A 58,564-nucleotide genomic window follows, 5' to 3' on the forward strand; every position below is an offset into this window, starting at 1 on the left:
TCAGTCAAGCATTGTCCTGATTTTAAAATTCATATCCTTGCTTTCAAATGCCTCCATTGCCTCAATTTTCCAAGATATATGCCGTCTAATTCAGACCTCTTGTGAATTCCCAGTCTTAGTAGGCCACCAAGTGTAGAGCACGACTTCAGTTGTCTGGGCTGCAAACTCAGAAATCTCCTCCTCATATCTTTCTGCCTCTCTTTACCATGCTCCTTAAAACCTGTCCCTGACCAAAAAAGTAGTAACAATAAAAGGATTCTGTTGAGATATACAAAACATCAGCTCAGGAAACTTGTTGAACCTTTGTTTTCACAACAGGTTTAAACAAGCATGGTAAAGAGAGCAATGAGCAATAATCAGTGTAGATATATAGATCACTATTCTCAGGAAGGGTTGCTGGACCCAAAACGTTAATACTGATTTCTCTCCACAAATGCTGCCAGACCTGAGCTTTTCCAGCAATTTCTGTTTTTGTTTCTGATTTCCAGCATCCGCAGTTCTTTAAGTTTTTACTTGAGTGGTAGCGCAGTTTCAGGAATAGCCAGAGCTAAACCTTTTATCTCAGTTGTTTGTTTATTGTCTGTCAATGCTTATCATTCTGGTTTCTCCACCCCTCCTCAACCACAGACAAGTAATTGTTGGCATATTCTTGAGTACAAAGACCAGAAATACCTTTCTTCCTTAATCACTCACTTCACACTAACTGGCATTATTAACATCCATGGGAAAATTAACAGAATTGCATATGATGTAATAAGCAAAAAAGGTTGGAATTAAAAAGCCATGTTTAAAACAAAAAACAACATGAATCCATTAATTGTTTTGTTCTGTCCCTTAAAAGGTTCCCCATGGAAATAGAAGAGCAGGTTATCGCCCTGGAGAGAATAGGATAAATGGCCCAAGCCACTTTGGAAGAAATGAATATAGGAATCGGTACCGGAATGGACCCAAAAATTACTCTGACGTTCGATACAACCCACAGTCTTCACCCCGTGGTTTTACCACTGATAAGAGCCAAATCTCCAACACTCGATACAAGCCACAACCTGCACCCTGTGATTCTACCACTGATAAGAGTCAAATGTGTTCTACAGCTTCTAAGGACACAGCTGCACCTTCTGATCCCAGGCAGTCATCTTTACCTCCTGTTCCTGCCAGTGCCCTGTCTCAACGTAGGCCAAGATCAAGTGAAAATGAAACCTCTGTGAACTGCTGAAAGCTTCTGACGTCCAGCAACATGCCAGCGTCACAGCTAGATATGATAAAACACAATGAGTTTACATTTACCTTATCTGTGCCACCAGTGATTTGCCTTGCAGTTTTTTCCTCCTCCTCCTTGTTTTCAATTCAGCTTTTTTCATATTTTCACAAGTTTTTGAATTGATAGTGTCTATCTGTTGTTAATCTCTTCTGGAAGAGGGACCAGCACATGGCTGTACTTTAGAATGTTATTTAACCATTGTTGCCTGGTTTGTCATGATTAAATCAGTTAATTTTACTTTGAACCACCGATCTTTTCAAGAAATCACTATGCATCTCAAACTGTTGGAAAGAAAGTGCCTTGTACCTATAGTGTTCATTACAACCACTTAAATATTCCAGACACACTTAAAACTCAAAAGGACCAAAGACCTTCAAACTTTGCTGTGATCGTTGTGCTAGAGATCACCATCTAATTGTAAAAGGGCACAACTGTGACCCTTTGTTTTGTTCTAATAGGTTATGTATTTGGATGAAACTGTTTTTAGCAGTGAACTGCCTGTAAACTTGCATTTTGTGGAGATGATATGCTGACAGGATGCCAGATAACATTTCCTCTTCATTCAGCCTGTATTCACAAAATGATAGACAGGTGTGAAATGGCTTTCTTTTACACTGACACTGTAATTATAGTTCAAATTCAGAGACAGGGCCTAGCTGATAGGAAACAGAGATTTGCTGGAGGAGTTTGTCTCTGCCTCCTTTTGACGTCAACCGGCAAATTTAATGTCAGTGGGAACCTGAAATCACTTTGCACTGATGTTAGAATTTGTAGTGTGAATACAGAAGAATTGATCCAAAGTTTTAGTGGTATCTTTGCTGCTGAACTAACTTGTACTAGCTTCAGTCTGTTACTCCAAAAGTTCTTTCTAGATTTGTCTCAGAATATAAATTCAGCTAGCTCTGAAGAGTGAATCCACTTTCAGTGCTGCATGTCTGAGATGATCCTATATTCCCTTCTAAAATAGGTTTTAGATGTCGAGGTGGAAGGAACATAGAGAGGTGCCACTAAATATAGATGCTGCACCCCTTAGAAAATCATTTGCAAGTCTCAGTACGCCCTTGATCTCAAACCACAAGACTTCATACAGGTTCCAACCAATATTACTACTAGTAAACTAACAAAAGCATAAAGTGGAAAATATCTACAGAAGACTTTGCAACTCTCCCTTTGGTGCACTGGTCCAATTTTGATCTGTAGATCTTATTTGCTGTCTTAATTTGATTACTTTAACTGCATTGTAATAGTGAATGATTAGAACCATGCCCATTGAAGGCCTGTAATGACTCTAATTGAGTGAGAAGTGAAGCACGCAGAACAGCAAAGTGTGTTTTTAAACAAAAATAACACTTATGTTAAAATACATTGTCTTTCAAAATGAAGTCAGAAGTGTTCTTTTGTTCCCTCATGCTGGTAAACAAAATTAGTAAGTTTTGAAACATTCATTCGTACCATATGCTGTTTTACTTCCACCCCTGCTATTTTGTGCTAGCATTCAGATTATTACAAAAATTGCAAAATAAAGGCTATGCAGTGTTTTGGATCCACATAAAATGGCCCACTCAAATCATTGGTGCTAAGCCCATATCCCTTTTATTCTCTGCTGAATCAAGAATCAAATGAAATAAATTAAGTTCCAACTGTTCACATTCTGCACAATAGATTGAAATCCACTAAAAGTGTGAAGTAGTTACAGTAAATGGTTATTGTTATTAACCCCTACACACTTGATGTTGAGATAAGGGATCATGTCACAGATTCACTGAGCATATTTCTGGTAGTTCAGCAGTGAAGTGCTGGATACCCAAATCAATTATTGAAAGTTAGGTTACCATGCAGACAGCAAGCAATTTTTCAATATAGTTGATTATTATTTACATGACTGAGTCTGAATCTTCCAATCTTTGGTATGTTGATACATTATGGCTGCATCTCAGGCAGTAGAATTGCTGTTCCCTCTTAGTGCAAAGTCTTTTCCTGACGTATGTCATGTGTTTAAAACTTAGTTGATGAATAAAGCAGTATTCTAAACTAATCCTTGTTGTACAGCTGTGACTTTTCCCTCTCTATACAGCAAAATGTTATCATAATGGAGAGAGCTATCACATCTAATGACAGTCTATAGTACTTCCCATGGTGCATGAAATTACAAACTACATAGGGTAATTAATTTCATTAGCAAAATAGTGACTTCAAAACTCAGTTCTGATTTAAACTTCTGAGAGAGAACCTACTTTAGTGAGCTGTTTTGGAAAAATTGAGCAAACTGGGCCTCTATGCTCGAGTTTCAAAGAATGAGAGGTGATCTCATTGAAACCTACAAAATACTTGAGGGTTAAACGTGTTAGGAGCAGGCAAAATGTTTCCCTGGTTGGGGAGTCTAGAACAGGGTGGGGGGTGTTAAAATTTAACAATAATGGGGATGCCGCTTAGGTCTGAGATGAGAGTTTTTTTTTAAATTTGGTGGGTAGAGAATGCCAAAGGTTCACCACGCAGAGGACTATGGAAGCTCAGTCTTTGAGTATGTTTAAAGGAAGAGATTGATAGATTTCTGATTACTAATGGTGTACAGGGTTAAGTTATCGCCTTTTGTATTGTTAATTCATCACCCACAATTATAGCAAAGGTGGTCTGGAAGATGAGCTTGTAGAATGAGGGTTTCTGAGAATAAAGCTATCATAGTGCAATAAGGCACAGCTAAACGATTTTCAGGCAAATTGTAGCAGTACTAAGTTAATATCATATAATTGTCCCTTTGCTCTTTAGAAGTATTCTCACACTGATCATACATCTATTAAAGTGCATCTTGATTTTTGAGGGCAGGGGCAAACTATATCCTGTGGGAGATTTTGATTATGGTGCACATCCAGGGAAAAGAGATTGAGAGGAAGGAAAGTACAACTTTAATGATGACAGGAAGTTTTTGAAGGGCAACTGGTGATCTATAGTCGGCAAGTGAGAGGAATGGAGCACAGAACAGCATAAATATTTACAATGCAAGTAACCTCCTGTCTCTTCATATTTGCTGACTTGGTGCAGTTTGTAGAGGACATCGGTCCAAGGGAGGGACATGTTATTGACTTTGGGGTGATTGAGAGCTGGACTAGATGTGATGGTCTAGTAGTAAGATACTTTAGCCTGCTTGCAGTAGGAATTGTTTAGTACCTATAAGGTGTGCAACTATGGTCACTGACCTTAAGCAGAAGCTTCTCTTTTTTTAAAAAAAGTATTGAGTCAAGTCTAGCTTACCTTCACAGCTACTTCCTGTTGTCCTTAAAGGTCACTTTATCCTTCGCCCCCTCTATTCCTGCTCAAAATATTTCCCGCACCCCCTGGAAAGCCTGGCATGGTCCCAGGGGCCAAATCCCATCCCTGGACTAATCTCTACTGTGTGAATCCACCCCACCCCAAAGTTCCTGAAATTCAAATTCAATGGCTGGAGGAGTGTGAAGCCATTTTGCTGCAAGCTCTAGTCAGCATCAATCAAATGTCAGGCAAAGGTTGCTACTTTTAACTTTGAGAGTGGACGGGTGGTGGGTGTTCCCACAGATTGGAAAACAGCCAATGTGACGCCACTGTTAAAAAAAAAAGGAAGGAGACAGAAAGCAGGTAACTATAGGCCAGTTAGCTTAACTTCAGTAGTGGCGAAAATGCTTGAATCTATCATTAAGTAAGAAATAGCAAGACATCTGGATATAAATTGTCCCATTGGGAACACCCAGCATGGGTTCGTGAGGAGTAGGTCATGTTTAACTAATTTAGTAGAATTCTTTGAGGACATTACTTGCATGGTGGACAATGGGAAACCTGTGGATGTAGTGTATCTGGATTTCCAGAAGGCATTTGACAAGGTGCCACACCAAAGGCTGCTACATAAGTTAAAGTTGCACGGTATTACAGGTAATGTATTGGCATGGATAGAGGATTGGTTGACTAGTAGAAAACAAAGAGTAGGGGTAAATGGGTGTTTTTCTGGTTGGTGGTCAGTGGCTAGTGGTGTGCCTCAGGGATCAGTGTTGGGACTGCAATTGTTTACATTTTACATAGATGATTTGGAGTTGGGGACTAAGTGTGGTGTGTCAAAATTTGCAGATGACACTAAGGTGAGTGGTAGAGCAAAGTGTGCAGAAGACACAAAGTCCACAGAGGGAAATAGATAGTCTAAGTGAGTGGGCAAAGGTCTGGCAGATGGAGTACAATGTTGATAAATGTGAAGTCATCCATTTTGGTAGGAATAACAGCAAAATGGACTATGTTTTAAATGGTAAAAAAATTGCAGCACGCTGCTGTGCAGAGGGACTTGGGTGTCCTTGTGCGTGAATCGCTAACAGTAGGATTGCAGGTGCAGCAGGTAATTAAAAAGGCAAATGGAATTTTGTCTGTCATTGCTCGAGGGATGGAGTTTAAAAACAGGGAGGCTATGCTGCAGCTGTATAGAGTCCTGGTGAGGCCACACCTGGAGTACTGTGTGCAGTTTTGGTCTCCTTACTTGAGAAGAGATATACTAGCACAGGAGGGGGTGCAGAGGAGATTCACTCAGTTGATTCCAGAGTTGAGAGGGTTTGATTATGAGGAGAGACTGAGTAGACTGGGATTATACTCATTGGAATTCAGAAGAATGAGGGGAGATCTTACAGAAACATACTATGAAGGGAATAGATAAGGTGGAGTTCCACTAGCAGGTGAAATAGCCTCAAAATAAAGGGAAGCAGATGTGGGACTGAGGTCAGGAGGAACTTCTTCACCCAAAGGGTTGTGAATCTGTGGAATTCCCTGCCCAGTGAAGCAGTTGAAGCTACCTCGCTGAATGTTTTTAAGGCAAGGCTAGATAAATTTTTGAACAGTAAAGGAATTAAGGGTTATGGTGAGTGGGCGGTGAAGTGGAGCTGAGTCTCAAAAAGATCAGCCATGATCTTATTGAATGGTGGGACAGGCTCGAGGGGCCGTATGGCCTACTCCTGCTCCTAGTTCTTATGTGGCGCTGAGTAGGGTGCATGTGCATAAATGCACAATGCAGCAGAAAACACAAAATGTCCTCTTTTTACGTACTTGTAAAGAATTCAAGAGATTTTTCCCCAACTTTAAAACAAAGGGTTAGAATATTTTTAAAATAACTGTACACAAAAAAAATGCAAGTTTTACCTCAGATTATACTGAGTTAATATTCCATGGTTTAATTCCATTAAATAAATCATTAGAAACTTAATTGTGACAACACATGAATAGATTTCTGTGGAAATGATAAAGAACATTCTAGTTTGGAGTCATCTCCCAGGTGTGTCATTCACAAATGTCAAAATGTCAGGCTCATGCTCTCTTCCTTCTGCCTTGCCCATCAAGCTTATTTAGTTGGCCCATGCAAGGGAAAAGCAACACATTCCATAGCGTGTCTATTGACAGATATACATCAGTATTAGCAGATGACTCTGGTCTTGTGTTTGTTAATCCTTCTAAAATTAGATAAAACAGTTTACAGTCCAAAGATCAGGACGCTTACAAATCCCAGGCCATTGAATGATGCCTTAATCATTATTTTCAGCCACCACTTCCTGTTTCTTTAGAGACTGGAATCTGCCTGTTACTGCTGGTTCATTTTTGCAGCCTCAGCTCTGATCAGGGCAATCAGGTCCTGGTTAATTAGAAACACAAAGCGAAGGCCAGCAATCTACAAAAAATGAAGAAAACAAAAAAAATCTCAAATTTCATGAGTTTCCCATGCTAGAAATTTGAACCTAAAAGTAACAAAATCTTGTCCATCTATATAATTGGTTAATCGCTTCCCCAAGAAAATAAGCAATCTCCCTTGTACCCATTACCAAGAGCTTTGTGGCAGCAGTAAAGTGATTACAATTCACAAATATTTTAAAGAACATGGGTACCACAGAAAAGGCACTGCAATTTATCTCACTCAGAGCATTATTGAAACTTTTCTGAAAATCCAAGTGAACTACATCTACTAGATTAGCCACACTTGTAAGTGAAAATCTTTAATTCACATTGAGCCTCAAACTGTACTTGCTGATTTTGTGGTGACTGGAATTACAGCACATTATAATCCTTCAAAAAATAATGTTCAGTGATCCACACAATACAGTGAATATTTGACGAATGCAAGATAATTCACCTCAACTTTAATACAACACTTACTTCAACAACAGAATTGTTGTTCAACTTCCATTTATTTCCACTGAGTACTGGCCTGCCATCGATGTAGATGGGACGTCGGCCTTCATTAGCAACGAAGAAGTCTCCATTGTTCTTCAGTTTTATTATACCTTAAAGACAAACAAAATGATTTTAATAAGAAAAATCGTTCCCAGCTGTTTGATACCACATTGCTACACAAAAAGCAATTAATCCAGCATTAATTAACAGCTCTGGAGCCATAAAGAATTAGCAACACCAAAGAATTTCCTCACTACTACCTTGTCTTCTGGAGATTTTCCATGCTGGTCCTTCGAGAGAGAGGTCAACATCAATCTGATTATCTTTTGTGGCTCTACCCAACGTTATCTGTTTTCAGAAGAGAAGAAATGCATTTGTTAAAATGAAGAGGGATTATTATATTCAAACCGGGGACCATTTTAGACTTAGTGGGATCAAAATATGAAGTTATCTTTTCAGGTTCCTTAGAGCTTCTGTATTTGTGATTTTTTTCATTGCAGAATTTTTAAAAACTCACAACCCAGCAGAGTGGCAATGAATTGGGAACGCAAGATTGTCAAATTTCAGCATAACACTGAACTGAACTTGAATTCCACTGCTCAGGTAATGAGCATAAAAGCTACACTTGTGCCTCGGTTATTAGAAGGTGCTGTATAAATGCAAATTGTATGTTGATTTCTCCACAAATTCCTCCATCTGCCACTTGAATAATGCATTTCATGATCTTTAATCCTCGACAATCATATGTTCAATCATATATCTCGAATTCTGGGTTCAGGAGCTTCAGCACACCTGCAAAGTTGAGCATTTCCTGGATAGTACGTTTAGAGATGTGTTCACCCTGTGGCTCAAGGGTGTTTAGACACAAAGGGAATGAGTAGCCACCAGGCAGTTAGTGTGGGAGAACCACGTGATTCGCACTCTCCAACCAATACTGTTTTCTGAAAAACCAGTGAGTGATGGTTCATCTGGGGAGTGTAGATGAACCAAATCTGTGGCAATACAGGTGAAAATGGAAGAATGGTGAAGCAATAGTGATAGGGGATCAGACAAGTGTTTCTGTGGTCACAGAGATGGTATGCTGCCACTGGGACCACATCAGGCTGCACCTGAATAGATCTCAGAGCAATATCTTTTTGGATGATTGGGAAGGGATTAAAAACTATTTGGCAGGGAATTAGGAGGTAATATTACCAAGGTGAAATAAAGTGTTCTCAGATAGCACTAAAGCATGAAATAGCAAGGCATTATGTGGAGTCGGTAAAAGAAAGAATGTAATGAGGTTCAAATGAGGTCTACTGCAAATGTATGGGAACAGTGTGGCGAATAAGGTTGGTGAGCTGTAGGTGCAGATAGCCACGTGGGAAGAAATCATTACACTGCAAGGATTATGTAGAGCAGGTATATTGTGGCAGGTTTGTACAATACAGTAATAGTGTAAAGGGAGGACAGAAAAAGTGTTCAGAAAAATTTTCAATATCAGTATCTTTCTGGTCCACTGAGGAGAGGAGATACTGCTTGTTCTTGCACATCTCTTTACTATCCTTGTAAATTTGATCCTCTGTATCTTACCTACAAACAGGTTGCCTGTAGAATACACCCAAGAGTGTCTTGATCTAGACTTTGATACATTGGGCACGATTTCAAAATTTTCAGATGACAAAACTTGTCAAAAAACTTGCTAGTATTGGGACCAATAATGACAATGATGAACTTCAACACAATTTAAACAAGATGGCGGAAGAGGTGGACAAATGGCAGATTAAACTCAATGCAGTGAAGTGTGAAGGGATATATTTTGGTACGAAGAACAAGTAGAAGAAATATAAAGGCTACAATTCTAAAGCAGATGCAGGAGCAGAGGGACCTGGGGGCATAGTTAAATGAATCATTGATTGTAGCAGCAGAGGTTAAGAAATGGTTCATAAAGCATACAAAATTCTGCTGTGTATAAACAGGTTCATTGAATACTGAAGAAATAAGTTATGATAAACCTGTAAAATAAATTATTCAGCTCAACAAAAGGGCTCTGTCCAGTTTTAGGCCTCACACTTCAGGAAGGATGAGATAGCATTAGAGAGGGTGCAGAACAGACACAGGAGAATGGGCCCAGGGTGAGGAACTTGTGTTAGTTGGATGGACAGGAAAAGCTGGGCCTGTTCTCAAAGCAGAGTTGCTCCTGCAAAGAGCTGGCAGACAAAAGGCCAAATGGTCTCCTTCAGTGCTGTAACCGCTCTGAAAATCTACAACAGAGGACCTCAAAATACAAATAGGTGGATACTGTATCTGTCTGACATGGACAGCTCCATTGAATACTCTGGTTGTAAAACTGAAACTCAACTCCTTAGGTTGCTGACTTACCTGCTGGAAATCTGCATTTCTCTTTCAAAAATAGTCCCTATATCCTGAGAATGGAAACAAAATCATAAGCATACCCTACAAACATTTATGTATCAAAGAAAACATTGCCTTACCTCACGAGATCTCATTAAATATCGAACCATTCTGCCTCGCAAAACAGCAAGGGTCTGGTTATCAAAGTCTGGAGAGCTAATACCTTAAGGAAACAAGATTGGATCATTTTATAATGAAGGTTTTACTGGTGGGAATATTAATTTATAAAAACAATGTACAATTGTTAAATATTCCTTACAAAACATAATGTAAAAACTCACTTTTGATAGTAGGTAACTTTTATATTTGTAGAAATATCAGCCAATCCCTGCTAACCTTGGAAAACAATGTGAAAGAGCTAAGGGATGTGGAGGGGTTGTGATGGATATTTGGGCATCAATGAAATAGCATTTCTAGACTCATCTCCCAAAGCAATATACAAAAGTATTACTTCCCTTGTACACATACAAGTGCATTTTATACACAGCCATGACTCTCAGGCACCCCTTCAGAGTAAAGTGGTCATGTGTTTGAGTCCCACTCCTACTTCTTGCACTACTGCCAAGTTATGTTATGGCTGTAGCCACCATCTTCTACAACTAACCAGCAAGTGTGCGAAGGAGCAACCAAAGGGAACTCCTGGGTATACACCAGCATTCTGCCATTCAATATCACAGCCTGTTTGAGCACCAAGACACTGTTATCATGTGCCAATCCTGATGGGGCATTCTTAAACACACAATGCTGTAAAGTAGTTCAAAGTCCCACTACACAAAACCTATTAAGTTATGTAAATAGCACATGATCACACCATAAAACGTCTACAGATGAAATACCTAGATCAATCAGGTTAACTTCAGCGATGGGGAAGCTTCCAGAAATAATAATTCAGGATAGAATTAATAGTCACAAAGAAAAATAGGGTTGATTAAGGAAAAGACAATATGGATATCCTAAGGAAAAAAATTGTGTTCAACTAACTTGTGAATTTATTGAAGAAGTAACAGAAGGTTGATGAGGGTGATGCATTGGATATCATGCATATGGACTTCCAAAAGCCTTCCAATTCGGTGCCACATTATAGATTGTGAGAAAAGTTACAGCTCATGGGGTAAAAAGGAAAAGTAGCAGTACAGATAAAATATTGGCTGAGCAGAGGGAGACAGAGTAATGGTTAATGGATAGTTTTCAAGTTGGAGAAAGATTTGTAGCAGAGCTCCCATCTTGCTTTTCCCGATGTATATGTACACACACAACTGACCTAGTCTTGGGAGCTACAGAGAACAATTTCAAAGTTTGCAAGCAAAACACAATTAGAAGCATTGTAAACTGTAAGGAGGACAGTACAGAACTCCAAAAGTGTAGAACTCAAAAAGTGGCAAATGAAGTTCAATGCTGAGATGTGTGAGGTGATACACTTTAGCAGGAAAAACATGGAGACGGTATGAAAGAAAAGGATGTGAACACATTGGAAACAGTGCAAAAGAGATTTATAAGAATGGTTCCAGGGATGAGAAACTTCAGTTGAGGATAGACTGGAGAACTTGGGACTGTTTAACCTGAAGAGGGGAAGGCTAAGAGGAGAATTGATACAGGTTTACAAAATCATGACGGGACTGGACAGAGTAAATGCAGAGAAGCTATTCCCACTCTTAGCAGGATCAAGAATCAGGGCATGTATTTGAAGTGATTTGGAAAAGCAACAAATATAATTTCCAAAACATCTTTTGCAGACAGCGAGCGGTTTGGGTCTGGAAATATCTGGAAGTGTGGAGGAGGCAGGTTCAATCGAGGCATTCAAGAGGGTGGCAGATGATTTTTTGTTTCCTTTATTCATTCATGGGATGTGAGTTTCACTGGCTAGGCCAGCTTTTTTGCCCATCCCTAACTGCTAGGTTGTTTCAGAGAGCAATTAAGAGTCAACCACATTGCTGTGGATCTGAAGGCAGATGTAGGCTAGTGAAGGTAAGGATGACAGATTTCTTTCCCTACAGGACAGTTATTTGAATCAAAACCATATGCAAGATTGGGAAGAATAGGCAGGAGACTGGCACCAAGTCACAATACCCATTTGGAGAACTGATGCAGATACAATAGGCCAAATGGCCTCCTTCTGCAGAATAACAATTCTATGACCTAAAATCATAAATGTCTCATTGTCAACGAGATCTTTTGAAGGAGTGACTGTTTTTAATTCAGGCTGCAGTACCCTCTAAGATTTAGTGCAAACTGTGATATGCCCTGACAGCAGATGGTTTAATAATGTCAATGGGATCTGCTTAGTCACTGTTTGCTCCTTCACCTGTGACACTGTCCACAAGAACCTGCCATTTTGGAAGCTCCTGTTCCAACTGCCGAATCTCTCGCTTCTGACGCCGGTCTGCGAGAGTGAGCTCTGGAACAAAAACACAAAAAAAAATGTAAAAAGCATCAGAGTACCATGCCACAACATAGATTTTCTGTCAAAATTTAAACTAATTCATGTGTTTGCTGCACAATGGACGGGTTGGACCAAAGGGTCTGTTTCCATGCTGTATGACTCTATGATTCTATAACACAAGTAAGCACTATCACCAGCATGGAGTAAATCCTTCCCATTCTACACTGCAAAAATCACCAAACAAACAAATCATTAGATAAATCAACTCATTCAGCTCCTCCATCCAATCTACACTTACAGCACGGACCCCATCACAGCTAACAATTTCATAGTTTCACAGCATTTGCTTCCCTGCCAAGAATCCTATCCCATATATTAAAAGCAGTATTAAAGAACTCCATGGGACCAGTTCAACATTTGCCTCTAATAATTTCAATAACAGAAGAAATCCATGAAACCAAATAAACAAACACACAATTGTCATGGCTCCCAAACATCATGCTGGACAAAGACATTAAAGCTTCCATTAGTATCTGATCTTTGCTGTTAGATACCAATTATACAAGTTCAACTGACGTCTAGTAGGTCTAAATGAGATGCTATGAATTACATGGCAGCACTATCGTTTAGAGCTGCACTTTAAACCACAAAGGGCAGCACAATCACAAACCCAGTCTCTTATGTGAACATTTCCCCAGGACAAATGAAAAATTGCACATGGCAACCTAAATACTCTCAGAACATTCATAGCTGAACTCAACATTGAAATGAGTCAACAAGAAAATCCTATGACAAGACCAATCCCAAAACAGGGTGCAATAAAGACGTTCAACATACACTGACATAACAGAAACCATGACCTTGTGACTCTTCCTCAAATTAATTTTATCAGCAAACATTTGATCACCACTAATGGCAATATAGCAACCTACCATGTTCCAGGACATCATCTCTTGTTTCTCTGCAAAAAAAATATTAAAAAAAAAAGTGTTACACAGTCTTCTATTGCAGCCAAGACTGGTCACAACCCGACCAACAATCTACTTTATGACCAGATTCATGTCCCTGTTCAGAAGGTCCCAACTCATTCTCACAGATCTCCATGGGCTCTTGTGAGCTGCCAGGACCTCCCTCAACTTGTTCTTTGCTTGTGTGTAGCACAACAAGGAGGAAGAGCCCATTCGGCTGTTCTCACAGGTGGTGGGAGTATTGAGAAATGATCTGATGCAATTGATGAAATGTCCCCATTCAGAAGCAGATTCATCCAGGTTTGTCCAGTCGGGATCAATTTAGATTTCAGATGACAAACAGTGGCTAATTCAAGTTAAATGCAGCCCAGGGATATCGTGCGTTCACTTACATAAAGCTGAATTTACAGTAAACCAGTTTAGTAGAATCAGAACTTTAGGCAGGTTGCTCCAATTGTTTTTCTCTATATTTATGTGATGTGGGTATCACTGGCTGGGCTAGCATTTGTTGCCCGTCCCTAATTGCCCCAGAGATGGTGATGAACTGCATTCTTGAACCACTGCAGTCCTTAGGGTGTAGACAGACCCACAGCGCTGTTAGAGAGGCTGTTTAACCCAGTGACATATTTCCAAGTCAGGAACGTGTCCGGCTTAGAGGGGACCTTGCAGGGGGTGGGGTTTCCATGCATCTGCTGCCCTCATCCTTCTATACAATAGAGATCGTAGGTTTAGAAGGTGCTGTCCCCATTGCCAACAACAAAGAAACATTGAAAATAGGAGTAGGCCCTTCAGCTCTTCGAGCCTGCTCCACCATTCAGTACGATCATGGCTGATCTTCTAACTTAGTCCCCTGTTCCTGCTTTCTCCCCCATACAGTTTGATTCCTTCAGTCACAAGAAATATATCTAATTCCTTCTTGAAAACATTCAACGTTTTGCTCTCAACAACTTTCTGTGGCAGAAAATGCTACAAGCTGACATTTCTCATCTCAGTCCTAAATGGCCTACCCTATATCCTTAGATTGTGACCCCTGGTTCTGGACTCCCTGGTAGTCAGGAACATCTCCCTGACTTTACCCTGTCTAGTCCTGTTAAAATTTTATAGTTTCTATGAAATCCCTTCTCATTCTTCTAAACCCAAGTCCTGGCCGAACCAGTTTCTCATCATATGCCAGTCCTTCCACGCCAGGAATCAGTCTGGTAAACCTTTGTTACACTCCCCACATAGCCAGATTATCTTTCCGAAAGTAAGATCAAAACTGCACACAATATGGTCTCACCAACCCCGTATACAATTGCAGAAAGACATCCCTGCTCCTGTACTCAAATCTTATTGTTATGAAGGCCAACTTATCGTTTGCCTCCTTCACTACCTCCCGCACCTACACGATCACTTTCAGCGACTGGTGTACAAGGTCTCATTGCACTTCCCCCTTTCCCAGTCCATCACATTCAGGTACAGTCTGCCTTCCCGTTTTGCTTAACTGGATAACCTCATATTTATACACATTATATTTTGTTCGCCACACATTTGCCCACTCACTCAACTTGTCCAAATCACATTGAAGCATCTCTGCATCCTCCTCACAATTTGTGTCATCTGCAAACTTGGAGACATTATGTTTAGATCCATCATCTAAACCATTAATATATATTGTGAAGAGCTGGGGTCCAAGCACTGATCCCTGCAGTACACCACTAATCACTGTCTGCCACTCAGAAAAAGACCCGTTTATCCTGTGTGTTGTATTCACTGCACGCAATGTGGCCTACTCTACATTGGAGAGACCAAATGCAGACTGGGTGACCGCTTCGCAAAACACCTCCAGCCTGTGCACAATCATGACCCCGACCTTCCCGTGGCTGGTCATTTTAACACAGCGTCCTGCTCGCATGCCCACTTGTTTGTCCTCGGCATGTTGCAATGCTCCAGTGAATCACAGCGCAAACTGGAAGAACAACAGCTCATCTTCAAACTCTGTACTTTACAGCCTTCTGGGCTTAATATTGAGTTCAACACCTTCAAATTGTGAACCATTCCTTCCCTCTTTTAGCTTGTTACATTCTGTCACCATGTCCTCTCTCCCCTCCCTGCACCCCAGAGAGACAGTCTGTCCTTCCCGCTCTGGCTGTTAGACACACCATTGTTCTGCCATTCTCACATTCCCATCACTTCATCTGAACAACAGCATCTTTCCTCCCCCAGCACCCTACACCCCCTCCCCAACCCCCCTCACCCCCCCCCCCCTCCCCAAACTATAGCATAAATGCTGTTCCCTTCACGCTTCACTTCAGCTCTGACGAAGAGTTATCTAGACTCGAAACGTTAGCTTGTTCTCTCTCCATGGATGCTGCCTGACTTGCTGTGATCTTCAGCATTTGTTGTTTTCAGTTCAGATTCCAGCATCTGCAGGGATTTGCTCCTCCTTCCCCATTTATTCCTACTCTTTGTTTCCTGTCTGCCAACCAGTTCTCTGTTAGTACACTACCTCCAATCCCATGTGCTTTAATTTTAAACGTTGATCTCTTACCTGGGACCTTATGAAAAGCCTTCTGGAAGACCAGGTAAACCACATCCATTGGCTTTCCCTTATCAACTCCACTCGTTATATCCTCAAAAAATTCCAGTAGATTTGTCATGCACAATTTACCTTTCCTAATCCATGCTGACTCTGTCCGATCCTGTCACCATATTAAATCTTTCATAATGGACCCTAACATTTTCATTACTCCCGATGTCAGGTTAAGCAGTCTATAATCCCCTGTTTTCACTCTCCTCCTATTTTAAATACTAAGGTTATAGTAGCTACCCTCCAATCCATAGGAAATGTTCCAGAAACTATAGAATCTTGAAAGATGACCACCAACACATCCACTATTTCTAGGGCCACTTCCTTAAGTACTCTGGGACACAGACTATGGGGCCCTGGGGATTTATCAGTCTTTAATCCCATCAATTTCCCCAGCACCATTTCCCTACGAATATTGATTTCCTTCAGTTTCTCTCTCTCTCTCACTAGACCCTGCGCTCCCCAACATTTTTGAAACATTATTTGTGTCCTCCTTTGCAATTAATATGCCATTAATTGGTCTGCCATTTCTTTATTCCCCACTATAAAACTGACCTTGTTTCTGACATTTGTCTTCACTAAACTTTTTCTCTTCACATATCAACTGAAGCTTTTGCAATCAGTTTGTATGTTCCCTGCAAGCTTACATTCGTGCAGTCAATCCCTTTGTTCTCCTTTGCTGAAATCTAAACTGCTTCAAATCCTCAGGTCTGCTGCTTTTCTCGACCAATTTGTATGCCCCTTCCTTGGATCCAATACCATCGCTAATTTCCCCTGTTAGCCATGCTTGGGCTACCTTTCCTGTTTCATTTTTGTGCCAGACAGGAATAAACAATTTTTGTAGTTCTTCAATGCACCTTTGAAATGTTTGCCATTGCCTGACTACTGTCATCCTTTTAAGTAACATTCCTCAATTTATCATACCATCGTAGTTCCCTTTATTTAGATTCAGGACCCTAGTCTCAGAATCAACTAAGTCATTCGCCATCTTAATGAAGAATATTATGGTCACATGCAGTGATGTTCCCTCTAACCAAGGAAAAAAAAAATGCAAGCTTGAAAAGAAAAAAGCATTCATGTAACTAAGATTTACCAGTTTAAACATGCTTTTTTGTGCAATGTAGTTCCTAATCATCTTATATTGAGCTGCTACACACCCAATAAACAAAAACAGTTTGCTTGAAGTCTATGCTAGATTCAAACCCAGGTTCCAGAAGTACAAGGTGAATATCACATCTCTGTTATTTTACTACTTGAGAAATAAAAGGTCATTGACACAAAGATAAACAAAGAGAATGTGGCAGGGATAGAGACAGAATTACATTAATTTCCCAATGTAAACAAATCCTTAAACTCTTACTTGAGTTTGCTATCATCAATCATGTCTTCCGCATCAGAAAAATTCAGAACTTGATCTCCCTTCGGTAATGGTTGGACTAGCAAGTAAGTGAAGAACCAGTAAGAAAAATGGAGTAAAATCACCACAACACATTAAATTGACAGCAAAAAAAGCATGCTTATATAAAGCCTTTAGCATAATATTATCCAAAAATGTTTCATAAAAGCAAAACCAGATTCTAAACAATACAGAGTATGCAGTGTGACTGAAGAAATGTTCAGAGAGATTTGAAGCATGGGAGAGGTTGAATATTGTTTCAGTAAGCATTCCTATCACCTTCTTTAACCCAATAGACACACCAAAATGTTCTAATTTGGATGCACCTTTGTAGTGCCATTTCTAAATGATAAAATTTAATTTTTCTCTCTCCTAAAGAGACAGACTCTCACTTAGCAGATGCTGGACACTTTCTGGTACTTCACGTAATACATTCTTCGGACATACCTCATGCCTGCCAACATTCCCCAAAGTGAGTTTAAACAGAAAGCATCAGCAGATTTTTTTTTCCTTTGAAACTAAGTAGGAGGACATCAGACTAGTCAAATATTAGTGAGCCACTGTCTGGCCAGGATGGAGAAATTCACACTTTCAGAAGGATATATTGGCTTTGGAGAGAGTACAATGTAGTTTACAAGATGATACCTGGATTTCAGGGGTTATAAAGAGAGATTATGCAAATTAGGCCTGTTTTCACCAGAGTTTAGAAGGGTAAAGGGTGATCTGATCAAAGTCTTCAAGATATTAACAGGAAAAGACAGGGTAGATAAAGATAGACTAATTCCATTGGTTGAAGATTCTAAAACTAGGGGACACTGTCTGAAAATTAGGACCACACTATGCAGGAGAGATGTTAGGAAGCACTTCTACACACCCAAAGGAGGTAGATGTTTGGAACTCTCTTCCACAAATGGCAGTGGATGCTGGATCAGTTGTTAGTTTTAAATCTGAGATAGATAAATTTTTGTTAAGCAAAAGGTATTAAGGGATATGAGCCAAAGGCAAGTATATGGGGTTAGGCCACAGATAAGCCATGATCTCATTGAATGGTGGAACAGGCTCGAAGGGCTGAAATGGCCTACTCCTGCTTCTACGTTCCTAATATTTAAGCATTTAGCAGAAGCCAAATGATATTAACCAATCCACACTGCATCTCCACATTGCGTGATGACAGGTGCCTGCGTTTTCCACAGCCACCTGTGCCACTACAAGCTCGAAGGTACATACACCAAAGACGTGTAAAGAAAACATGGCCCCAACCAGCACATTCAGATGTTGAAGAAACCTATGAGGGTATGGGGAAAGCATCGGATGAATGTCTACTCTCTGCTCATCAGCCACAAAGCCAGCATGCTTTTACCTGTTTGATCTTCTAAGAGATAGTACTGTTTCATCAGCTGCCAATGAACCTGCAGAGATTTAGCAGTGCGAGACTGATAGAAAACATTTGGATGTTTATTCAATAACTCCTGAAAGGTGTCCAGTGTGGGTTGACTGGTCTATGGAGAGAACAGACAAAAAAGGTAAACAATGATTGATAGTTCTGTCAGCCCTGCTCTGTTAGATGGTTGAGATCTCCAAGCAAAGACATGTGAAACATTCCTCTCCCAAATTGAAAAGAATGTGCTCAATTTATTTAGGGACTAGCTATGATGAAATTCCAAATCCAAGTGTACTTAAATCGAGTACAGTCAGATACCTTTAGATAGGTCAGTTTAGGAAAGCTAACATTACCACAACGTTCTGAGGAAGGGTCACTCAACCTGAAACGTTAACTGATTTCTCTCCACAGATGCTGCCAGATCTGCTGAGCTTTTCCAACAATTTCTGCTTTTGCTTCTGATTTACAGCATCCACAGTTCTTTCAGTTTTTAATATTATTACTTATTGCAAGGGCTATTGAATAAGTCATGTTTCAGTCTCACCAGTGCCCTGTATAACTATGTCTGGAATAATGTGCACAGTATTGGTCACCTTATTTAAGGAGGATGTAAATGTGTTGGAAACAGTTCAGAGATTGTTTACTAGACTAATACCTAGAAAAAGTGGGTTTTGTGTTACAAGAAAAAGTTGGACAGACTAGGCTTGTATTTGCTGGAGATTAGAAGAAAAAGAAGAGTGACTTGATTGAAACATACAAGATCCTGAGGGGTCTTGACAGGATTTACATGGAAAGGTTGTTTTCTCATGTCATTATCTAGATCTAAGGGTCACTGTTTACAAATTTGGGTGGGCCCATGTACGACAGAGTTAGGGAGAGTTTTTTTCTCAGAGGGTCTGGAATCTTTGGAACTCTTTTCCTCAAGCGAGTCACTGAATTTTTAAGGCAGAGGTAGACAGATTCTTGATAAGCAAGGGGGTGAAAGGATATATAGGAACATGGAAAACTCAGATCAGCCATAACCTCACTGATCGGCGGAGCAGGCTCAAGGACTGAGTGGCCTCCTTCTGCTCCTAATTCCCTTGTTTGTATGATTTTATTAAAATGTCTTACTACAAATGTTCACTGATATTAGGGGGTCACATTAAAATATTTCATTTATGCATATATTTTCTTCCCTCTTTTGAAGGCATTTAAGGTTTGCTGGAGAAAACCTCGACCAAGTACAAGCAGCTCTCCAGTGCTATACTCTGATGGCCATTCTCCATGTCTGTATGACCAGAGGCAACGCTACCAGGCTCTTTGAACATTAAGAGCATCATAACTTAAGCCCCATTAAATACTTTCCCATAAGAATGTTCCAAAAGCAATCACAAGATTGGGCGACACGGTGGCTGAGTGGTTAGCACTGCTGCCTCACAGCGCCAGGGACCCAGTGTTCAATTCCAGCCTCGGGTGACTGTCTGTGTGGGAGTTTGCACGTTCTCCCCCGTGTCTGTGTGGGTTTCGTCCCACAGTCCAAAGATATGCAGGTTAGGGTGGATTGGCCATGCTAAATTGTCCATAGTGACCAGGGATATTCAGGCTAGGTGGATTAGCCATGGGAAATGCAGGGTTACAGGGACAAGGTAGGTCTGGGTGGGCTGCTGTTTGGACAGTTGATGTAGACTTGTTGGGACAAATGGCCTGTTTCCACACTGTAGAGATTCTATAAAATCTATAAAGATAGTTTTCAGGAACAGGAACCTTGAAAGACTTTGCCCCTATTCCGGGGCACTGTCCCAACAGCTACCATGGTTGAACTAAGAGCAGGAGTTTCATCAGGATCTTTCAAGACATTGGGCACTCTGTTCATTATGTGCATTATTCTGTATAGAATATAATCAACTTCAAGTCTCGGGCTGGAATCAATTTGATCCTCAAAATAATGAATTGCTTTTAACAACCTGCTCTCTTCCCCACACCTTGCCACCATTCCAATGTCCAGGTCTAAAAGAAAAGATCATTAATACTGTATTTTAACCCTGTGGAAAATACTGCATTCATTACCGATCCAATCTTTGCCAACTGTTGCTCCTCTGCTTTGCTATAAAGAGCTTTGGCCTGAATTGCTGCAATTGCTTCAGGATGAAGCTGTCTCATCGCCTGACAAGCCAATCTGAAAAAGCAAACAGCTATTAACAGATCTAGGTTCACGTTTGCTTTCACGGCTCAGACCTACACAAGATGTAAACAGGGAGGAAAAAATTATGGAACAGTTGTGAAATCCAAAAGTTCTTGACACGAAGCAAAGCTTTGAGCAATTTGTTTACATCTAAACTGTACAATCATGTTTCAAATTACTGGACCATTCACTTAACAATGAATTGTATTCCACAGCTGCAATGATCTTAAATTCACAAACTGTTTTACATACACAAAGTACAAAACATTCTACTTCTTAGCACAAATGTACACTTTGATAAGCAGAACATTCAGATTCATTATAAAGAAAAACAGAGCAGATGTAATGGAATATTGTCACAGTCTTTAATGCACCTCAGTAGTTTTTCATTTTATAGTCATTTTACTTACTTAGATATAACAGGGTCATACAACAATGCGTACCACCGCTCCCGGATCTCCCGTAATGTGAAACGACAACTGAACTTCACTCCGAGATGCACTGCAGTCAAGTCATTTGTCTGTAATTCAAAAATGCAACATCAGCCCACAAAAAGAATGGAAACATTCACTGAAGTTTCATATGCAGATGCCCACCGGTGAGCAAGATGCTAGTATTATTGGTTATTAAATAAAACATGCTCTAAGCAGCAGCACAAAATGTTTCAGTGGGTTTTCATCTGCAGAACGTTATCATTCCAACTACACAAGTCACAACGCAGTTACTATCACACAGGTTCTTCTCTATATTCTTTCACTCTTACCAACCTCCCCACCCCTCTGACACAGTCATTATCACTTCTTTCCTAAAATGTGCTGGGACATAGCAACACTGAGGGGAACTAACACTCCAGAACCTCAACCTAAATAGTCGCTCATTGTGTACAGCCCAAGTCATGTTAGCACTACTCAAATGTATCCCAGCAGAAAGAGATTCTCTCTTCAACCCCGCTACCATCTCACACGCACACCTTCCAGCAGAGATCAGGCAATACTGAGCAAGAGTAGGCACCTGGATCTCCTCCTTATCTCAGGGAATGATTTCATTTTTTTTAAGAAAAGAGAAAAGTGATGAGGTGATTAAAGACTGAGTCGGTAAATTGTAAGTAGTGCAGAGAACATTTAATTCAGATTTATGTCATATGCACTACCCACAATTTTCATTAACTTCCCACACTTTAATAAATGGACATAACAAAATATACTTCCAGTTTAAACACATTTCAACCTACTCACTGCAGAAAATCCTGAACTCCTCAGAATGCCTACAATGCACAAATGAATCAGGCCCAGAGGTTAGGCACAGATTAGGAATATCAAACACATCTTCACAACATTGCAAACTTAAGGTCATGTGCAACGTGGCTTATGTTCATTCCCGTGTTCTGATCCATTTGAAATCTTGCAAAAGATCATTTTTGGTATGAAGGTTGAATTTTCCTCTTAATTCATTGCTTCTTCTATTATTAACTTCTGTACATTCCCTATCTGTCTCTCATCGCTTTGTTATAGCACTGTACCACCACCTAGTGCTAAGAATCCGGTACTACAAGAGTGTTGAATGTCACAGTCATAGAGTCATATGGCACTGAAACAGACGCTTCAGTCCAACCAGTCCATGCCGACTGTAATCCCAAACTGAATTAGTCCCACCTGCCTGCTCCTGGCCCATATCCCTCTAAACCTTTCCTATTCATGTACCTATCCAAATGTCATAATTGTACCCGCATCCACCACTTCCTCAGGAAGTTCATTCCACAAGCAAACTGCTCTCTGCGTAAAAAATTTGCCCCTCATGTCTTCTTTAAATCTCTCTCCTCTCACCTTAAAAATGTGTCCCATAGTCTTGAAATTCCCCATTCTAGGGAAAGTACAATTACCATTAACTCTACCTACACCTCTCATTATAAACTTCTATAAGGTCCCCTCTCAACCTCCTACGCTCCAGTGAAAGAAGTCCCAGTCTATCCAGCCTTTCTTAATAACTCAAATCTTCCATACCCGGCAACATCCTCATAAATCTCTTCTGAACCCTCTCCAGCTTGATAATAACCTTCCTATAACTGGGTGACTAGAACTGGACACAGTATTCCAGAAGAGGCCTCACCAATGTCCTGCACGGCCTCAACATGACTTCTCAACTCCTATACTCAAAGGACTGAGCAATGAAGGCAAGTGTGCCAAACACTTTTTTAACCATCCTGTCTATATGTGATGCAAACTTCAAAGAATTATGTACCTGCATCCCTACATCCCTCTGTTCTACAACACTACCCAAAGGCCTACTATTAATTGTGTAAGCCCTACCTTTGTTTGTTGTACCAAAATGCAATACCTCACATTTATCCAGATTGAACTCCATCTGCCATTTTTCAACCCATTGATCAAGATCTCTTTGTAATCTTAAAAAACCTTCTTCACTGTCTACAATGCCACCAATTTGGTGGCTGAAAGCCATTGGCTGAAATACTAAAGAATACTTTCTTCTTTTCTGGATCTAGTTTGCCTCCTATTATACACAAAGTTGTATCAATGAAATTATGTGGGTTTTAAGAAGTTTATTATGCACAAGAATTGAAGATAAAACAGAATAAACCAAACTATTCACTCATAAACACATAAGATTTTGAAACACAATAAAGACAATCTTACTAATCCCAACAGTATTCCACTGCAGTACTCAAAACCAGACAGAATAGCTTTCTCTATCCCATATAGGGTTTGACTCAGCTGTGGCTCCAGTTCCCAATTGTGGGAATCCAATAACCTCTTCCTAAATCATAATATTAACTAAGCCTAGACTTTTTCAGTTCACATAACACCTCCAAGGTTTTCATCAAACAGTTCTAGTTTAAAACTTCGGACTAAACTCCTTAAACTGAGATAACCTACTTTTAACCATTCTAAACAATCTCCCTTTCTCGGAAGCAACTGCTTTACACATCCAGCTTCAGCTCAGAGCCCTGCAAAACTGCTCCAAACTGAAACATACAGCTGCTTTCCAAGATATAGGTATTTCCCCAAGCCCAAAGCAGAATTTTCTATCTGAAAGCTTAACGCACTACACTGTTTACTTTGTTCGCTTGCAAACTCTCCCAATATAATCAAATCCCCATTCGCCTCCAAAACACACAGTCTCAGATTGATTTTTAAAAGACATTACCATGGCGACAAGAATACCTACAAGTTAACCATTAAACCCCTTCAGACACAGAAAATTCATATGCCACGAGCTCGAAACTCAAAAACCCCAACTCCAAAATAAGTGATATTAAAACGTAGCAAGCTTTGTTTTAACCAGCACTCTCGATAAACTAGCACAAGTTATATACCTCAAATATTGAAAGTTTACTGCGTTATTGCAATCTCTGCAACGTCAAGTAGTCAGCTGAGGGTGCGAGAAAGAAGGCTCTCTGCCAGTAAGTTTTATTTAAGGTAAAGTTGCATTATTATTTAAGTGATTTATGCTGTAAGTAAAGTATAACAGTGCTGTGTATACTCCCTGCATTACGCTCCTATTCCTTAGTGTGTGTTTTTACATTGTTATGTGCACCTTTTGATCAACCAGAATATTTGATCAACTAGCAAACTCCTGGTGTCAGTTAATAGAAAGTTAATAAAAAGTTTGCTGTATGTATAGATCACACACATTACATCACAATCACAGAATCAAAAGATCTTAAAAGCAAATTACTTTATTAGAAGGCAACTTAGCAACAGGCCTGGATCGGAAAAGGGTTTTAAAAGAAAAACACATGGGGATGCACTTAAATTGGAAGCCATCATCCCAGAAACCAGGTCAAGCAAGCAAGAGCTGAAAGGAGAATCAATGTAGGAAAAAATGAAAAATGGGATAAAGATGAGATTGTATAAAATTGAAGCTTACTTCCAGGTTTCAAATGACTTAAATGGTAGAATTTACAGTAGATTGGAGAGAGTATATGCTTCCCATGAGGGAAGGTTCCTGCCAAAAGTCAATGACTTCAAACTTTGACCTTTTTTTTCCTCCCTTCAGATGCTGCCAGAACTGGGGTATTTCCAGCACTTTCACATTTTTCTTTCAATTCTCAAGATCTACAGCATTTTGCTTGTGCTTTGGGATTAGTTAGGTCCTGATTATATTGAGAGAATGAGCCACGGGAATGAGGCAAATAAATCAGAAGCTGATACAAGGTTCCAAATTTCAGGGAATACAGACATCTTTTGTGTAGAGTGCAACGATAAAAGCCATTTCAATCCCATATTTGTTCAACTTAAATCTGCCCTTAGTCCCTCTACTTCACCTGCAAGACTGCATTTATTAACAGCAAGTCATCTGTTGGTTTCCATCGTCCAAGATCTTTTGTGACTTGAAGTGGCTGCTTGCTTTTCTTCAGCCTCTTGGCAATGCTGCTGGGAGCTGATGGCACCGTGGTGGATTTTGACATCTGCTATAAGAATCACAGGGCAATATTAAAACACTAACCAAATACATGGCCTGGCCAGGATATTTCTACAACCAGTGCTTCAACAACCCATTGGGGTACAAACAGTTTAGTTACCAGCTTAAAAGTTTTCTTCTACATATGGACATTGTGATAAAATTCAGAGAATACACCACACTTTAGTGAATAAGGAACAGATATACAAGAAGTTAAAAACGAAACTTAAAACAATACAGGTTGCAATAAAACATAGAAAAATACTAGAAATATTGAGCAGGTCAACTAACATCCAAAAGAGGAAAAATAAATCACAATTCAAACTGGCAGGTCAGAGGCTGGGAAATGAGGTACATAACTCACCTCCCAACTCGCCAAAGCCTGTCCACTATCTACAAGGAACAAATTTTCAGTGCCAGCCTCCTTTGATTCATCAGTTAGAGCATGATCCTTGATACAATCAGCAAGTACTGGGAATTGCAGCATGGAGCTACAAATCAGAGGCTTCAAAAAAATAGATTGGAAAATGACACAAGGCAGTATGAACATTGAAGGATTCAAGACAATGCCAAACATTGGGAATAAGGTCAGGCAGTTTATGACTGTTCCCAGTCTAATTGCATCTTTGCCTTGCATCACAACGCAATTCCACTGCTAGACAGCACATGTAGCAGTGCATTATTCAGCATTTACTCAACGCATCACTCTATTTAGAGCAGAACAGTCCCAATGAAAATACCTCACAGTAAACAAAGCTTCTAATGTTGCAGAATGTGGAACTGGGATTGACTGGGTTGCTTGAAAAAGAGTCTCTGTGCCGAACAGCCTCCTCCTATGTCATAGTGACTTTACTTAACCAAGCAGTGAGGTGTATATTGGAAATGAACCACTCAGTAAATTTAGAAAACATTAACTCATTAACTAACTGCCTAAAGTGCACAGATAGAGAAAAGAAAAACACTACAGATGGTGGAAACCCAATTAAGAACCCATTTAAGCTGGAAATGGAAGCACATAGCAGTTCCATCAACTTCTGACGAAGAGACAGGTCAATAAAAAGGATCTGGCCAACCATTAATCTACCCTTTGTTTTCTCAAATGCTGATGGATCTACTGTGTATTTCCAGCATTTTGTTTGGTTTTGTTTCCTTGTATAGTTATGTACTTTTCTCTTCTCATTGGATGATGGTTCACTGCCAGAGTATCGCCCAGGTTCCATCCCTGTTGGACCCTTTGCCCGAGTGGAAGATTTAGCCAGGCTGCTCTCAACTAGCTCATCATCAAACTTCTTGCGTTTTATGGATCTGGAAAACGGAACAATGCAAGAATGGTCAGTCAGTGGTGCAAGAGAAAATGACAGAACAACATGGTGCAGTAAGAACAGGAAGCGTGCCCTGACTGTTCCAGATGCAGAGATTAAAATCTGAACTATTGCCAAAGAAAGAAATTGCTCCCAACTTAAAATTTAGGCCTGGAGATCTCAATAACACATTGTGATCTTGACCAATCACCTGAACTCAGATTTGAGTTTGAATCCAGTCCAAACTGATGGAGTGAAGGTTCTCTTCATTAAGATGGAAACATCAAAATATTTGAGGGTAAGGAGGATGACACACAGCACATGGTGCCAGTGCTGCACTGCAATATGTTTGCATTTGAGGCAGTCTCACCCCAAACCCAAGAGGGTGAATCTACAGCACAAGACTGCTTACATTGTGGTCATTACAAACTGTATTAAAGAAACTGTCAAGAAGAGTGGAACTGGAACAGAACATTCACATTGGTCATTCACCAGCTTTCCTCACTATTCTATGTCCAAACACAGGAATGCCAAAACAATAATATGCTTCAATGCGTGGCACAGACATCTCTGCCTTTGAATGAAGACGACTTTTTGTCAAATAAACTCCTCACAAAGTTGAAACTTTACCATGCCACACCACCACCCACTGGTCCTGGGGCCTCTAAACTTCCACTACACACAAATAACCACTAGCCCACAGCTTCACACCCAAGGCAATAAATCAGCACTTCAGAAACGCACCCACTTCAGATTTCTATCATTTAACTTTTGCTGGATACGTGGACAGCAAGTTCAAACAGGATCAGGCTTTGCTGTGAAGCCCTTTATGGGTCAAGGAATCCAACAGTCACATCCATGAAGAACATTTGCTTAAGAGAGGTACCAAAGGGGTGCTAACACCATGTTCAGCAGACAGGAAATTAGCAGAATAAATTAGGAGCAATTTTGAAAAAAAAAACACTTGTACTCATACAAAAACTCGCCACAAAGCATCCAATATGGTTATTCATCCGTCGCACTTCTCATCCTGTTAAACAATGTGAATCCTAAGATCCAGGTCTTAAATGCATGATAGCTGTATTCCCTCAACAATTTGTTAATGGCCCCTTCACATGATCGCCATTACAATTTATCCATTTACTTATGATGAACTTTAAAGAATCACGAACTTTACGACAGGTCATTGTAAGCATCATTTAAATTGGAGTTAAATCAAGTAGTGCAGCACTGCCCACCAGAAGGCTTGAACTATGTATGTGCAGTTGCTACTGTCAGAGAATTGACTAGCACCAGTGAAAGAAACAACTGGAGAGAAAGAGAGATGATTCTTTCCCTTCCCACCTAACAAGCAGTTTGTGAAAAGTTTGTGGACAATAATCAGAGGAGCATGGAAGCAGGTTATTCAGTAAGGGGAGATCCAAAAGGTAGAAAATCAATCAAAAAGTAATTCTGAAATCATTTCATCAACTGAGTTTACTCAGCCAAATGTGTATGGAAATACAAGTGATGGTAAAGAAGAACACCAAGCAACATGATTTCAAATTGGAGAGTTTGAAACATTTGACAAATTCTCAAATTAAATTCCCCAATGAAGTTACTGTTTACAGAGTGCAGGCTCCATTCAGGTGAATCTAGCCAGTCCTGTATCAGAGGGGTCTATCCATACAGAATCACTCGAATATCACAGATCATAATTTGATAGTCCAGTTATACTGTGAAAAAGGTCTTAAATAACAAATGCTCTGTTGTAGTAGGCAATCCTGTGGCTGTAAACTAGCTTGCCTATACACCTCACTAGGTGCAGAACATCTCTTTCCAAGCTTTCTTCACTTCCCTGTTTTTGGGAGGTAAGGTGCAACCAACAACAAAGATAAACGGCCACCACTACCACCATGAGCCACTGTCAAACTTCTGAATGCCAGCTGGAAATGAATGAGCATTTACAATCTTGTTTTTTTTGCCAATGCGAGCACTCAGAGCTCCACCCCAAAACATAAATAAAATTCAGAATATTCAGGTGGCTAATATTGCAGAGAACCATTTCAAGGAGAAGTGGCACTGTCATATAAATGAGGTGTAAATAAAAATCTGTGGGCGAGCTGAAGAGACAGCATTTCCACCCCTGCATTACCTGGATGAGCTTCGGCGTTTGGGAAGTAGGCTGAAAGCTTGAGTTGCGGTGCGTTTCTGTGCCGAGGGGGACTGGTCCCCATCAGATCTCCCCACAGAACCTGTCGACATAAGCCTTGTCCCAATAGTACCCAATGTACACTGCTGATCAGCTTCACAAAGAGAAAAAAGCATTGCTTATTATTTCATGTAAAAACAAATGAGTTTTACCGTCCATGTGATCTAATATACAAGCAATAAGATTGAATTTACTGACTTTAATGCTGTGACTCTACCTGACTTGTAATACTGCCCTCAAATACACACTAGCTGTCTATGCTGATTGATAACTAGCAAGTCTGTTAACTGAAGTAATTTTAGCCTTTCCTTCATAAGAAAGGTATTTTCTCAAATCTTTCTTGCATCATCTCCTGTCTGCTCGGGTATAAATCAATAGACATTACATATCCACAGTCAGTTCGCCCCCAAGTGGCGTTTATTTGGGACAGCGAGTGTCGACACATAATTTGATGACAGGATGCATGGAGTCCAAAAAATTACAATCAAGCTCAATCATATGTTTTACCGTCTTCCAGCAGCAGGGATCACAAACAAATCCTGACCAGAGTTTCCTTTCTCTAGCCAAGGAGTACCTCTTCCAGCACCTCTATTGAGACCCAAGCCAAAAAGTTACTGCAGCACACAGCAGGGACTGAACCTGGGAGTAACTGGTGGATTACATTTTTTTGAGAAAGGAGGTTGGAATGGATTTTATAGAAAATTCATTCATGGGACGTGGGGCGTAGCTGGCTAGCTCAGCACTTAAGTGTCCATTCCCAATTGCCTTCGAGAAGATAATAGTGAGCCACCTTCTTGAACTGGTGCAGTCTATGCAGTGTAGGGACACCCACAGTGCTGTTATAGAGTTCCAAAGTTTTACCCAGTAACAGCAAAGGAACAGCAATATAGCTCAAAATCAAATGTGTGGCTTGGAAGAGAATTTGGTGATGTTTTGATGTATCGGCTTTGCCCTTCTAGGAGGTAGAGATCACGAGTTCGGAAGATGCTTTTAAAGCAGCCTTGATAAGTTGCTGCAGTCCATCTTGCAGATGGTAAAAAAAAAGCTGCTTCTGTGCATTTGGTGGAGGGAGTGAACATGGATGATGGTGGCCGATTGTGCCAATCAAGCAGGCTGCTGTGCCCTGGATGGTGTCATACTCAACTCCCGCGGGAGCTGCACTCATCCAAACTCAAAATATCCCAACACAATCCTGACTTGTGCCTTGGGAACATGGTGAAGTAGGAGTAGGAATGGGCCACTCAGCTGTTCGAGCCTGTTCTGTCATTCAATGAGATTATGGTTGATCTGTGGCCGAACTCCATAACTGCCTTTGGCCCATATCCCTTTATACCTGTTCATAACAAAAAAATCTCAGATTTAAAATTAACAACTGATCTAGCATCAACTGTCTTTGGTGGAAGAGAGTTCCAAATCTCTACCACCCTTTGTGTGTAGAAGTGCTTCCTAACATCGCTCCTGAAAAGTCTGGCTCTAATTCTCAGACTGTGTCCCTTCGTTCTCAAATCCCCAACCAATGGAAATAGTTTATCTTAATCTACCCTGTCTTTTCCTGTTAATATCTTGAAGACTTCAATCAGATCACTCCTTAAGCTTCTAAACTCTAGAGAATGTCGATGATCAACAGACTTTGGGGAGTCAGAAGGTGAGTTATTCCTCTCTTGATTCCAAGCCTCCAATCTGCTTTTGCAGCCATAGTATTTATATGGTTGGTCCAGTTCACTTTCTGAGCAATGGTAATTCCCAAGATGTTAAAGTGGAGGATCCAGCGGTGGCAATGGTATTGAATGCCAAGGAGCAATGGTTAGATATTTTCTTATAGGAGACAGTCATTGCCCAGCACTTGAGTGGTGCAAACGTTACTTACCATTTGTCAGCCAAGCCTGGATGTTTTCCAGGTCTTACTGCACATGGACACAAGCTGCTTCAGTATCAGGTATTTTGCAGATGGTGCTGAACATTTTGCGACTTACTTCCGACCTTATAATGGAAGGAATATACTGAATTCAGATACTGAAACAGTCAGTGTCCAAATGCCACAAGACCCAAATAAAACTCAGGCTTAGGCTAAAATGTGTGCTGTCTACAAGATGCACTGCAACAGCTCACCAAGCCTCCTTCAACAGCACCTTCCAAACCCATGACCTCTACTATCTAGATGGAGAAGAGCAGCAAATACATGAGAACACCGCCACCTGCAAGTTCCCTTCCAAACCACTCACCATCCTGACTTGGAATTATAATGTCATTCCTTCACTGTCACTGGGTGTCCCAAAATCCTGGACTGTGGGACTGCAGCTGTTCAAGGTGGCAGCCCAAGTGCCTTCTCCAGGGCAATTCTGGATGGGCAATAAATGCTGGCCTAGCTATCAATGCCCATATCCCCTTAAGAAATTAAAAAAACTTTTGAGACTCATGCAACTAAAATAGGGAGAGAAATCACAATCTTCCACAAAACACACAGAAACTTATTTGTTCTTCTTCAACAGCACACAACTGTGAAATTCATAGAGTTCAGATCATCACTTGATTACCTCATTTGTTAAATTCTTCTCTCATGAATCCACTGTTATTACAACTATATGTGCAATCACTGTGGATCTGATGATGGGGGAAGAGATGCATACCTCTAAGCTTTAGAAAGGGTGCAGAAGAGATTTACTGAAATTATAATAGAACAGAGGGACCTTAACGGTTTGGAAAGACTGCAAAAAGTGGGATCGCTCTCCTTACAGCAGATTTGATCAGGGTGTTCAAAATCACAAATAGCTTTATTAGAAAAAAATAAGCAACAGAAGAGTTGGTAACCAGAGGACGTAAATGTAAGATGACCAGCAAAAGAACCAGAAGGAACTTGTTCAAACTTTCTTTAAAATAAACACCAAACACCAGAGTATACAATACCTTTATCTAAACTTCTTCCTTCCAGAGAGCTATTCTGACCAACCAAGGCAGAATTGCTCATCATCCGTGGCAGCGTGATACTAGCAAAGTCACTGTACGAGGCTTTCCATGCAAAGGTAGCTCATTGATCAAAACTTTATAAATCTGCAAAACAAATTTAAAACTGATATCAATTCTCCAGCAAGTTGAGCTTTCCTCCCTTCCATTTTGAAGTTCAGTCAAGCTCAACCTCTTAGCTCTACAAATACCTGGCCAAAACAACCTCTACTTTACACAATAATTTATACCGATGACTTGCATTTTATACTTAGCTATACTACAGGTGGCTGAACAGCTGATTTGCAATGCAGAGTGATGCCAATAATAGCCAGTTGATGTTACCATGAAGGACTCTCCCTCTCAACCTCTCCCCTCATGTAAAGCATGGTGAACCTCAGGTTAATCCATTACTTGTCGTCTTTCTCTAATGAGACAGCAGCCCTATGATCCTCTGGGACTGTAGTGATTTTACCTTTACTAGAGGTACCAGTCACAAAGAGCTGAAGATATATTGTTAACTATGCTCTGCACTGTGCAGAATTTAGTGAGAAGGAGCTCCAACTAGATGTGCTTTGACCCTTCTGCAGAGCTCCTCCCCACCAGGCACTTTTAAATGGGACAGCATGGCCAGAGGACCATTTTCAATAATATTGAAAAAGTATACATGGTTCCTCAAAAGGCAAAATTCTCGAGAATTGCCTAGCTTTTGCAAGAGAGCAAAATTATACTGCAGTATAAACTATAAACAAAGTGCAGCTATTTGCTTGAAGTCTTGCACTCCAGATGTGTGCACAAGACTCTAGAAATGTACTGCACCTTTCCAATCCAAGTAAAAGTAGTTAATTTTTGAAGTCTTAACCTCCACTATCACACAGCTATCTTTCTTCCAGCCTCATCAGGGCAGCTCTACAACAGTAACTTTTTTTCCCCTCACACCAGACATGGAATCACTAGCCCTTGGCCCTTTCTTATAGAAGGAGCAATTTGCTCGAGGTAGCTTACTGCAATTGTTCTTTCACAAATGGGAAAGGGTCAAAATTCCCAAGAAAATAAAACCCAGAGGAAATTTCTTTTGCTCCCACAAGTCTGGTTGACAGGGTTACCTGTTTTTAAATCTGGCCACTGAGCTAATGCAAATGGCTATGGCTAAATTTACAGAAAACTAACAAGGATGATGCCTTGTGTAAAGCATACACACTGTTCGGTTAAATGGTCTACTTATAAATGTTGTACAATTTTATGTGAAAAGGTTTATTTGAGTACCGCTAAGATGCCAACACAAATTTACAGTCGTTCTTAGGAGCTGTTTTATCAGATTGATTCAGGTCCCCCTTTTCCTTGCATGATTCAATTAGTGCTACTGGGTCATGTGAAAACATTATTTCGCAAGAATGAAACATTCATTTGCAAGTTTCACACACAATGGTACGGGTCACTAAACTGTGAACAAAGCAATTTTAAAACATAACAAACCTTCTGTTCTGTTGCTGTTTATTCTGCTCATTAAGAGCAAGGAACTACTCTGTTCTATATAATTCTCCCCCCACTCCCCCCAACAGAAGGTGCTATGGCTGGCCACCGCTCCCTAGGCACTCCCAGTAATCTCTGACTTGCCTCTGAGGAGGTTCAAGGTTCACGATGGGACTTCAGCACCTGGGTTTAAGATTATGATTCAGTCTTGATGTTTAGCTGAAGGAAACCGCAGCTCATCCAATTCGTTCAAGCAACCTGACAACATGAAGAGGTCAAAAGGGGTAACGGAGAGGTATACCTGGATGCAGTCAGTCTCCGTGTGGACCCCACTAAGAAAGAAAAAGACCAAAGATAAATTCTTTCTGGAATCGGGAGGGAACAGTGTCAGGACTAGAAGAGAACACCACAGATGCTTTGGCTTCAATCAGATGATTGAGAACAAAACCAAGACAGGTCACCAAGCTGGACAACAAGAAGATGTTGGTGGAAGATGGTTTAGTCAACTGTTTCAAAGACCAAAGGGTTGGAGAAGAACAACAAAGATAGCTCCCCCATGACAGTTATTACGACAGATTTGTGACTTTGATTTGGGTTGGACTGTGGTATAGAGAAACCAGTGCAGGAAGAGTCTGATCTGTTAATTGAAAAATCTGGTTAAAGGTAACATTAGTAAACATAATTAAGGTTTATACAAGAGAGGATCACAATTTTTAAAAAAAGCACAGCACATAGGAACTGGAGTAGGCCACTCAGTTCTTCAAGCCCACTCTGACATTCAATGAGATGACAGCTGATCTCCTACTTCAACGTCATTTTCCTGCACTAGCCCCATATCCCTTGTTCTTTTTAATATGTAGAAATCTATCAATCCCAGTCTTTAGCATATTCAATAATGGAGCCTCCACAGCTGTCTGGGCCAGAGAATTCTAAAGATTCACAACCCTCTAAGTGAAGAAATTCCTCCTCATCTCAGTCCTAAATGGCCTGTCCCTCACTCAAAGAAAATGTTCTTTCTTATATCGACACTGTCAAGCCCTGAAAAAAATTTTCATTGCTTCAATGCGATCACCTCCCATTCTCCTGGAGGCCAGAGAATATTGACCTAGTCCATTTAATCCATCATCATAGCATAACCCCAACATCTCAAGAATTAGTCTAGAAAGCCTTCACTGTACTCCTTCCATGGCAAGTATGTTTCCTTAGGTAAGATCAACACTGCCCTCAAAACTCCTTCTGTGATTTCACAAAGACTCTAAATAATTACAGTAAGACATCTTTATTTCTACACTAAACCCTCTTGCAATAAAGGCCAATATGCCATTTGCCTTCTAGGGTGATCATGTAGTATAGGTGTAGAACCCCACCTCTGGGCCAAAAGACCTGGGTTCAAATCTCACCTGCTCCAGAGGTGCATCATAACATATCTGAAAAGGTTGATTAAAAATATATACCATTTGCCACACCTTTGTATTATCTTTCAGTGACACATTAAAGAAGACACCCAAGTCCCTTTGAAGTTCAACATTTTCCAGCCTTTCACCATTTCAGAAAGGCTCTGTATTTCCGTTGTTCCTACTGAAGTGAGTAACCTCATTTTTCCACATTGCAATCTATCTGCAATTCCACCCTCAATCCGCCTTTTTTAATCCCCCTTGAAGCATCTTTGCATTCTCAAGTTATACGTCCACCCGGTTTTGTGTCATCTGCTAATTTGGTGATAATAAAATTTTGATCCCCACCATCTAAATCATTAACAACTGAGCCCTAAAATTTGAGTACGGTGCAGGAACCTTGTGGAGTGGCAAAAGAGGAGCTGAAATTGGAAAATAAAACATACAACGCTCATCGTTGTCTGTTTAAAACAAACACGGACCCTGAAAGTTGTTCAAAGACAATTAGAGTCCAGGCAGATCCGCAGCCCAAAAGTTGTCGTTTGTTTCTATCACAACCACTCACTTTGACTTAGAAAAAAATCATGAACACTGGACATTAGTGCCATTTATTTTTTTAAAAAAACATGTACCTTTATGCATTTACATCAAGCTCCCGCTTCTTTTGTCGCTTTATCCAGGCCCCAAACTTAACCGAGGCGACACACAAACACTTCCGGGTTACAGCGTCAGTATTGCCGCAAATTTTTCTGACAATTTATTTCGATCTAAATATATTACCCCAGGGACATGCATATTATGTATTTATAATAATTTTGACATATATTAAGATATATTAAAATGCTACCCAAAAATTGGTAAAACATCATTTCCGGGTCAGCCGAGGGTGCCTTTGTTCAGGCGGGTCCCTCCCTCAAGGTGATTCAGGGAGTGTCTTCAAATTGTGAACATATTGTTATTCAGAGGTACTAAATATATTACTTCATAAAAGGATTCAGATGTGGGGGAGTATTTTGTCCATCATCTCTGTGTTAGCTCTGAAAAAGATATCCAATTAATCTCACTCAGAGATAGTAAGAACTGCCGATGTTTACTATAGCCTGCGAAATTTTGTTCTTTTAAGTTTCTATCCAGTTTGCTTTTCAAAGTTATTCGTTGTTATACTTCAATTGCCATTTCAAGCAGTGTGTTCAGGTTAAAATATTTCCTCATGTTGCCTGTAGATTTTTTTTTGCCAATTTGCTTATCTCTGTAATTTTTAATTGCAAAAATATACTTTATTCATTTTTAAAAAACTTTATGTACATAAACCAATACTAGACCAGTTCTTTGCATATCAAGAAAAACAAACCTTGAAACTGATGATTGCAAAGGCCAAAAGGTATGTTTTACTAATGCAGAACACTATTTATACTTATGTTTGAGGCAATGAGAGAGTTTGACAGCTGAATGGACCCTCATTATACAATGGCGGAAGGACCTTAGATGGTGGTCTTTCCCCACTGTGCCCTGGCAGCAGCTTCCCCAAGCTTTAGTACATCACCCAGCACGTGATCTTGAACCTTGGAATGTGTCAGTCTGCAACACAGTCAAGGTCAGCTCTTTGCATTGGAAGACCAGCAAGTTTTGGGCAGTCCAAAGAACATTTTTTACCGAGTTGATGACTGCGCCTTGAAGACCAATGTTTATCTAGGTGTGCATTCTGTGGAACAGACCATAGAGCAAAGAGTCCTGCATCACGGAGTTGCTCGGAATGAACCTCAACAAAAACCACTGCATCTCTCCAGATTTCCTTTGCAAAGGCACATTACAACAGGAGATGTGTGACAGTCTCTTACTCCCTGCTGAAGCTGCTTCAAGGCAGCAAGCAGTGGGACAGAGAGTCTGGGTACACGTGAAGGATCTCACAGGTAATGCCCTTCCGTCACCATCAGCCAAGCTTTGGTGCTTGCTGGAAAGTTCTGGTGATGAGGCATTCTGTCAAATGATTTTGACAGTCTGCTCAGGGAACCACCCAACAAGATCAACTGTTTCCTCTTCCCACAGGGTTTTGAGGACGCTACATGCTGACCACTTCCTGATAGACTTGTGGTCAAAGGTGTTTTTCATTACAAATTTTTCGCCGAGGGACAGGTAACACGGTATGGTCCAACTGCTTGGAGTGTTCCACAGCACTGAGGCTAGACCCATCCTTCATAACACTGGGGAAAGGTAGAACCTCAATACATAATGACACTTGATGTTACTGTACCGAGGGTCTTTGCACAGCTTGATGCAGCCATATTCAAAGGTGGCCATCAGGATGAGAGTGGCATTGGGTACGTTTTCCCCCCACCTATCTAGAGCTTCAAACATGGTGTCCCTTCGGATGCGGTCCATCTTTGACCACAAGATGTAGGGGAAGGTGGCTCAGGTGACTGCAGTGGTGCAGTTTCGGGGAATAGGCCAGACCTGCATCACATACAACAACAGAGAAAGTGCCTCACACCTGGTGACCAGGTGTTTTACCTGCAATGGAGGGGGAGCAGAGCTTCCATCTGTCCATTTTTGCCTCACCTTGGCAATATACTCCTTCCAAGTTTTGGCGCACACCCTGGCCCATCCAAACCATATTCCCAGCACCTTCAGGTAATCTGTCCTAATGGTGAAGAGGATAAAGAATCAGTTGGCGCAGTTCCTAAAGAACGTGGCCTCGCTGTTACCACGATTTACCTTGGCATCTGAGGCCAGTTCAAACTGGTTGCAGAAGCTTATGAGTCTATGCACTGACAGTGGATCCGAGCAGAAAACGGCTATCATCATCCATGTACAGGGAGGCTTTGACTTGCAGGCCTCCGCTGCCTGGAATAGTCACCCCTCTCAGTCTCACAACCTTCCTGGACTCAGCAAAAAGTTCCATACAGCACACAAACAAGGCGAGAGAGAGGGGGCAGCCGTACCTGACTCCAGATCTGATCAGGAAGCTTTCTGATTCCTGCCCGTTGATTGAAACTGCATGAACAATGTTGGTGTAGAGTAGTCTAATCCAGTTGTGAATTCCCTCCCCAAAGTCCATTTTGGACAGCATGTTCAATGGGTATCCTGTCAAAGGCCTTCTCCTGGTCCAGGCTGATGAGGTAGGTGTCCACCCCCTGTGTCCTGAACATAGGAGCGTGAGGCTTTCAGAGATTGTCCAGGTTTGGTCAGGTGAATCACCGAACCCAGGGCAGACCTGACCCGGTTGGCAATGACCTTTAACAGGATTTTGTAGTCTGCATTCACCAATTTCTAATTTCCCCTCTCTTGTAGACGAGAGTGATGATACTTTTCCTCATGGATTCACACACATTATGACATGCTACCTGACAGAAGCATACTGTCGTACACCTCCAGCAGGTCCTGGCCAATCAAGTCCCACAGAGCTGAGTACAACTCAGCTGGTAAGCCATCGCTTCCAGGAGTTTTATTCCTTTCTAACAACTCAAGGCCTTGGTCATCTCACCCAGAGATAACGGCTGGTCCAACCTCTCCCACGTAGTGTGTGTGTGGTGGGGAGGAAGTGTGAGAGTGTGTGTGTGCACGTGAGAGTGTGTGTGTGAGAGGGAGAGAGAGACAGACAGACAGAAAGAGTGTGTGTGCACATGTGGGGGGTGGAGGGAAAGAGAGAAACAGTGTGTGTGTGCGCTTGAAAGTCTGTGTGTATAAGAGGATCTGTGTGTGTGTGTTTGTGAGTGAGAGAGAGAGTGTGTGTGTGTGTGTGAGAGAGTGTATAGTGTGGTGGGTCACCTGTAGTGCGACATGAACCCAAGATGCCGGTTGAGACCATCCTCATGGGTACCGAACCTGGCTATCAGCCTCTGCTCAGCGACTCTGTGTTGTTGTGTATCCCGAAGTCCGCCTTGGAGGACGTTTACCCGAAGATCTGAGGCTGAATGTTCTTGACCGCTGAAGTGTTCCCCCACTGGGAGGGAATATACCTGTCTGGTAATTGTTACCATGACAGAGTATAATGTTGTGGTCGATGTTATCCCGAGGCTGGGTAGTTTGCTGCGAACAATGGTCTGTTTAAGGTTTGGTGGTTGTTTGAAGGTGAGAAGTGGAGGCGTGGGGAAGATCGATAATGTGCTGAAGGCTGCGAAGAACATGGCATAGTTTCTGCGCTCCCAGGAAGTACTGGACGACAAAGGGTACCCTGTTGGACATATCCTGTGTCTGCCTTCTGAGGAGGACATTATGGTTTTTCGCTGTGGCACGTTAGAACTGGTGATCGATGAGTTGAGCATCATATCCTGTTCCTATGAGGGCGTCCTTCAATATTTCAGGTGTCTGTCGTGTTCCTCCTCATCTCAACAGATCCTGTGTATGTGTAAGGGCTAGTCTGTAGGGGATGGCTGTTTTAATATGTTTAGGGTGGAAGCTAGAGAAGTGCAGCATTGTGAGGTTATCCGTGAGCTTGCGGTAGAGTGAGGTATTGAGGTGTCCGTCCCCCTGATGGAGATGCATATGTCCCCCTCACATATACATACACACACACACTCACTCTCTCTCTCCCCCCAACACACACACCCTCCCCCCCCACACACACACGCACACACACAAGTAAATCTACGGGGTGAATTTGTATTTGCAGATACATTCTATTTTGTTCAAAAAGCACACAATTTATAGACAGTCAGTCAATATGGCATTTTATAAATTCCTACTTTAGAAATAAAACCAGTCTGACTCCAAACACAAACAGATTCTAAACAAGGCCTCACACCTAACATGCATTGTCTGACCTAAAATGTCAGCTCTTCTTTACACTGATAAAACCTTTAGTTCTCTCAGGACAGTGATTTGAAAGGAATTTGGGAATTTACATATGCATATTAAAACCTTCTAACTGATTAAAGATTTAACAGCATCTTAGATTTGTTTAATACATCCTCATCAGTGGTGTGACCCTTTGATTTTTTACTTTTAATTCTGTGTCTGATACTACCTCTCTCATTAACAGCTGAAGAAGGAGTAAGACTCCAAAAGCTCAGAGATAGTAAGAACTGCCGATGCTGGAGTCAGAGATAACACAGGGTGGAGCTGGAGGAACACAGCAGGCCAGGCTTTCCTGCTCTTTCAAGACTCCGAAAGCTTGTGTTTTCAAATAAACCTGTTGGACTATAACCTGGTGTCGTGTGATTTCTGACCTCATCTTAATTGAGACATCAGAGTTTTTTTTCACTTCTGTTATTTAGGATTTTTGTTCCTCACTGTCTCGGCACTGTTCCTTGGCTCGAAATTAAGTCAATTTTAAATCTACATGACTGAAAAAATATTTAAAGAAAGAATTTACAGTTGTATTGCACATGTCACTTCCACAAGTACTTCTGAAGCAGCTATTTTTAAACAGGAAATACTCAACAGATCCAGCGTCATCTGGGGAGAGAGAAACAAAGTTAACTGACCTAATATCAGCACTAGGAAACATTAGAAATTTAATAGATTTTTAGCAAGTTAAGGTGGGGAGAGGGGGAAAGCAGAAGAAAAGGCAAGGTCCATGATACAGTGAAGTGCAGGAGAAGGTTTTACGGTGTAAAGAGAGTGGGGGTGGGAATGAAATAAAAGATGTGTCTAGAGGAGGTGTAGTCCAAAAGCAAAAAAAAAAGTACACGATAGGAGAGAAAAATCAGACAAAGTGAGGGCAGAGGTTACAATCTTAAATTTTGAATGTTGAGTTGTTTGTTGTACAACAGGTAAAGTTGCCATAGTCTTACCAGATTGTCGGGCTGCTGTCCCATTAGAGAAATAAAAATGACTGGTGGTGGTTTAACCTGAGGGTCACCACACTTCAGGTAAGGGGATAGGGAGAGTCCTTCATGGTAACCTCAGCCAGTGCAGGAATTGAACCCTCACTGTTGGCATCACTAACCAGCTGTCTAGCCAACTGGGCTAACCGACCCCCTTACAGAAGGTTGTAATACACTCAGTCAAAAGATGAGATGCTGTTCCTCGAATTTGTGTTGAGCTCTTTCGAAACATTGCCACAGGCTGAAGGCAGAAAGGTCAGAGTGAGAGCAAGATGGAGAATTAAGATGACAAGCGACCGGATGCTCAGGGTCACACTCACAAACTGAACAGAACAGAGTTTTTCAGCAAAGCACCACCCAGTCTGTTTGGTCTCTCCAATGTAGAGGAGGCTGTATTGTGAGCAGCAAATACAATAAACCAAATTGAAAGAAGTACAAGTACATTGTTGTCTTCTCACTCAAAGATAGCAAAAACTGCCGATGCTGGAGTCTGAGATAACAAGGGTCTTCTTCAGAAAAGGGTCGAGACCCAAAACGTCAGCTTTCCTGCTCCTCTGATGCTGCCTGGCCTACAGTGTTCATCCAGCTCCACACTTTGTTATCTACATTGTTGTCTTGCCTGGAAGGACTGTTTAGCGCCTCAGATGGCAAGAAAGGAGGGGCGAAAGGGCAGGTGTTGCATCTCCTATATTTGCATGGGAAGGTGCACTTGACCAGAATACTCATGGAACTTTCAGCGTTTTGAATGAACTGCAGACCTTTCGTATCCACCAAGAACAGGCAGTTAAATCCTTGGTTTAATGTGTCATCTCATGGGCAGCACTTCGTTTTGAGACACCATCATGAGTACTGCACAGAACTGTCAGCCTCAGCTATGTATTCAGATCCTGGATGAGGCTCAAATCCTCAAACTTTGTGATTTAGCGAAAACTGGGCCAATATAATGCAAGCTTTTTATGTGAAACATCACATGATCTACAATGATTGCACTGATTCTCCTTAAGACTTGAAACATGCTCCCAGTTTCTCAAAACAATTTTAATAGTAAGGGATGAAAACTCTTAAATCAGCCCAAATAAAGATGAGTTCAGAAAATTGATTCGAAAATTCATTCTGTTCTTTCATAAAATTAGATCTGACATCTTTAGGGCTATCACAGAGAAGATCAGTTCTTAAATAAAGGACAATAAATGATTTTTTTTAGCCCTTTAACTTAAAAGAATTTGAATTTCATTTTCACATATTATGCCAATCCCAGAGCAGATTGCCAGGTTACCTGTTTGCAGGAATCTACTTGTGTTATTTTTAGGAGGTGAAATGAAAATATCCCTGGATAACTTGGGTTTCGATTTCCCTTGGTTGCCAGTTAAAGAAAAACAGGTGTCCGTTATACAATTTATCTTTTCATGCACCTTATCTTAATGGCGCAATGAAAGTCATTAAGCAGATATGAGCCAAATCGCACAGTCCAATTTCATAATACGTTTGAGCAGTAGCATGTATCAGAAGTAGTGCAATAATATGATTTGATTTGATTTATTATTGTCACGTACCAACATACAGTGAAAAGTATTGTTTTATGGACTAACCAGACAAATCATACCTTAAATAAGTACATCAGGGTAATAGAGTCATAAAGTGATAGAGTCATACAGCACAGAAACAGACCCTTCAGTCCAACCAGGCTTGGAGGGCTGAAGGGCCTGTTCCCGTGCTGTATTGTTCTTTGTTGTTTGTTCTTTGAAAAAAGTCCCAGAGAACAGAATGCAGAATATAGTGTTACAGCTACAGAGAAGGTGCAGAGAAAGATCAACTCTAATATATGAGAGGTCCATTCATTAGTCTGATAACAGCGGGGAAGAAGCTGTTCTTAAATCTGTTGGTACGTGTTTTGTACCTTCTGCCCATCAGAAGAGGGTGGAAGACAGTATAATTGGGGTGGGAGGGGTCTGATTATGTTGGCTGCTTTCCTGAGGCAGCAGGAAGTGTAGACGGAGTCAGTGGAAGGAAGGCTGGTTTTTGTGATGGACTGGGCTATGTTCACAACTCTCTGTAATTTCCTGCAGTCCTGGACAAAGCAGTTGCCATACCAAGCTGTGAGGCATCTAGATAGGATGCTTTCTATGGTGCATTTATGAAAATTGAAAAGAGTCATTGTGAACATGATGAATTTCCTTAGCCTCCTGAGGAAGTAGAGGTGTTGGTTTGCTTTCTTGACTGTGGCATCAACATGGATGGGCCAGGACAGATTGTTGGTGACATTTACTCTCAGGAACTCGAAGCTCTCAACCACTTCCACCTCAGCACCATTGATACAGACAGGGGCGTGTCCTCCACACTGCTTCCTGAAGTCAACAACCAGCTCCTTCATTTTGCTGACAGTGAGGGAGAGATTGTTGTCTTTACACCATATCACTAAGCTCTCTATCTTTTTCCTGTACTCTGTCTCATCATTGTTCGAAATGCAACCCTCCACAGTGGTGTCATCAGTAAATTTGTAAATGGAGCTAGAGCTGAATTTGGCCACACAGTTGTGAGTGTATAAAGAGTATAGTAAAGGGCTGAGTACGCAGCCTTGCGGGGCGCCGGTGTTGAGGATTATTGTGGAGGGGGTGTTGTAGCCTATTCTTACTGATTACAGTCTGCGAGTCAGGAAGTCAAGGATCCAGTTGCAGAGGGTGAAGCAGAGTCTTTGGTCTCGGAGTTTGGAGATGGATTTTGTTGGAATTATTGGTGTTGAAGGCGGAGCTGAAGTGAAGAAATAAGAGTCTGACATAGATGTTCTTGTGCTCCAGATGTTCCAGGGACGAATATAGTGCCAGGGAGGTGGTGTCTGCTGTGGACCTGTTGTGATGGTGGGCAAACTGTAAGTGGATCAAGGCAATCTGGGAGGCTGGAGTTGATCTATGGTATTACTGACCTCTCGAAGCACTTCATAATGATGGACATCAGAGCCACTGGGCAGTACTGCCTGATTGTCCTTTGGCACTGAGATGATGGTGGTCATCTTGAAGCAGGTGGGAACCTCACATCGGAGTAAGGAAAAGTTAAAGATGTCTGCAAATACTCCCACCAGCTGGACTGCACAGGATCTGAGTGCACAGCTGAGGACTCTATCCATGGCCAGTCACTTTCTGTGGGTTCACCCTGAAGAAGGCCAATCTAATATCTAACATTTAAATACTTACATGGGGCTTTTAAAAGGAATGGATACCCAAAAAGCACAATCCGCCATTACCTCCACGACAGACCACAACAAGAAGACACAACACGGCCAGACACACTAGTCACCCTACCATACATCAGAGATGACCACAAGACTCTTTAGACCTCTAGGTATCAGGTAGCCCTCAAACCAACAACCACCCTGCGACAGCTACTGACAAACATAAAGGACCCCATACCCACAAACAATAAAACTAACATAATATACAAAATACCATGCAATGACTGTGAGAAACATTAGATTTGCCAAACTGGAAGAAAACTGACAATAAGGATCACCAAATAGCCACCAAGAGACATGACCAATTCTCACTGGTCTCATTACACACAGACAAAGAAGGACACAGTTCGACAGGCACAACACATCTATAATAGCACAAGCCAAACAGGGACATGCCAGGGAATTCCTGGAGGCCTGGCATTCCAACCGGAACTCCATCAACAAGCACATTGAACTGACCCCAATACACAAACCACTGAAAAACAGAAACAGAAGTGATGCCAATCACCCCAGCAAACCGAGGCATATAAATAACAGAACAGCAACGCTTCACCAGAGGCGCACTAACAATGTTACCTAGCAGGGTGATGAAACGTCTGCAACCAAACACACTGGCTCAGCGAGCAAGTCTACAACCTCATGACTTGAATTTGTTGTTTCCTTGAAAAGTTCATTAGCATATAGAGTTGACATAACCCATGAAAGGCCCAAGTATGAAGCACAGAAACAGCAAAAGGTGTGTTTGCAGCTATGTGGAGCAAAAGTATTCTTCTAAAAATGTTCTACCTTCATCCCATTCGGATGGGAACACTTTCTGGGTTCACAGGTTCCTCAGCCCTGCACCCAATCATCAAACTTACCACACCAGGGGTGGCCCAGTGCCTCAGTGGTTAGCACTGCTGCCTCACAGCGCCAGGGACCCAGGTTTGATTCCACTCTCAGATGACTGTCTGTGTGGAGTTTGCATATTCTCCCCATGTCTGCATGGGTTTCCTCCGGGTGCTCCGGTTTCCTCCCACAGTCCAAAGATGTGCAGGTTTAGTGGATTGGCCACGCTAAATTGCCCATAGTGTCCAGAGATATGTAGGCTAGATGGGTTAGCCATGGGAAATGTAGGGTTACAGGGATTGGGTAGGGAGGTGGGTCTTAGTGTGATGCAGTTCGGAGGGTTGGCGCAGACTCAATGGGCTGAATGGCCTGCTTCCACACTATAGGGATTCAATGACATGGTTTGGTAGTACCCTTGGTATGTTATTGGAACTAGTAATCGAGAAACCTGCACTATTGATTCAGTGATGTAAATTCAAATCTCAAGAAGGCAGCTGTGGAATTAGAATTCAATTAATTAAATAAATCTAGAATTTAAAATTAAGTAACAACCAGGTTGTTGTAAAAACCCATCTGCTTCAGTAATGTCCTTTAAGGAAGGAAACCTGCTGTCTTTACTTGTCCAGGCCAATATGTGACTCCAGACCCACAGAAATGTGGTTGATTCTTAATAGCCCTCTGAAATAGCCTAAAAGTTGCATCAAACTGCTATGTTTACAATGATTTACAGTGAAATTAGCTCACCAGCACAATCTCAAGGGCAGCTATAGGTGGACAATAAATACTGGATTTGCCAGCAATTGCCCACATCCTGATTGAAACAATTTTAATCTCCAGGACTGGCAAGAAAGCCTGGATTTTCCTATTGCCATTACTTTAACACAGTTGAGAAAATCCGTTCTTGACTGACAAGCTTTTGATTCAGGAAGAATAATTAAAGCCAAGCTCACTTCGGAGCTAATGAGTCGGCATGAGCTCAGTACTAATCTCAGTAGTTACATTTGCTGACCATTTGGGGAGACAAGGTTTGAATCACAGTGCTCAAATTAAGGAATCCTTGACTACATAGAGAAAAGAGTCTCAAACCGATCCTCAATGTATAGTGCTGTGTTTGATATTTATGTAGGTGAGCTGATTCAGCTGCAAGATCAGCAAGGAAGTAAAACAACCTTATTGCCTTTTGTCATTTAATTGAGCAAATCTCAGTCTCCTTTCTGAGATTGTATTGTATTGAATGATATAGAAGAGAAGTACAGAAGAAGCGTGACAGTATGTGAAAACATATGATTAGAACACACATACCTTTAGTGACCAATTGTCCATACATATTTTAATTTTATAATCACATCCATAGACTTGGGGTGGGAGGAGGCAGAGTTTTCCCAGAATTGACTGACCTCTTACTGTAACTTCCAAATGCTCTGAATCTTCATTTGGTATAGTTGCCAAATCTGAATTGTAGTCATTGCTAAAACCTCTCTCTTTCCTTAACAGCAAGTCATGCATTTGCTCCTGTGTCACACATTTTGTGATTGAAGAGGCAGGAAGTAGGGATCCCAAAGAGTTTTGCAGGCATTGAAGTATTTTGAAAAATGGTCACTGTTGCACTGTAGGGAGACCATTTTGCACCTTGTCAGGTAAACTAATTGAGATACTCTGTTGACAATCACACAGGTGAACCCATGGTTTTACATCCTACATTGGTTTGCTAATTAATAATCAGTGACTTCTGTATCTAATGCCTTCCTTGAAGTATGCTAATTAGTTTATTATTTGCAGGCAATCTTGTGATTGGCAACTATTTACTTTTGATTCTTCAGATGCAAAAGATCTTTTATAGCTGTCCAACGCATAAGAGATATACAACGAGGATGCCATTAACTTTCTTGCACTATCATAAGAAAGAAAGGATAGCATTTATATGGTGCCTTTCGTTTGCTTAGGACGTCTCAAGGCACTTAATTCACAACCAATCAGTTACTTTTGAAGCAGTCACAGTTTTATAGGTAAATAGAGCAACCAATTTTGCGCACAGCAAGCTCCTCCATAGCATTAGATGAGATCAGTTCATTTGTTTGTCAGTGATATTGGTTCAGGGGATAAATATTGGCCACTGTTCAAATAGTACCGTGGAATCTTTTACGTAAACCCAAACAGGTAAATAGATACTCAGGTTCACATCTCATCTGAAAGACAGCACCTCCAAGAATATTGCACTGAAATATCAGCCTCGACTTTGCGCTCCGCCCCTAGAAGTGCTTAATGCAGTCAGCTTGCCTGTTGTCCTTCCAGTTTCTTTCTCTGTTCCTATCTCATTTGGATGGGAAGACTATATTAAAATAACACATGCATTTATATAGTGCCATCCACAACCTCAAGATATCTTGGAAAACTTAACAGCCAGTTTAATGTTTTTTGAGAGAAATCACTCTGTTAATAAAGGAAACACAGTAGCTGATTTACACGCAGCAAACTCCCACAAACAACATTGTGTAATTGACTGGTTACTCTGTTTGTGTGATGTTGATTGAGGCATAAATTTTGGCCAAGACATAGAGGATAACTTCCCCGCTCTTATTCAGATAGTATCATGGGATTTTTTTTAAGCCAACTGAGTGAGCAGAAAGAGTCTCAGTCTAAAGTCTCATCTGAAAGGCAGCACCTCTAATAGCACGGCACTTCTTTCAATACTGCACTGGACTGTCAGAAACCTTCCATCTGACATCTGCTCACTTTGCTTAATTCGCTTGTTGTTCTGCGCAGTCCCTTATGATTGATGCATAACCAACAGATTTGTGGTCTTATGTGAAGGTTCACTTGTCTGCGACCAGTTTGTTCCCTGTATGGCACATTCCCAATTGCTAGAGGAAATATTGAGTGTCAGCCAGATTTCTAGGCTCAACTTTGTAAGACAGTACTTCCCATTGAGCCACTAGCCAGATTCAAGCAACGGGATGTAATGTCAAGGTGACAGACAGCCTTGCAGCTTAAAGTCTTATTTATTTGATAGTTCAAACTGTGTCACATCAATCATCTCCTTTCCCCTCCATTTAAAAAAAAAGTTCACACTTGCAACTAGGGTTGGTTACATTTTATTAGTAACATGAATCCACTTTCATAATCCATGTTCAATGTCTCAGACGACACACCCATGCAGCAGAGGGCTGTTCTCGCTGACTTTACTCTGTTGATGATCGAACATATTTCTTAGGAAAATGTTAACAGCAGCCCTGTCCGGGATCCACTCAGAGTGAATCCTCGAAGGGTCTTGATGCAAAGGAGCATATTCCTTGTACTTCCTGTTGAGTAAAAGAAAATCAGTAAAAGTGTTTCTTTTAAAGAGAAAGCATCCTTCTCCTCTAATGTACAATTTGAACAGTACCTGGATGTAAATGCTACCAAGTCCCCAAGATGACAAAGTTGTCAGCAAGTAAGATTAAGAACTCTTAACATGTTTGTACACAATTTAATTTGAAACTAGAAAATAGCGTTATTGGTGTGAAATGCTGACTGTTCAGCACTCATGTTGACATTCAAACTAACTTGTTCATTTTCCTCTCTAGATGAAGCGTGTCCCCAGAAATGGTCATAAAATAAACCACCAAATTTTGATTATCATAATCCCCACACACGCAATGAAAACTAAAATATACCAGATTTTGAATGTCAACCAGTTACATTTCATATCAACAATCCTTATATTTAGAGGACTGGAGTATAAGGATGCAGAAATTATGCTGCAGTTGTACAAAACCCTGGTTAGACCCCACCTGGAGTACTGTGAGCAGATCTGAGCACCACACCTTAAGAGAGGTATATTGGCCTTGGAGGAGTACAACGCAGCCTTACAAGAATGATACCTGGACTTCAGGGGTTAAATTATGAGGAGAGGTTATACAAATTAGAAATAAAAACAGAAATTCCTAAGAAACTCAGCAGGTCCGGCAGCATCTGTGAAGAGAAAGCAGAGTTAATATTTTGAGTCCAGTGACCCTTCTTCAGAAATCACTGGACCTGAAACATTGACTTGGTTTTCTCTCTCCGTTTCTTTGTTCAGAAATCCATATGGAAAGCTAAATACCTCCCAAACGGCAAGTCATCCCCAAACTGGATCCTCTCTTTTCATGTGATAATTACATACACTAACCTGTAGGTAATGGCTACAACTCCAATGATAGTTGCAATGAGCAACATCCCAACAAGTACCAAGGCTTCAGTTGTATTAGGTGTTCCATCTGCAGCTGAGAGAAAAGTCTCCTTAAGTCATTCAAAATTACAGCAATTTAGCTCATTGATGCTCAGAACATTGATGACAGTCTTCAAACAGTCATGGATAGGGACAGGAGCAGACAGTATGGGAAAGTATTTAATTGGGGGAGGGGGAATTACAATGCTATTAGGCAAGAACTGCGGAGCATAAATTGGGATCAGATGTTCTCAGGGAAATGCGCGACAGAAATGTGGAGGTTGTTGAGGGAACAGTTGTTACAAGTACTGGATAGGTTTGTCCCACTGAGGCAAGGAAAGGATGGTAAGGTGAAGGAACCTTGGATGACAAGATATGTGGAACACCTAGTCAAGAGGAAGAAGGAAGCTTACTTAAGGTTGAGGAAGTAAGGATAGGTCAGGGCTCTAGAGGTCTACAATATAGTCAGGAAGGAACTGAAGAATGGACTTAGGAGAGCTAGAAGAGGGTATGAGAAAACCTTGGCAGATAGGATAAAGGAAAACCCCCAAGGTGTTCTATGCTTATGTGAGGAACAAGAGGATAGCCACAGTGAGGGTAGGACCAATCAGGGATAGTGGAGGGAACTTGTGCGCTCAGTCAGGAGGTAGGGGAGGTCCTTAATGAATACTTTGCTTTAGTATTCACCAGCGAGAGGGACCTTGACGTTTGTGAGGACAGCATGAAACAGGCAGATATGCTCAAACAGGTTGATGTTAGGAAGGATGATGTGCTAGAAATTTTGAAAAACATGAGGATAGATAAGTCCCCTGGGCCAGACGGGATATACCCAAGGTTAGTATGGGAAGCGACGGAAGAGATTGCTGCACCTTTGGCAATGATCTTTGTGTCCTCACTGTCCACTGGAGTAGTATCAGATGATTGGAGCATGGCAAATGTCATTCCCTTGTTCAAGATAGGGAATAGGGATAATCCTGGGAATTACAGACCGGTTAGTTTTACTTCTGTGGTGGGCAAATTATTGGAGAGGATTCTGAGAAATAGTATTTATGATTATTTGGAAAATAATTAGAAATAGTCAGCATGGCTTTGTGAGGGGCAGGTCATGCCTCACAAGCCTTATTGAATTCTTTGAGGATGTGACAAAACACATTGATGAAGGCAGAGCAGTGGATGTGGTTTAAATGGATTTTAGCAAGGCATTTGATAAGGTTCCACATGGTAGGCTCATTTAGAAAATAAGGAGGCATGGGATTCAGGGAAATTTGGCTGTCTGGATACAAAACTGGCTGTTCAATAGAAGACAGAGGGTGATAGTAGTTGGAAAGTATTCAGCCTGGAGCTCGGTGACCAGTGGTGTTCCGCAGGGATCTGTTCTGGGACCTCTGCTCTTTGTGATCTTTATAAATGAACTTGGATGAGGAAGTGAAAGGGTGGGTTAGTAAGTTTGCCAATGACATGAAGGTTGGTGGAATTGTGGACAGCGTGGAGGGCTGTTGTAGGTTGCAACAGGACATTGACAGGATGCAGAGCTGGGCAAAGAAGTGGCAGATGGAATTCAACCCAGAAAAGTGTGAAGTGATTCATTTTGGAAGGTCGAATTTGAATGCAGAATACAGGGTTAATGGCAGGATTCTTGGCAGTGTGGAGGAACAGAGGATCTTGGGGTCCACGTCCATAGATTCCTTAAAGTTGCTACCCAAATTGATAAAGTTGTAAAGAAGGCGTATATTGTGTTGGCTTTCATTGGCAGGGGAATTGAGTTGAAGAGCCGCGAGGTTATGCTGCAGCTGTCTAAAATTCTGGTTAGACCACACTTGGAATATTGTGTTCAGTTCTGGTCACCTCATTACAGGAAAGATGTGGAAGCTTTAGAGAGGGTGCAGAGGAGATTCACCAGGATGCTGCCCTGACTGGAGAGCAGGTCTTATGAGGAAAGGTTGAGGTAGCTAGGGCTTTTTTTATTGCAGCGAAGAAGGATGAGAGGTGACTTGATAGAGGTGTACAAGATGATGAGAGGCATAGATAGAGTGGATGGTCAGAGACTTTTTCCCAGGGCGGAAATCACTGTTACGAGGGGGCATAATTTTAAGGTGGTTGGAGGAAGGTATAAGGGAGATGTCAGAGGTAGGTTCTTCACACAGAGAGTGATGGGCGTGTGGAATGTGCTACTGGCAGTGGTAGTGGAGTCAGATACTTTAGAGACTTTTAAGCAACTCTTGGACAGACACATGGAGGATAGTAAAATGTAGGGTATGTAGGGTAGTTTTATCTGAGTAGGATAATCGGTCGGCACAACATCGTGGGCCAAAGGGCCTAAACTGTGCTGTACTGTTCTATGTTCTATGTTAAACAAAAATGGAAGGTTGAAAAGATGATTGGTGAGGGGAAATAGACCAGTAATTTGGCTGCAGTCAGTTTAAGTATGTTCCACACAACAGCTTGATTTGATAAAGTTTTGATGCATTCGTAATGAAGTTAAAACTACTTGCTCTGCCTTTCCAAGCTAACCTGCTTATCTGTTCAAATCAGATGACATCAGACATTCCATACAGGTGTAAAGCCACACAAAATCAAACCCGAGCATTCTTTACCATGAGTTTTGATGAAATAAGAAGGCAAAACTGAAACAATACTTTCTTTTAATGTTTGTTCATGAGATGTGGGTACTGAGGGCTAGGCCAGAATTTAGTGCTCATCCCTAATTGCCTTTAAGAAGGCGGTGGTGAGCAGTCTTCATGGACCACCACAGTACTTGTGGTGTAGGTAGACCCATAATGCTGTTAGGGAGACAGTTCCAGGATTTTGACCCAGTGACGTTGGAGTAATGGCGATATATTTCCAAGTCAGGATGGCGAGGGGCCTGGAGGGGAACTTACACGGGGTGGTGTCCCCATTTATCTGCTGTAAGGTTTTGGAGTAGATTTGTAGTTGGAGCCAACCAACCTCAACAACCTCATCCATTTATCTGCTGCCCTTGTCCTTCTTGATGGTAGTAGCCATGGATTTGGAAGGTGGGTAAGCAAATACTTACTGCAACTGTTTCAGATAAGAACTTTAATTTGCACATTTCTGATGGAAACTGCCCAAGTAAAATAGTCATGTTGTAATTGCAACTTTCTCACATTGGAAATGTTGAAGCACCACCACTAACAGCAGTGTAATTCAGTTTTCCATCATAAACATGGAAATATGAGTTTAAGGTGGACATCTACAATTCAATGCAGTTGATATTCTTTCAGCTTATGACTGAAGCTTGCTTTTTATGTTTTTGAAATGATTTAGGTTAGTGAATAGGTAGTAGAACTTCAGTTATTTGGTTGTATAAATTTTAAGCCTCAGTTAAACGAAATGTTGAATGTGTTATGGACTGAGTCAAAGAAAGATACATAAAATGTGCAAGCATATAATTGGAGCATGTAGACCTGTTGTGACTAATTTCTCGATTTCAAAGATTCGAAATGCAACAAAATCCCAGTGTAACTCACATTTGTGCAGTCTGGTTTAGTTATTGCCCTGGCCTCTGATCCCACTTCACTTGATAACTACAACTGGTCTTCATGGTTTCAATAGTACAAGCCCAGTAAGTTCTCATTTTGCTATTTTGATCATCCATGCACTGGAGTAACAAAAGCTGCATCCTAAATCAAATAGTCATGTTCAAGGTAGACTGCATCATTTATTCCCATGTCCAGGGGTTGCATTATATTTATTCATTTTGGACAGACTTACTTGGGTTCACATCAACACGGGCACTAGCAACAGCCAAGCTGACTGCATTTGTCATAGAGACATTTACGCAATAAGTTCCAGAAGAGTTGAAAAATTGGCGAAGGATAAGCTGACATTCATCAGCAGGCAGCACTTCACTACAGTCAGTTTGCTGAGGATTTATGCAGTCTGCGTCTAAGACAACAGTGCAGATCTCACTTGGGAAGCTGGAAAACAAATTGCAGCATTTAAAATTGTATCTTCTCATCTTGCACCTGTTGCTTCACTGTAATATAATGCCACAACAAGAACAGATATTAAAAGCAACTGTCAGAATACCTCAAGTGATCCCCTGAGAGTTAGAGTGAGAAAGTTTGAGAGGATGAGTTTTACCTATCAATGCCACACACATCCTTGGTCAGGATGCAGCTGTGAAGGAATGCAGTTGGGATCTATCAATATGCCCACATGCAAAAATGGCAATTTTGCTAACATAACAAAAACCCGTACTACTGGTTTTTCAAATTAGGTTAGTGACAGAATTACAATTAAATTCAGAGTTTTATTGCTTCAAAAACTGTCAAAGTTTGCTCTTTATTGAAGACGTATTTTGGACAATGGTTATTACTAGCCATTACATCAAAAAATTCTCCAAATAAAAGCCAGGTAATTATAGGAAGTCTGAAGACATAGTGCTTTGACATAACACCATAAATGTGATGAGAAAAGGGTATGACAAATGCAAAATACATTTAAAGCTAAGTTTCCCCTAGCCAATTATTAGGCTGGCCTTAATCATAGAATTCCTACAGTATGAAAGCAGGCCATTTGGCCCATCAAGTCCACACTGACCCTCCGGAAAGCATTCCACCCAGATCTACCCCCCCTACGCTATCCCTGTAACTCTGCATTTCCCATAGCTAATCCCCCTATCCTGCACATGCCTGGACACTATGGGCAATTTAGTACGGCCAAATCACCCAACCTGCACATCTTTGGACTGTTGGAGGAATCCAACACACCCGGCAGAAACCCACACAGACACAGGGCGAACGTGCAAACTCTGCACAGACAATTGCCCAAGGGTGGAATTGAACCCGGGTCCCTGGTGCTGTAAGGCAGCAGTGCTAACCACTGAGCCACCAATAAATGTTTCATTTAAATTTTTCATTTGTTGCCTTCTTGTAACTGCTTTCTTACTCTTAATGTAAACTATTGGGTCTGAGATGTAACTTCACAATAAATAATAATTAAAATCAAAACTCATATAGCATACCTTCCCTGGCAAGTCACTGTGAAATCCACAGCATTTTGCTGCATCTCTGCCACTGATCCTGGCACCACGTTTAATATTTGTACAATTTCTACACTTTCAATGCCCTCTGAAAGAAAGAAAATGCAAGACTAACCATTAAGCCAGTAATAGCCTATCCCAGCATCTTTTCCAATATGATCCCTGGAATATGATTTGTCTTGTAGCACAGGGGTAGAAAATCCAATTAATCTTGGTTATGGTGATAGGTTTGAGTATAAGGGTCACCTGGTAAAATCAGCATTAGGCACTAGGGAAATGGCACAAACATAGGGCAACATATGATAATGAACTAATCTTTTATATATAGAGAGTAATGTAAATCTCAATATAATTATAACATTGATGCAAATCCTTTATTGACATAATCCATTGAAAGTTCTGTTAATTCTCATTTGGTAGGACAGAAAATAAGTTATGAAAAAGACACATTTTTTACAAAGTTTTCTTTGTCCTGTGCTCATTTGTACATTTGCAAGAATGCCATTGTAAAGGCATATAATATATTATGCTGTATGACAAGTTTGCTGATTGGTTGGCAAGTGGATTGTAATTGGTAGAGGTGTTTCCATTGAGAATACACAAGTTAGATGATGGTTGATAGTTAACTGCCAAGCTTTATTTAAATCTAAACCATGCAGGCTCTCATTGGTCAAGACATTGCCCTGGGGAATGAACCAGAGAATGGTCGTCACCTATTTTGTTAAAACAGGAGCAATGTGTGTACATGTTACTTCTGTCTGCAAAGTACAGGGCCTTGTGCATTAGTATACATATCTTCCAGTACACAGAAGTGTGCCACATAGCAGGCTGACTGACAATCTCAAACTAATTGTCAGTATAATTATTACATTTCAGGATTAATTAGCAACTGTTATCCAATTGCAGAATCATATATAATGTTGGACACTATGTTGAGAGTTTTACAAATGCAGGCTAGTTGGGTCTGGTCAGTGCCTTGCCTGTTATGGAGAGACACATGCTGTTTGATATGATCTGTCAATCTTTGGGGCTTATGCTCTACATACCTAGCATCGCATCAGCACTGAAATTCATCTACTACATTACTCATTTGTGTGATATAAAGTTTTGGCAAAGATTTGTAGCTCGGGTTGTGGGTGAGGTTGTTAACTTGCTCACCAAGCTGGCTTGTTTTCATTCAGACGTTTCGTCACCATGCCAGGTAATATCATCAGTGAGGCCTCCAATGAAGTGATGTTGTTCTACTTCGCTTGGAATTTATACTGTCTGGTCTGTTATGGTGAGTAGTGTCATTTCCGGTTTTGTTCTGTATGGGTTCGTATATGGCGTCCAATTCTATATGTTTGTTGATTGCATTACGGGTTGAGAACCATGCCTCTAGGAATTCCCATGTGTGTCTATGTTTGGTTTGGGCTACTATGGTTACCTTGTCCCAGTTAAACTGATGGCCTTCATTGTCTGAGTGTACTGATATTAAGGAAAGTTCATTGTGCCATTTTGCTGCTAGCTGATGTTCATGTGTTCTGATGGCTGGTTTCCTTCCTGCCTGTCTGATGTAATGTTTGTGGCAGTCGTTGCATGGTATTTTGTAAACCACGTTGGTTCTGCATGTTGTGGGAATGGGGTCTTTAATCCTTGTGAGTGTTTGTCGTAGAGTGGCTATGGGCTTGTGTGCTACCATGATTCCTAGTGGTTTTAGGAGTCTTGTCAATTCTGATATGTTCCTGATGTAGGGCAGTATGGCCAGTGTGTTAGGGCGTACTGTGTCCTCCTGTTGTTGTCTGTTTAGGAGGCATCTGTGGATGAAGTTGCATCCAAAGGAACAATGGGGACAACTTGAACACATCAGAGAGAAAAGCACTAGATAAACTCAAGGAAGACAAGAACATCATAATCCTACGAGCAGACAAAGGGTGCATGATCGTCATTATGGACAAACCGGACTATGTTGAGAAAGCACAGGCACTGCTCACAGATAAAAACACTTACCAACAGGTGGTGATAGACCCAACATTGCAGCGAGGTAATAGGATCACCCAGACACCAAAGAGACTAAAGGATGCAGGACAAATAACCAAGATGGACTACATGAGAATGAAACCAGAAGGCATGAACACCCCCCAGCTTCTATGGACTTCCTAAAGTACACAAACCAGACATTCCCCTCAGACCCATTGTTTCCCTCCCAGGCACACCTACACAAAAACTGGCCAAGGACCTACAACAGAGACCTAGTCGACGGATCACCCCATTCCATCCACTCAACACAAGAATTCCTCAATATCCTCAAGAACATAAAAATCAGCAACGTTGAGATTATGGTATCCTTTGATGTCACAGCTTTATTCGCATCAACTGACATCCCACTAGCCAAAAAAACATTGGCCACATTACTAGAGGAAGCAGGAACGCCCAACAGCAGCTCTATCAGCAATGACAACGTACTTAAACTACCGGACCTCTGCCTCACCACACACTTTGTCTTTAATGGTCAAGTATACAAACAGATCAATGGCACACCCATGGGGTCACCCATCTCAGGACTCATCACGGAGGCAGTCATGCAAAGACTAGAACACACTACTCTCCCCTGCATTAAACCTAAACTATGGATCTGGTACGTGGATGACACATTTGTCATTATTAAAGGCAACAAACTAGAAGAGACCCAGCACCTCATCAACAACGTATTTGCAGGGATTAAATTCATGAGAGAAGAAGAAAACCACAATCAGCTTCAGTTTCTGGACATCAGAGTTGAACGTATGACCAACAGGGAGTTCCAAACCTCAGTGTACAGGAAAGCAACCCATACTGACCAAATCCTCAACTTCCACAGCAACCACCCCAACGTCCACAAACAAAGCTGTATTAGGACACTATTTAAAATAGGCCACCACTCACTGCAACACGCCAGAACTACGCAGGAAAGAGGAAGAGCACCGATACAAAATCTTCGCTATGAACGGATATCCTTGCAACTTCATCCGCAGGTGCCTACTAAACAGACAACAAGAGGACACAGTATGCCCTAACACACTGGCCACACTGCCCTACATCAAGAACATATCAGAACTGACAAGACTCCTAAGACCACTAGGAATCATGGTAGCCCACAAGCCCATAGCCACTCTACGACAAACACTCACAAGGATTAAAGACCTCATTCCCACAACATGCAGAACCAACGCGGTTTATAAAATACCATGCAACGGCTGCCACAAACATTACATCAGACAGGCAGGAAGGAAGCTAGCCATCAGAATACATGAACATTGGCTAGCAGCAAAACAGCACAACAAACTCTCCTTAATATCAGTTCACTCAGACAATGAAGGCCATCAGTTTAACTGGGACAAGGTAACCATAGTAGCCCAAGCCAAACATAGACACACACAGGAATTCCTAGAGGCATGGTTCTCAACCCATAGTGCAATCAACAAACATATCGAATTGGACCCCATATACAACCCATACAGATCAAAACTGGAAATGACACTACTCACCATAACAGACCAGACAGTATAAATTCCAAGCAGAGTAGAATAACATCACTTCATCAGAGGCTCCACTGACGATGTTACCTAGCATGGTGACGAAACGTCTGAACGAAAACAAGCCAGCTCGGCGAGCAAGTCAACAACCTCATTTGTGTGATAGATAGAACATCTTTTTGGTTTGACAACAGCACCCTGCCAGTGGTGGCCACCACTCATGTTGCTACTGCCACCTATTGCTCAAATTTGTGAAATGCCTTACCCTGAAGATAGCTCTATTATTGTTTTGCAATCATTTCGGCTGATCTGACCTTTCCATGACATTGCAAATTGAAGTGGGATCTCGACAGCACAAACACAATTGACTTATCACAGTTTGATTTATTGAGTGTATTGCACTGTTTACTTTAACGCAAAAGCTTTGTAGTTGTTACTTAATGTCACTTTATAAAAAATACAAAGTGATATTGCTGTTTGTTACTTTGCAAAGTTCCGTGTTTTATTACTTCAAAAACTGTCAACGTTTGCTCGGAATCTATATTGTAGAAGGATTTTGGGCAATGGTTGTTACTAACCGTTACATCAAAAATTCTCCAAATAAAAGCCAGGTAATCATAGGTAGTCTGAAGACAAAATACTATGATGTACCAAAACACTATCAGCCTGACAAGAAAAGGGTATGACAAATGCAAAATACGTAAATCTGGAAATCTGAAGTAAAACAGTAAATGCTGGAAATGCTCAGCAGGTCAGTCAACATCAATGGAAAAAGAAAGAGTTAACCTTTCAGCTGATTATGGATTTGGCTCTGCACCTTCCCAATTGTAGCCAGTTTGATGGGAGGTAAACAGAGTCTAGGTGCTGTCCCGTAAGGAGTGTGAAAGAGAATGCCTCCCTGAGCCATTTGTACATCTCAAAGTAATACGGTACTTCACATTCTTTAGAATTTAACAACTGAGAGCCTTGGAAGCTGTTAGGAGTTAGTTTTGGTTAACACAATATCTACTTATTAATTGGAAACATCTATTTGAATGTCTTGGTCTCACTCACGGACAATATTGACGGTGGTACTGAAGGTGCCATAGCGGTAGATAAGGCAATCATCTGCTGGATCCTCAATAGCCTGTCGTTTCACCACCATCAGTTCTTCATTTGTGTCCATAGCAGTTGCCTCACTTTCTGGAATGAGCATTGTAGCAGATAGAGCTGTAGATTCAATTAAGAGAAAACACAGCCGGTAAATTGATGACGTGGCAATTGCCTTCATGCATTTACATGTTGTGATTATGTTGCTGAAGATTTCAGAGAATTTCATGAGTATAAAGCAACACTTTCTATATATGTTAAGAAAGAACCCTTAAGTTGCAATAAATTCAGATCTCCAAATTTCCAGTTTCCAGTTGTATTACACTGTATGATCAGACTACACAAAAACATCATTTCAACAAATTTATAATATTGGTTTACATCAGCGGAGCATGAGATTCAGATTTATACAAGACTTTGCATTGTAGGTTTTCCAAGCAATTAAATATCTCCAAAAATAGTGTAAGACTTACTGGTTGATTGGTCTGAAACAGTGAGTGCTGCATTTATAGCTTCATCGGAAGGAGAGGTTGCTGCATTTACAGCTTCATTAGAGGTTGGGGTTGCTGCATTTA

The 58,564-nt window shown here is 41.1% G+C and overlaps 3 protein-coding genes across 14 annotated transcripts in view; 1 reads left to right on the forward strand and 2 right to left on the reverse strand.

Annotated features, from left to right (window-relative positions):
• The window catches only part of LOC109925562 (spermatogenesis-associated serine-rich protein 2-like), a 107,322-nt gene extending 104,026 nt beyond the window's left edge, over nt 1-3,296 (forward strand). For all 6 annotated transcript variants that reach the window (XM_048618971.1, XM_048618970.1, XM_048618972.1 and 3 more), the window contains one exon: nt 842-3,296. In XM_048618971.1, the coding sequence (XP_048474928.1) occupies nt 842-1,216 (375 nt within the window). In that variant the 3' untranslated portion in view covers nt 1,217-3,296. The remainder of the gene's footprint in view (nt 1-841) is intronic.
• A 3,097-nt stretch (nt 3,297-6,393) lies between these two features.
• mcrs1 (microspherule protein 1) lies at nt 6,394-35,127 on the reverse strand. Of its 6 annotated transcripts, none has more exons than XM_048618962.1 (16): nt 35,029-35,127; nt 31,494-31,637; nt 28,533-28,683; nt 26,264-26,402; nt 25,462-25,602; nt 24,961-25,107; nt 21,089-21,198; nt 20,564-20,672; nt 18,494-18,632; nt 17,098-17,173; nt 13,133-13,161; nt 12,123-12,215; nt 9,901-9,983; nt 7,687-7,774; nt 7,409-7,536; nt 6,394-6,926 (listed from the first exon to the last, which is right to left on the reverse strand). In XM_048618962.1, exons 2-16 carry the CDS (start codon nt 31,555-31,557, stop codon nt 6,840-6,842), a joined length of 1,584 nt encoding a protein of 527 aa, XP_048474919.1. In that variant the 5' UTR covers nt 31,558-31,637; nt 35,029-35,127; the 3' UTR covers nt 6,394-6,839. The 6 variants fall into 6 exon arrangements, with proteins under 6 accessions (XP_048474919.1, XP_048474916.1, XP_048474914.1 ...); XM_048618959.1 differs by lacking the exon at nt 25,462-25,602 and adding an exon at nt 33,147-33,334 and having other exon boundaries at nt 24,961-25,104; nt 35,029-35,089; XM_048618957.1 differs by lacking the exon at nt 25,462-25,602 and adding an exon at nt 33,147-33,334 and having other exon boundaries at nt 35,029-35,086.
• A 12,164-nt stretch (nt 35,128-47,291) lies between these two features.
• pmela (premelanosome protein a) overlaps nt 47,292-58,564 on the reverse strand; it is a 37,205-nt gene continuing 25,932 nt past the window's right edge. The window contains exons 7-12 of one of the 2 annotated variants that reach the window (XM_048618979.1): nt 58,463-58,564; nt 57,954-58,109; nt 53,389-53,494; nt 52,134-52,339; nt 48,363-48,456; nt 47,292-47,514 (exon numbers count right to left, since the gene is read on the reverse strand). The exon at nt 58,463-58,564 is cut by the window's right edge and continues 405 nt beyond it. In XM_048618979.1, coding sequence (XP_048474936.1) covers nt 47,352-47,514; nt 48,363-48,456; nt 52,134-52,339; nt 53,389-53,494; nt 57,954-58,109; nt 58,463-58,564 — 827 coding nt within the window. In that variant the 3' untranslated portion in view covers nt 47,292-47,351. The remainder of the gene's footprint in view (nt 47,515-48,362; nt 48,457-52,133; nt 52,340-53,388; nt 53,495-57,953; nt 58,110-58,462) is intronic. The other variant, XM_048618980.1, reaches the window with a different exon arrangement.

Source organism: Rhincodon typus, chromosome 41, assembly GCF_021869965.1.
Source record: "Rhincodon typus isolate 14 chromosome 41, sRhiTyp1.1, whole genome shotgun sequence".
NCBI lineage: Eukaryota > Metazoa > Chordata > Chondrichthyes > Orectolobiformes > Rhincodontidae > Rhincodon > Rhincodon typus.

Coding starts and splice junctions, on each gene's coding strand:
- mcrs1 (XM_048618962.1), bottom strand. CDS start 31,557: ATGATGAGCAATTCTGCCTTGGTTGGTCAGAATAGCTCTCTGGAAGGA. Junction 17,174..18,493: donor TCTCTTAGAAGATCAAACAG/GTAAAAGCATGC, acceptor CTTACTTGCTAG/TCCAACCATTACCGAAGGGA. Junction 6,927..7,408: donor ACAACAATTCTGTTGTTGAA/GTAAGTGTTGTA, acceptor CATTTTTTGTAG/ATTGCTGGCCTTCGCTTTGT.